Source organism: Hemiscyllium ocellatum, chromosome 11, assembly GCF_020745735.1.
Source record: "Hemiscyllium ocellatum isolate sHemOce1 chromosome 11, sHemOce1.pat.X.cur, whole genome shotgun sequence".
Taxonomy (NCBI): Eukaryota; Metazoa; Chordata; class Chondrichthyes; order Orectolobiformes; family Hemiscylliidae; genus Hemiscyllium; species Hemiscyllium ocellatum.
Window position 1 is genome coordinate 39,229,735 of NC_083411.1, and position 72,089 is coordinate 39,301,823.

The window sequence follows — 72,089 nt, forward strand, 5'->3', positions numbered from 1 at the left end:
ATCCAAGGAGCAGGAGAATCGACATTTCGGGCATGAGTCCTTCTTCAGGAATGAGGAAAGTGTGCCAAGCAGGCTAAGATAAAAGGTAGGGAGGAGGGACTTGGGGGAGGGGTGTTGGAAATGCGATAGGTGGAAGGAGGTTAAGGTGAGTGTGATAATGTGAGGGTGATAGGCCGGAGTGGGGGTGGAGGCGGAGAGGTCAGGAAGAAGATTGCAGGTTAGGAAGGTGGTGCTGAGTTCGAGGGTTGGGACTGAGACAAGGTGAGGGGAGGGGAAATGAAGAAACTGGAGAAATCTGAGTTCATCCCCTGTGGTTGGAGGGTTCCTAGGTGGAAGATGAGGCGCTCTTCCTCCAGCCATTGTGTTGCTATGGTCTGGCGTTGGAGGAGTCCAAGGACCTGCATGTCCTTGGTGGAGTGGGAGGGGGAGTTGAAGTGTTGAGCCATGGAGTGGTTGGGTTGGTTGGTCCGGGTGTCCCAGAGGTGTTCTCTGAAACGTTCCGCAAGTAGGCGGCCTGTCTCCCCAATATAGAGGAGGCCACATCAGGTGCAGCGGATGCAGTAAATGATGTGTGTGGAGGTGCAGGTGAATTTGCGGTGGATATGGAAGGATCCCTTTGGGCCTAGGAGGGAAGTAAGGGGGGAAGTGTGGGCGCAAGTTTTGCATTTCTTGCAGTTGCAGGGGAAGGTGTCAGGAGTGGAGGTTGGGTTGGTGGGGGGTGTGGACCTGATGAGGGAGTCACGGAGGGAGTGGTCTTTTCGGAACGCTGGTAGGGGAGGGGAAGGAAATATATTCCTGGTGTTGGAGTCCGTTTGGAGGTGGCAGAAATGACGACGGATGACACAATGTTGGTGGGGTGGTAGGTGAGGACCAGTGGGGTTCTGTCCTAGTGCTGATTGGAAGAGCGGGGCTCAAGGGCGGAGGAGCGGGAAGTGAAGGAGATGTGGTGGAGAGCATCGTCGACCACGTCTGGGGGGAAATTGCGGTTTTTGAAGAATGAGGCCATCTGGGTTGTTCGGTATTGGAACTGGTCCTCCTGGGAGCAGATGCGGCTGAGACGAAGGAATTGGGAATATGGGATGGCATTTTTACAGGGGGCAGAGTGGGTGGAGGTGTAGTCTAGGTAGCTATGGGAGTCGGTCGGTTTATAGTAAATGTCCATGTTGATTCGGCCACCTGAGATAGAAATGGAGAGGTCTAGGAGTTGAGTCTGAAAAGCTGTAAAGTTCCTTATGTTGAGCTTCATTGAAGGACAGCGTGGCCAGGGTAGAAAAGGAATGGAGAATTAAAATGCCAGGCAACTAGAAACTTAGGGTCATGCCTACAGACTGATTAGAGGTGTTTTGAATATAATCATGGCTCATTTGGGATGAAATATTTTTATTGTGACCCTTATTTTGGCATAGTATAGTTTGGTAATGCTGCTTTAAGAGGAACTTACTGTGGCAATGTTGGTTGACGGGTGGCAGATAGGTAATGTGGTAGGTAGACGGATGGTGAGTGCGTAGGGTGCTAGGTGAGTGAGTGGTCGAATTGCAGTTGAGTAGAGTAGTGGTAGGAAGGATGATGGGTGGGCAGGATGATAAATGTGAGGTGAGGTAAGTGGACAGGCAGGAAGATCAAAAGGGAGATGGAAATGTGAGTGAGTGAGAGAGTAAGTGAGAGAATGAGTGAGTGTGAGTCAGTGTGAGTGAGGGCATGAGTGAGTGATTGAGTGAGTGAGTGAGTGGTGGGTGTTTGAGTGGAAGTGTGAATGTGTGATTGAATGAGTGAATGTTTGAGCGACTGATTTGAATGAGTATTTGAGTGAGTGAATAAATGAGAGTGCTAGTGATTGAGTGAGTAAATGAGGGAGTGAGTGAATAATTCAGGAAGTGATTTGAGTGATTGATTGAATGAGTGAGTATTTTAATGAGTGAGTGTGTGAGTGATTTCTCTGAGTGAATGCTTGGATAAGTTTTTGATTGTGTGTGAATGAGTGAGTGAGTATGTAAATGAATGAGTGAGATAGTGAGTGATTGAGTCGAGAGTGACTGAGTGAGTGAATGAATGGACAAGAGACCGATTGAGTGAATGCATGAGTGAGTGAATGATTGAGTGATTTGAGTGATTGAGTGAATGTGAGTGAGTAAATGATTGAGAGATTGAGTAAGTGAATGATTGAGTGAGAGTGAGTGATTGAGTAAGAATGAGTGAATGAGTGAGTGAATGACTGGGTGAGAGATTTGAGTGAGTGATTGAGTGAGTGCATATTTGAGTGAGTGTGAGTAAGTTAGTGAGTGATTTGAGTGGGTGAGTGAGGGAGTGAGTGATTTATTAAATGAGTTAGTGAGTGAGTGAATGATTGAGCAAGTGAGTGATTGAATGAGTGTGTGAGTGCATGAGTGAGTGAGAGAGTGAGTGTTTGAATCGAGATTGATTGAGTGTGCAACTGAGTGAATGAGTGAGCAAGGACAAGAGTGATTGAGTGAAAGCGTGCGTGAATGATTGAGTGAGTGATTTTGGTGAGTGAGTGATTGAGTGAGTGTGTGAGTGTGTGTGAGTGAGAGAGCGAGTGAATCGGAGTCATTGTGTCAAGTCAGGAATGGTTGGCTGGTTGGGGACCATTGACATACACCCCAAGTGAAGGTGTGGTGGTGAAGTTTAATCACGTTTGGCCTGGAGCGATTTGGGCAGGGATTGGGGATAGCCAGATGTTCAAGAGGAACATTGGGAGGTATATCACTCTGAGTAATTGAGAACTAGTTGTGCAGTTACTCAAGAGTTAGATCAGGACTTTTCTGTCTAACACTTCCTGTGTAACAATGCAAGAAGTAAACCAGAGTTGTTTCTGGAGCCAGCTTCTCTTCAATCTGTTTCACCAACATCTCACGAGATTTCGAGAGCTGATTCACCAGGTCCTGGAGAGTAATTGGCTCCGAGGCTGCTGCAGGCTGAGCTGCAGGCCTGGCCTCAGATGCTCCTCCTCCCTTTTTAGGCATTTCTGGACAGCTGAAAATACAGGTAAGTCAATTTTTAAATGTTTCTTGGGGTTCCACAATCTTTCCAATGCCCCAAGAAATCCTGATGACCTGGGTTTGGTGGGTTAAAGGACCGTCCTGCTCCTGCTGCAATGCGAAGCTCTGCAGTGTGATCTTCTCAGATCACCGCCATTTTAGATTCCCACCCTCACCCCCCTCCCCCCACTGAACCCTTTCTAAAGCTTCCACATCCTTCCTATAATGAGGTGACCAGAACTGTACGCAATACTCCAGGTGCTGCCTTAACAATGTCTTGTACGGCTGAAGCATGACCTCATGACTCCAAAACTCAATCCCTCTGCAAATAAATGCCAACATACCATATGCCTTCTTAACAACCCTATCAACCTGGGTGGCAACTTGCAGGGATCTATACACCTGGACAACAAGCTCTGTGATCATCTACACTGCCAAGAATTTTACCATTAGTACTCTGCATTCCTGTTGTTTCTTTTGAAGTGAACTACTTCACACTTTTCCGCATTAAACTCCATTTGCCACTTCTCCGCCCAGCTCTGCATCTTATCTATGTCCCTCTGTAACCCACATCATCTTTGGCACTATCCACAACGCTGCCTACATAGTGTTTTCTGAAAATTTACTAACCCATTCATCTACGCCCACATCCAGATCATTTATAAAAATGACAAACAGCAGTGGCCCCAGAACAGATCCTTGCAGCCCCAGAGAGTGTGGGGGCATGGAATGCGCTGCCTGTGGGATGGCAGAGTCAGAATCATTGGTGACCTTTAAGCAGCAGTTGGATAGGTACATGGATAGATGCTTAAGCTAGGACAAATGTTCGGCACAACATCGGGGGCCGAAGGGCCTGTTCTGTGCTGTATTGTTCTATGTTCTACCACTGGGAATATTGGAGAGGATGAAAATAGATAAGTCTCCTGGGCCTGATGGCATTTACCCTAGGATCCTATGGGAAGCTAGGGAGGAGATAGCAGAGCCATTGGCCTGGATTTTTATGTCGTCATTGTCAACGGGAATAGTACCAGAGGACTGGAGGATAGCGAATGTGGTCCCCTTGTTCAAGAAAGGGAGTAGGGATAGCCCTAGTAACTATAGGCCAGTGAGTCTGACTTCAGTGGTGGGCAAAGTCTTAGAGAGAATGGTAAGGGATAAGATTTATGAACATCTGGATAGGAACAAAACGACACGACCAGCTATCCCTAGTAGCCATACACTCAGACAACCAGGAACATGAATTTGACTGGGAAAACACTACCATCATAGGACAAGCCAGACAGAGAACAGCCAGGGAATTCCTAGAGGCATGGCATTCATCCACAAACTCCATTAACAGACACATGGACCTGGACCCCATATACAAACCACTACAGCTGAAACTGACACCCGGAAGCGGCAAGAACATCCATCAACAGACACATCGACCTGGACCCCACATACAAACTACTACAGCTGAAACTGACACCCGGAAGCGACAAGAACAAACCACTATAAATACCGGAAGAAACATCAAAGCAGCGCTTCACAGGAGGCTCCAATAGCACTGATGATGTTCCCTAGCCAGGGAACGAAACGTTTGCAGCAAAAACTTCCAGCTCGGTGAACAGAACCACAACTAGTAGCCTCTATCTCTGTATTCTCACTAAGATTGCCCTTGTCCAATGTGAATACTGACAAAAAGTATTCATTAAGCGCTTCCCCTATGTTGTCAGATTCCACAGACAATTTTCCACTACTATCTTTGATTGGCCCTAATCTTACTCTAGTCATGTGTTTATTCCAGACATACCTAGAGAAGGCCTCAGGGTTTTCCTTAATCCTATCTGCCAACAACTTCTCTTGTCCCATCCTGGCACTTCTTAGCTCTCTCTTTAGATCTTTTCTGGCTAACTCAAGCCCCTGAACTGAGCCTTCATGCCTCTCATCCTCACATAAGCCTTCTTCTTTCTCTTGACAAGAGTTTCAACCTCTTTAGTAAACCATGGCTCCTTCTCTCGACAACTACCTCCCTGCCTGATAGGTATATACTTATCAAGGACCCGCAGTAGCTGTTCCTTGAATAAGCTCCACATTTCAAGAGTGTCCATCCCCTGCAGTTTTCTTCCCTATCCTATGCATCCTAAATCTTCCCTAAATCATATCATAACTGCCGTTCCCCCAGTTATACCTCTTTCCCTGCAGTATATATCTATCTCGGCCCATTACTATTGTAAACATAACCAAATTGTGGTCACTATCGCCAAAGTGCTCACCTACCTCCAAATATAATACCTGGCTAGGTTCATACAGCAGTACCAAATCCAATTTGGCATCGCCCTTTGCTGATCTGTCTACATACTGTGTCAGAAAATCCTCCTGCACACATTGAAGAAAAACTGATCTATCTAAACTATTTGAACTATAGTATTCCCAGTCAATGTTGGGGAAGTTAAAATCCCCCAAAAAGAAAGACAGACAAAGGAGCAAAATTGGATCCCACTAATTTCTGGGACATTCTGTCCTATGTGCTAAAAGATCTATGGAATCAGAGTTAGCCTGATCAATTAAATGAACGGTATGATGGAATCCAAGGTTTTAATGCTTATTTATCTTCGGATCAACACCAAATGTAAAGGGGACTAAGAAAGAAAACTAACCTGTCCAGTTTCTAAGGAAAATAAGACTGAAACAGATTGGAAACCATACTTTCTGGGTTATCTGAAACTAGTTGAAACAATATTAGAGGTCACAGAGACATCAGATCTTGGAAATTATATAATTGATACAATACAAAAGGAAGGCGAGCTGAAATTCTTTGAGAGCAAGACATTTTTAAAGTGTTTTGTGACTGAGATTGATGCTTTATATGCTGAGTGCACTAAACAATTCATAAGGTCTGTCTTTAGCTGTATCTTGCATTTAATTCACAATTTGTATATTAATTCATGTCTAACTTGTGTTGATTCTGAGGTTTTACAGCATATATCACTACCAAAGGTATTATTTGGCACTTGTTTTAGATTAGGTTCCCTACAGTGTGGAAATAGGCCCTTCGGCCCAACAAGTCCACACCGACCCTCTGAACAGTAACCCACCCAGACTCACTTCCCTCTGACTAACACACCTAACACTGTAGGCAATTTAGCATGGCCAATTCACCTGACCTGCACATCTTTGGATTGTGGGAGGAAACCCACGCAAACACGAGGAGAATGTGCAAACTCCACTCAGACAGCCATCTAAGGCTGGAATCAAACCTGGGTCCCTGGCATTATGAGGCAGCAGTGCTAACCACTGAGCCACCATGCTGCCCACCCTTATTATAGACCCTTTACTTGCCCCTTGTAGAGTCAAAATTATTTCTTTTTTAAAACTATGGTATCTTAGTAGGTTAAATCTTTCATTAAACATATGGGCAGCACGGTGGCTCAGTGGTTAGCACTGCTGCCTCACAGCACCTGGGTTCGATTCCCGCCTGTCTGTGTGGAGTTTGCACATTCTCCCTGTGTCTGCGTGGGTTTCCTCCCGCAATCCAAAGATGTGCAGGTCAGGTGAATTGGCCATGTTAAATTGCCCACAGTGTTAGGTGTGTTAGTCAGGGGTAAATATAGGGTAGGGGAGGTGGGTTTCTCTTTGGAGGGACAGTGTGGACTTGTTGGGCCAAAGGGCCTGTTTCCATACTGTAGAGAATCTAATCTAATCTTAAAGAAAACATCGGAATTTCTGCATTTCTTTTTCAAAAAGAAATCACTGGCCTAAACTGATCAAAACAAGATTTTTGTCAAAAGTTCATGACCTAGACTACATGTCATCCTTGAATCATGGGACAGCCAGCAACAAATGCAGATAATTTTGTATGTAAAGAAAATAATTCAAAGTAAAGATTTATAGTAACAATGTGGGACCTGATAGAGAATCACTTGAGATGTTGCATCAGACTGGAGTGAATTAATCGCTTTTGCTTTCTCACACAAAATAGACCAACCATCCAGGTGTGCTGACTAGTAACAAAACTATTTCTAATATTTCAGTTTGCTCCTGGGGATCGATGAGATCAAACAAAAAAGTATGCTCAAAGGGTGTGGCATCGTCTCACTGAACAAATACATTCCTTCCTAAAACTTTACAGAAAACCTTTTTATACAGAAGTGCAGATGGTAAAATCACTGTTAATCTGAAGTTAGAACATTATTCAGCAGATAATGGTTACTTACTTAGTTGTTCCTGATGCAACTAATTATGCATATACATAACACACCAGGATGGTTTTGGCCAAAGGATAAGTAACTTTAATCTGGAAATTAAAGAATCAATGAAGGGGTTTGTGTAGCCTCGCAATTGCATTAGAAAAGATGGTGCTTAAAGTATGATAGGAAGAAGAATGAACAAAGAAGAGTTACCCTTTCCAAACCATCTTATTCTTTGATCCGCATGTCACCCAGCTTTGTTCCTGCCATGCTCAAATATTCCTCACCATTCCCCAATTTAAGCAATTTTAAACTGAAGCAAATCTATCAGACCTCACTACACAAAAACCCCTTTTAAAACTGCAAATGAGATGGACAAGGTGAAGGAAATAGGTCGGATGTATCCTCTCACGAACGCTTCTATCCAAATCCATCTGATTAAAGTGTTAATAAAGACATATGGTAGAATTAGTTAATTATCCTCAAGGACCTTATCCTTTCACTATCACTCCTCTCTTAGCAGACTATGCATCTTAGATGAAAGCCTAACCTTTTCAAAAGGACTGAGTAGTCTGGTATCACCCCAGCTCACAGCCTAAGATTAGACAGCAATGTTAATACTTATAGATGAGTCAATGATCAGACCAGGATATTCTTAGACAGAAGCATCAGCAATTCTTATTTTAAATTTTCTTAATTCAGAGGTTATTCAGACATTACTATTATACAAGGCAACTTCCCAAATTACAATAAAGAGCAAAGTCACCATAGTCCCATTCTCTCATTAGAGATGACAGTTTAACCTGAGGGTCACTGTATCATAGATAAGGGGCAGGGTTGTACTTTCGTGGTAACCTCAGCCAGTACGGAAATTGAACCCACACTATCAGTGTCACTATACATCCCAAATCAGCCATCCAGTCAATTGTGCTAATATACATCAATGCAAAGGCCCTGCAAAAATATTTATTTTATTATTCCCTTATCATCAAAAACATCCTTTATTACTTTTCGTCATGCCTTCAAAAACATCTTAAAATATACCTTCCATAACATCTTTGTCCCTTCCTTTTTTTATGTGCTCTTTCCCACTCAGATCATATCTCGCCCCTCAGGTAGGGAAGTATAAATTACACAGAGAAATGACTGTAATTCTGAAAAACACACATAATATGGATGAATGAAATTTTTAAAGAAGTTCTTTCTATTATGCTTTGACATTCATAAATAGATAAAACAATAAAAACACATCAATATATGTCTTGCTGTTATGTGTTAGGAACTATATATAAATAGTCACTCACTTTAGTCTGTGCAGGCATATATTTAGAAATGTATCCATATATTTTGCTATTATTGTGTAAAAGAAGGACCAACTACATAAGTGAAAACTTTCAAATTTACCAGTATCTGGCAAATTGTGTTGTAGTAATTTATATATAGATACACTGTTGAGTTGAAATGGTTAGACTGGAGTAGTCATAAAAACCAATGGCTGGTAAGCCAAGAGTTCATATATCTGCTTGTTACTGGAGTCAAAAGTGGAAAAATTGTGGCACAAACAGAAATCCATTGAAAAGTTCGAACATTTCTTGCGAAGACCCTCCTGGTTTAAGTTAGCATCCTATGCTGGCTGAACTGATAAATGGAATTACTCATCAGCTTTTCGTACTATCTCCAGTTTCTCCGTGTGCTTTTATTCACCAATTTCCCAACTGTTCATCACTTCTCTTAACCTGAGATTCAGCCAGGAAGCTTGCACTTCTCAATGCACTAACAAGACTCCAGAATCATAAAATTAGAACCTCAGGTGGCCCTCAGGACTGTTAGAATACTGTGGTGGCACAGTGGCTCGGTGGTTAGTACTGCTGCCTCACAGCACCAGGGTCTTGGAACCAAGTCCCTCCTCAGGTGACTGTCTGTGTGGAGTTTGCACATTCTCCCCGTGTCTGTGTGGGTTTCCTCCCACAATCCAAAGATGTGTGGGTTAGGTGAATTGGCAATGCTAAATTGCCCATTGTGTTAGTCAGTGGTAAATATAGGGAAGGGAAGTGGGTGGGTTACTCTTCAGAGGGTATATGGACTTGTTGGACTGGAGAGCCTATTTCCATACTGTTCTAGGAAAATGGCTGTAATTCTGAAAGAAAAATAGTATTTTAAGAAGTTCTTTCTACCATGCTTTGAATTACATAAATAAATGCAAAGCAATAAAACACATTAAAATATAATCAATGTAAATTAAAATGCTTTATATCACACAGTTTACTTTCATGTTGAGCATGTAATCAAAATTTCCCAAGGTACCTGTTAAAACAGCGCACAGCAAAACATGGAGGACTGGACCGATAGAAAGTAATAAATGCTATTGTTTTGAAGATGTAGTGTAGTGCATTATAAAGAATGCTGCTTTGTCAAGCACTAGGACCGCAGAGGAACCATTTGAAGGCTTGTTAGGAGACTGATTTAAAATGCAAACTCCCACACAGCCAGTAAGACAAAAATGTTCAAACTCAACTGGAGTCTCTGAGCAGCGAACAGCGAGAAATTTTAGCAGTCTGGTTCTGCCTTCGTGTATCAGATGTAATCCCAGAGGCAGAATTCTGAGCTGGATGCCTGTATTAAAAACGATATTCGTTTAAAGTAGTAAAGACACAGAGGAGACAACTGATTTGTGAAATGGAAATTGATTTGCACTTAAACTATATCACACACAGACTGAAGTTTAACAATAAACTGTGATCCTGTTTTCTCCAAGATTGAGGTAAGGATTTTTAATTTATTGCATTGTTGAAAGCAGTGCTTGAGTTCTAAACAATATATTGAAAATCATATGAATATAATATATGTGTGCAATCATTTCGGGGCACACTTAGTGATTGCTTTACTGAGAATAATATTTGAATTCAGATTTTTTTTTATATTCCTGTCCACGCTCTTCATTCTCAGAGACTCGTGGAAAAGAGAAAACAGGTTTTAAATTTTATTTCACTGATTGCAAAACCCTGGTGATTATCGAGGCGCACACCGTAGGACAGTGGTTAAAAATAGTAAAAGACAAGTTAAATTGACAAATAGTAGTTTAATAATGCCACGTTTCCTCTACGAGGAAGGGGGCACAAAGCCAACAATTAAGAATTAAGAAAGAATAAATTTGAAAAAGAAAATTGATTAATCTTCGAAATTATGTTGCTAACTTCAGATGCTATCACCAGTAGGTCAGATGTGGAACCGCGATTGTGATTTCACACCTGAATAACTGACAATCTGTGGTCAGGATAGGATTTGATTTTTCAGTTTAACAAGTTTGATTAGTATTTCTAGAGTAAGTAGTAAAAGAATTTTACCAAATTGAATTCAAGATAATATGAATGAATAGGAAGGAGTTTCATCCATTGCCATTTTCATTCAATGGGAGTGAATGAGAAGTAAATTGCTCTTTTGGTATTTAATGACTGGGTCAGGACTCGTATCCTTGCAATACAAAATAGACATCACTGTCCATTTAAGAGTGCATAATTTGCAGTGCTTATTCCCTTCCCCCACCTGTCGTTTTTTTTTCTTTATGAATCTGGCAATTGTTCCTCTGAATAGAGTCAGTCTTATCAAAGTTCAAGAGTGGTTCCTACCAGGTGCATTAGTTAAAGAGTAAACGATATCCAACAAAAACCTTGTAGGGAACGCAAGATAAAACACGAATGAATCACAAATATTCAGGACATCTAACTTGCTTCAGCATGAAACTTCTGAAGTCACAAATTATCCTATTTCTTCAGTTATTGTTTGCCAATAAGCTGTCCTCCTCGTTATAATTCATGTAGGCAGAAAACTTGAAATGGAAATTCTTGCCAGAAATACACACTAATGTGTCAGCACTTGAAAGAACAGACAGGTTTATAATTTTGCTAGAGTCCTTTTATCAAAACTTCACAGCAAACCCAGATGGAGTCCTTGTCTTTCCTTTCACACAAACTGATTTAGCCTGATATGTGTTTCCTTAGTTTTCAGTTTTTATTTAAAGTATCTGCTTGAACAAAAATGTGAAGTCAAATTATTAAAATACTTTGTACCACAGGGATCATAGTCTGATCAGTTTGCCAAGCAATTGTGCTTCTAATATTCTTCTTGAATGTTACAAAGACTATTGACATTTTCATAATTTAGAAAAGTGTTTGGCTGACATTTTTGTGTTTGGTTATTTGGAAGTACTGGGTTAGATTTTTAATCTCGGTTTGGAATCATCATTGGGTCCCAAAATAACACTGCTTTGGAAATAGACCTCCGCCCGATTTTTTTTTTAAGTGGAAAAACCAATTTAGTGACTCAAGGAAGGGTTTGCCACTCTGGGAGAGTGGGCAGGAGGCTGTCCAGCAACAACAGTGAGACATTTAGCTGATGCAGGTGAGTGAGAGATAAGTTGACCTCTCAACTCCCAACAAGAACTTAAAATATAAATTTTAAATATAAATATCGCCACAAATCTAGTCATTTGGAAATCCTGGCTAGAGTGAGCTGGTTTCATGCCTGACACCAGGAGGCTGCCTGCTCTCAGGCTGTGTTTCAGCCACTGGGGAGACCACCTGCAGATTCAAGTTTAGATATTTTGAATGAATTGGTTTAGAAATTTTATTACACATTTCTGGAACAGCTGGTACTTGAACTCCAGCCTCCTGACTCAGAGGAAGGGACAATAGCTTTGTGCCGTCAGCCCCTCCAGACTTAAAATTTTAATAGACTACTTAATTACTTTTGGCCTCACCAGTGCTTGCAGGCAAACAGATGTTTTGTCCTTAACCAAACCTCTCAGGAGTGCCTGGCGATATGCCAGCTGATTGTGGGATGTTCTCAGCCACTTGTCTCTGATCCGACCTCCTGTCAAGATCTGAAAATGCAACCCTACATTCTCCTGTTTAAAATTATTAAGGCAAACTGACAGCTGACCACTGCGGATTCTTCCTCTTCCCAATGAAATGTTTGCCTAACTCCCTTTGCATACAGTGCTTCTTTAAATTTAAAGGAGTGTTGCCACTTCATTGTGTAGTTTAACAGGAAGGAGTTTCTGTGTTGGAATGTTTCCAACTTCTGGATCAGTCAATAACAGAATGTTCAGAAACCTTAAGGAGTGAGTGCAGCCAGGTTGGAAAGAACTGGATCTATACCACATGTTTGTGCTGCGACTGCATGTTCAGTTTTCATTTCCTGTCTATTTTCTTGAAAGGGGTGAAGTTTTGAATTTTATCCCCTTTCTTTTACCATTCCCCTTGCAGAAAATGTAACTTTTAGTACAATTCTGCAAATGCCATTTGTCATCTTTTAGTTAAATATTTTTAATAGTTCAAATTTCAGTTTTCATCTGGATGGTAAATGATGGCGGGTTATTTGGACATGACAGGTGGTTAAACTTATTTCTATTTGCACACGTGCATGTTCCAGTAGGAGTCACTTGACAGTGATTTTGGAATGAGAACATAGACTGACCGTCTTCTGTTTAGCCCAGAGGTATTGAACACAGCTCAGAGCTTCCTAGTGCTCAAGATGAACGGATTCACCCCAGTCCTGGGATAAGAAAATGCAGGAAATATTCAGCTGGGTCTGTCAGCATTTGGGGACAGAAATAGAGTTACTGGACTGCATTAAATAGGGTATTACATTTCACTTCCCCCTCTTCACTGCCACACACTATCCCAAACTCCCCAGCTAAAATGTTGTGGTGGAATACTGCTGCAAGGAAAGGCTGAAGTCAGGACATCATCTGGCTGCACCTGGAAATTCCAACTCTGAAGGTCATTGGCCACCTAGAGGCCAGCAGCTTGCCAGCACCAGTTGCACCTGGTAATAGCCAGGTACAATAGCCACTGTCAGGAGTAATAGCCACTGTCGGTATTGAACTCAGTGCTTGAAGAAGCGTCCTGTCTTGGATTTCAGCCTAGCAAATGAGTCAGGAGTCTCCTCAGCTGTAAAGATGGCAAGCCACAGCAAGGGACTAAGTGGATTTGAGAGATCATGGGACAAGGGAAATGTGAAGATTAACACCTTGGAGGCAATCCCATTATTCAGCCTAGGTGTTCAGTAAGGAAGGGATCTCCCAACCTGCCACTGGAGTTGTGGGATCCAGGTGGGCTGCTTGGCACGTGCATCTCTTGCAACTGATTTTAATCCCACTACTGGTAGGATGAGGGCTTCTGGCACTCATTAATTGCAGTTAGATTTTTGTACGCATGCACTCCCCCCACCCCAACACAAGCCAACTCCTCTGCCCACTAACCTGCTGGCAAGAGATTGTCCGTTTCAGGTCATAGTGATCCTTTATCAGAATTTATCATGACACAGTGGCCCTTTCTGGTCACTCTGTTGTGCAGTTTTAATTTTAGACCGTGAGTTCCAACAAAGTGTAATGATCTGAAAAGTTAACTCTGTTTTTCTCTTTTATCTGCTGAATATTGCTAGAATTTTCTGTTTTCACTTCAGATTTTCAGCATCTGTAACACACTGATTTTGAGCTAAGATAAGATTCCTCCCCTCCAAAACTTTGTATCATGCTTTGCAGTACATTGATTCAACCAGACGTCAGCTGTTAGTTTTTAATTTTATAGTTTTCAGAAAGTATCATTTCCTCTGCTTTTATCCCTCGTCCCTAGTTTTCTTGCCCCACAGACTAACTGCAGCTGAAATTGCAGGTGCATGACCTGTTCCAGAGCTCTGATGTTGCTGTTCTGACCAGCTGCTTTGAGGTGAACAATTGTGTAGCCACAAGACAACTTTCCACTTTCTTTCCTTCCTCATTGTGTGATTCTATGTGATCTGTTGTGCACTCTATCCAGGACCAAGTGAAATTGAGAATGAATCCTACAGCCTTCTCATTGGTAACCAGTTACTTTCAAGGTCAACATAAAGTGCACAGATGCACCATAAACCATTAACTTAAATTGCAGGTCATTGGAGAAATGCAAAAGAATTCAAAGGGCTCCCAATAATAAAAAATGGAGAAAGTGAAGACAATCAATCAGGTTTGCTAGTACTAATTTTATCTCATTTCAAATTCAAAACCTCCTTGAAAACTTTGTGAACCCCAGTTCCTGATCAAGGATCTGAGTTTTCTTGAAAACTTGCCCCAGTAAAATGATGCCTCATTCCAGCCACTGATATTTTCAGCAATCCTTCACTGGGCAATGAAGGCAGTAATCCTTTCCAAAATGAAGACAGTGGTCTAAAGCATACATTGTGCCCACTGCTGTCCTGAAATATGCAATGAGGACTTGTAGTTATTTTCTTAGACTAGTAACTTATAATCCTGGACCAAATATTGACACCTTGTAATCTTTCATAAGCATGAAGCAATTGCCAATGTCACAATAGGAATGTAGAGGAAAGAAATTTTTTTTAAATTCTCTTGGACAGAGTTCAAACACAAATACAGAATAGTCTATCTATCGCCCATTATTGATTTTTACATCAAATACCTGTCTAACTCTCAAATTCCTGATTCATTTCAAATAATCATCACCTCTGTATAATAGACAATGTAGTTTCCATCACTCTGTATGATGTATTCAGCTGTCTCAAGATTCCATTGTGCTTATGGGAACTGAACCAGAACGATAATTCAAAACGTTTGTCACTTGAACATGCTGGGTAAACTCTGGTTTATATTAGTGTTTCTATTTTGATTGAAATGAAAAAAGTGATCTTTTTGGGGATAGTCTGTAGTCATGATTCCATGTCTGTGAGTTAGATCATCTCCAACAGAAGAATGGGAAGAGTACTGTAGTTGGCCTTAATGCTACAGAAATGTAAAGGAGTGAGGGACATCAGACGTACAATTTTCTAGTAAGCCTTACTGGAAAATACAATTGGATGCTGCCAGTTGAAGAAACAAACCAGCTTGACTTTTATGCTTCCCATGGTAAAAAAAGTCACAGTTGGTTATGCATGATCAGGTTGTGACTAAAATCTACACCAATGATCTACCTCAGCTCAAGAGTAGAGGGAGAAAAGAGATGTGTTTTTTTTAAAGAAGCATAGGTGCAGTGTCTCTATTGTGGGAGAAAGAGAGGGTGAAGATAACATTGATATAAGACAAATGCGGTAACTGTACTATGGTTCTATCTTATAAAGTGATTCTGTATATTCACAGTAATGCTTTCACACACTCATGTGTCCATTAGTCATTAAGTCTAATGGAACATTTTTCTGGAAAATACTTAATCATTTTGGAAACTCATGAGTTTCAAAAGGTTTCAACATTCAGACCACAGACATGCCATAGAACATGCCAGCCTGTTAATGCATTCCAGACACATCAGCATAGGAGTGGAGCCTTGTTTCAGGATTTCTGTTGTGCAAAATATACAGCAACAGTAAGCTTCTACAGATGATGTCAGAAATTGTAGGTATTATTGTATGTTATTAAGCAGCTAAATAAATGCAGATGTAAATTTGCAAGTAATATGCATATTACTTGTTGTTACATTAATACATAAGAAACTGTTAAGGGGATTACTCAACCCTGAAAGCATGTGAGGGAATTAATAGTAAAAGGTAATTTCCAATGTTCAGTAAACTAGTAAACTATAAAGGAACTATGAAGTCAGGATTAGTTTAGAAACAGTGTGGAGCTTAGAAGGAGTCTTTCACAAATGTGTGTCTGGGTATTCAATGCATTATGATAATCAATTCATGCACTTTGGAAGGAATAGGGGAGTTCTATCAAAGGCTAGAGAGAAGGAATGTGAATTCAGAATGGATGGAAGAGGAGGTCACGCTGAAAGAGCCAATTTAAGAAAGGTTGGTCATTTAAAGATGAAAAATCTTCGGGTAAAAAATTAGGTCTGCAGATGCTGGAGATTCCAGTAGTTGCCAATGGAGTATCACAGAGGGAATACTTATTAAAACCTCCTTGTTAAACCAATACAATTCTGCTACTCTACTCCGCTATCTTGGAGGGGAGGTATATTCCTCCAACATCAAAATGGGGAGGAGAACATGTGTCAGAGTATTACTAGCAGTCCTCTTTGGTGAAAGTCACTTTGCTGATTTCTTTTTTTGAAAAATCAGATGTAGTTTAGAGAAAAAGGAATCCACAAATCATTAACAACAAAAACTAGTCCCAGCAAAGTGAAGTAGTTCTTTTAGCAGAGATTAATTGCAATGGAATTTTCTACATCACACCAAACATTGATCTCACATACACTGACAAATCATCTAAAACATTCCCACTACCAGAATTTGATTGAAGACCTACTTGAAATTCCTACCAAGTTTCACCTGGTACAGTGTTTATCTAGAACTAAAGCAGGGCTGAAATGTTGCCCCCCCCACCTCCTGCCTCAGCCTCCACTCCCCTGCCCAACACCACTCAGGAGGCGAGTTTTGAGAAGATTTGTAGCTCAGATTGATGTTCTGGATGTAGGTTTGCTCACTGAGCTGGAAAGTTCATTTCCAAATGTTTCGTCACCACACTAGATAACGTCTTTAGTGGGCCTCCAGGTGAAGCACTGCTGATAATTCCTGCTTTCTATTTATATGTTTGGGTTGGTTACGTCATTTCCTGTAGTGAAATAGTTTCCTGTGGTGATGTCACTTCCTGTTCTTTTTCTCAGGCGTAGTAGATGGGGTCTAACTTAATGTGTTAGTTGATATAGTTTCGGTTAGAATGCCATGCTTCTAGGAATTCTCATGTGTATCTCTGTTTGGCTTGTCCTAGGATAGATGTGTTGTCCCAGTCAAAGTGGTGTCCTTCCTTATCTGTATGTAAGGATACTAATGAGAGAGGGTCATGTTGTTTTATGGTTAGTTGATGTTCATGTATTCTGGTGGCTAGTTTTCTGTTTGTTTGTCCGATGTAGTGTTTGTTACAGTTCTTGCACGGTATTTTGTAAATGACATTAGTTTTGTTTGTTGTTATATTAACAACAAGCAAAACTAATGTCATTAGGTGCTGTTTTAGTGTGTTGGTGGGTTTGTGGGCTATCATGATGCCAACGGGTCTGAGTAGTCTGGCAGTTATTTCCGAGATGTCTTTGATGTAGGGGAGAGTGGCTAGGGTTTCTGGACTTGTTTTGTCTGCTTGTTTGGGTTTGTTAATGAGAAATTGGCAGACTGTGTTCATTGGGTACCCATTCTTTTGGAGTACACAATATAGGTGGTTTTCCTCTGCTCTGCGTAGTTCCTCTGTGCTGCAGTGTGTGTTGGCTCATTGCTTCATTGGGAACATTTTTTCAATCATCCCAACATCCACAAATGAATGTGCATCAGAACATTATTTCAAAGGACCAACATACACTGCAGCACAGAGGAACTACACAGAGCAGAGGAAAATTTATCATGGCCAATTCACCAAACTTGCACAGTGGGAAGAAACCAGAGCACCCAGAGAAAACCCACACAGACACAGGGAGGATGTGCAAACTCCACACAGTCACCCGAGGCTGGAATTGAACCCGGGTCTCTGACACTGTGAGGCAGCAATGCTAATCACTGAGCCACTGTGACTTCCAAGAAGTTCATGTGCTTATAGCCCTGAGTCACTGTGGTTCACCAGTTGGATGAAGGACAACATTGCACTCTGTAATCATAATATCCTTCATGAGCATATTGCATTATGTCCAAATGCCACCTATACTATTCTCATGGTTAGCTCCATTTGCTACCTCCAACAGTGGGGTAATTCATGAGAAGTGCTTTTCTTACCACTCAGCCAGCCAAGAGGTTTTGCTGGTAGCTTGCTAAGGCAGAAGTAATCTTTTTACCAGATGAGGGAGTGGGGTCTAAATATCATCCTGAACCAAATAATGCCCCACTGAGGGTAGAGTGTGGGGCAGCTGGAGTTATCATAGATGGGATCTCAGTTGATTTTAATTGGGTGCAGGATGGAATATGATAGCCTGAAAAATCAAGCCTGGCATCTAATTGGTAATTAGTTTTCAGCAACACTATGGCTATGAGCTATTCTGAGAGGTCCATGGGTGACACGACTCTGTGATCTGCAATGCTGCACTGACTCGCATGCATTCTACAATCTCATTGGAATTGCTTGACACTAAGCTGGTCTAAACTCTCAATCATCAGAACAGTAGTTGGTGGAAACATAATAATCCATTCCCATGAGAGTGAAGCACTCGACTGCAAGCTGCATCATTGTCTGCCAGTGATGTTATGTGTTATAAGCTGTTTTAGTTTTCTTGATATGTTACCAACTGTGCAATGGCTGAAATAGTCTTTTATCTCACTGTTCATGTCTGAGGGTACGCACTTTTCTTGCCTCCCTCAGACTTGACTCCATTCTTTGTGTGCTTGAATGCATATGCTTCATCTCATTTTTCATCTCCCTGGGGATAATGACTCTTCCCTTTGTACACGATGCCATCTTGGGTTATCATGTCATTTGTGTGCCCAATTCTCTCTTGTAGCAACAGGTACATCTGTTTGGGCCATTTTTTCATTACTATTTGTTGCAGCATTTGGAAAGTAGCATCTTGTTGTATGGTTTACTTGATTTGAACATGTTGCTTGTCTTTCACATTCAATGTCCATTATTGCAATAAATAAAAGTAAAATATCGTGAATGCTGGAAATCAGCAACAAACAGAAAATACTGGAAAAAACACTATCAGACAGGAGTTGGGAAATACAGACTGGGAGCAATTGTTCCACAGGAAGGACATAGCAGACATGTGGAGGCTGTTTAAGGAGCAGTTGTTGCAAGTGATGCACGAATTTGTCCCTCTGAGACAGGTAGGAAGGAGTAAGATTAAGGAGCCTTGGATGACGAGAACAGAGGAGCTTCTCGTCAAAAAGAAGAAGGCAGCTTACGTAAGGGAGAGGAAACCAGGATCTTGCACAGCTTTAGAAGATTACAGGCTTGCTAGAAAGGAGCTCAGAAATGGAGTGAGGAGAGCCAGGAGGGGGCATGAGAAAGGCTTGGCAGGAAATAGGGAGAACCCAAAGGCATTTTGCTCATACATGAGGAATAAGAGAATGATCAGGGAGAAGGTAGGGCCGATCAGGGATAGCGTCAGGAACTTGTGTGTGGCATCTGAGCAGCTGGGGGAAGCCATGAAGGAGTTTCTTACTTCAGTTTTCACTAAGGAAAGGGACCTTGTTGTGAATGAGAACTTTGAGAAGCTGGGATACAGGCTTTGACAAATCAAGACTGATGAAGTTGATGGCAAACATTAAGATTGATAAGTCCCCGGGGCCAGACCATATTTATCCTAGGCTGCTCCAGGAAGCAAGGAAAAAAAGTTGCTAAGTCATTGGCGAAGATCTTTACTTACTCACTCTCCACGGGAGTTGTTCCAGAGGATTGGAAGGAGGCAAATGTTGTTCCCGAAGGTAATAGGGAAATCCCTGACAATTACAGACCAGTCAGTCTTACATCTGTGGTCAGCAAGGTTTTGGAAAGAATTCTGAGGAATAGGATTTATGACTATTCGGAACAGCATAGCGTGATTGAAGGCAGTCAGCGTGGCTTAGTGAGGGGCTGGTCATGCACAACTAATCTTATTGATTTCTTTGAGAAGGTGACAAGACAGGTCGAGCATGAATGTGGTGTGTATGGACTCAGCAAGGCATTTGATAAGGTTCCCCATGGTAGGCTCATTCATAAAGTCAGGGAGAATTGGCTGGCTGACAGAAGGCAGTGAGTGTTGATGGAAAGTATTCTGCCTGGAGGTCAGTGTTGAGTGGTGTCCCGCAGGCCTGTTCTTGGGCCTCTGCTCTTTATAGTTTTTATAAATGTCTTGGATGAGAAGGTTGAGGGGTGGGTTAGTAAATTTGCAGATGACACAAAAGTTGGAGGTGTTGTTGATAGTATTGAGGGCTATTGCAGGCGGCAGCACGACATAGACAGGATGCCAAACTATACTAATCCCATTTATCTGCACTTGGTGCATAGCCAACTATGCCGTGGCATTTTAGGTGCTCATTGAGATGCTTCGTATATGTTGAGAGAGTATTTGTCTCCACCCACCATCTCCGGCAGTGCATTTCATATTTTACCACCCTCTGGGTGAAAACATTTTTTTCCTCATCCCCTCTAAATCACACACTCCCCTTTTTAAAATTGAGCCCTCTGGTAAGAGACACATCTGCCATGGAGAAAGAATTCTCATGATCTTCCTCTATTTTCCTCTTTATAATTTTGTATTCCTCAATCTGATCCCCCTCATCCTCCTCTGCAATAAACCCAGCTTATCCAGTTTCTCCTCATAAGCAGGCAGGTGGGACTAGTTTAGATTGGAATTATGTTCAGCATGGACTGGTTGGACCGAAGGGTCTGTTTCCATGCTCTATGACTCTATACAATTGAGATTTTTCATCCCAGGCAACATCCTAGTGTGGCAATCAAAACTGTACTCCATCTATGACCTAACCAATATATTATAAAGTTGTAACAAGCCTTCCTTGCTATTCTACACCTCGACTAATGAAGACAAGCATCCTATATGCCACTTTCACCACTTGTCTACCTGTGCTGACATCTTCATATGTGTATATCAAGGTTCCTTTGTTTCTCAACGAATGGTAGGTCCCTAGTGTGTTTATCCCTTTCTTATTAACCTCCCAAAATGCATTGCATTGTTTATCAGGATCAGGATTAAATTCCATCTGCCATTGCTCTGTCCAAATTTACCATCTGATCAATATCAAACTGTAGCCTGAGACCATCCTCCTCACTATCAAAAAAAACATTAATTTTTGTGTCATCTGTGAATTTACTAATGATAAGTTCTCCATTCACATCCACGTCATTAATGTACATAACTAACAGCAAGGGCCCCAACTGAAAGTCCTTGTGTCACACACCTGGTTACAGGCTTCCAAACACAAAACAACCCTCCATTGTCACCCTTTAACCCCCCCACATGCAAACTAATTTTGGATCCAGGTTTCTAACTAACCTTGGATCCCATCTCTTTGGGGCCAGTCTTCCAAATGGGGACACAACTTAAAAACCTTACAGGAGTCCATGTAAACCCCATCAACTGCATTACTGTCCTCAATATATTTAGTCACTTTTTAAAAAACCGTCAGGCAGAAATTCCCTGCAACAATTCTATGCTGACTATCCCTGATCAATCTCAGCCTTGCCAAATGTTGTTTTAATTCTGTCCTCAATTTTGTACAATAATTTCCTGACTACTGACATCAGACTAACTGGTCTGTAATTATCTAGCCTATCCTTACTGCCCTTCTTTAACAAATCAATTACATTAACTATCCTTCGTTCATCTGTGGCCATGATGTATTTAATATCTCTGCTAGGGCCCCAGTAATCTCCTCCCTTGCCTCCCAAAGCAGCCTGGGATGCATCTCATCAGTCTCTGGGGATTTCCGCACCTTTATGCCTGCTAATGCATTTAATACCTCCTCCTTATTAATCTTAATGTGTTTCAGAACCCCACCATCCCAACTGAAATCCCCACCTACAATATCTTTCTCCTCTGTGAATATAGATGAGAAATAGCCATTTAAGATCTCATCCACACTCTTTGGCTCCATGCACAGATTGTCCTCTAGTCTTTAGAAGGCCCACTAATCCTCTTTTCATTTCAAATGTACTTCTTCAGTTCTGATCAAGGGTCACTGAACTCAATGTTAACTCTGCTTTCATCCCCCCAGATGCTGCCAGTCCAGCTGAGTTTCTCCAGTAATTTTCTGTTTTTGTTTCAGATTTCCAGCATCTGCAGTTCTTTATTTTACTTTAGTGCTGCTCCTCCCTGTTGTCCAGGGGGCACCTCATAACTCACCTGTACCTGCTGTATTGTCAACTGATAGAAGATTTTCAGTGATGCAACTCTATTGCCATGTAATTGCTAGCCTTTACGCTTTTGATTGTAATTATGTAGGAATTAGAAAAAGCAAGAGAGTAGAAATGGTACTCACTTCTGTCTTGTCATCAAGATTAGTGCATCATGGTTAATGTTAGACCATTTTGGTGATTCTGAAAACTATAATACTCCCTATGGAGTAGTGATACAGAGACTTTTATATTAGAAAACATCATATCAAAATTGAGGGATAAAACATAGAATGTTACTACGAGGCATGAAGAATATGCCAAAGCCTGAGGTAGTGAAAAGCATATGTCTGGAAAATTGGAGATTAGATCAAATAATGAGAAATATTTAGGACATCAGCAATTGTAACAATGTAGGGTGACAGTGGCTGTAAATGCATCAGATATATTAAAGTGAGGGGCATGGAGTAAATAAGAGAGTGTGTGTGTGTGTGTGTGTGTGTGTGTGTCAGGGACAAAGTGTTAAGAGTAGGGGTGTGAAGTACTTCAGGAAGTTCAGTGAGAGGAGTGGATAATATGTTACCATGAAGCATATGACCTATGTGCAGTGAGAGGTGCTACATCTGCTAATATTACACAAGAGTTCACTGCAGGAATTCAATGTGTTGTTTAAAAGGTTCTTTTACATATTGTGTCCAAAATTTGGGATTTTGGATCTCATAAATTCACTGCAAACAAAGTTTAAAACTGCCAAGACCTAGAAGCCTGGCACTTTATGATGTAATAGGTTTCACGCACTGTAAAAGCAGCTTCAAATTGAAACTGAAGACTAGAAATGAGAGGATGAAGAGCTCCCAAGTGCATAAAAGCACCACTGGTTTATAAGAGTAAATTTTAAATTCAACATAAAGAATTGAGTGGAAATATGGTTGGATGTGAAGGACTGGAGATAATTTATATTGAAATATTTCTTGCTATCTTTAGATCAGATGATTTTTTTGAAAAATTTATATTTATAATTGACAACTTAATAAGTTATAGGCACTTCACACGTTTCTCCCGTATCCTGGCTGAGGTGGGGGTAGAAGTACTCTCTGAAAACCAGTACGAACTTCTGTGGACAGCCCTCCACAACTCCCTCTGCACAGAGTGCTGTTTTGGGTTCTGGGTGCCAACTTCTGGCCACTAATGACTAGGGTTATTCACTGGCACCAATACTCTTTTCTATGCTGAGTTGAAGGGCCTGTCTCATGAGCAGTGGTTGAGGTTAGACCACATGAGAGTCTTACTAAGACAACATACTTGTCTTACAAAACAGTGTGTATCTTGTTGCACTATAGATCCAGTTACCATTAACTAGTTAGGTTATAATTACATCTATCACAACTATGTTATATCTGTCTCCATCAGGACCTTGTGCAAGACCAACTGTTTCTACACCCAAATGCTGTGACATCAGCAGGCTGGGTGAAGTTAATGCAACTTCAATATTAACTCATTTCAAACCATTACCTAATACAACTCAGACCTTCTCTTCTGCAGCTTCAGCTTCAGCTTCATATACCTATTGTGTATGAACCAAAGACCCATAATTCCAGTATACATTCAGTACACGGGGCAGAACGTTTCTTAACACTGCCTCTAATGATGTAACTCAATACTACATCAGGAACTCTTTTCTCCTCCAGTTCCAACATTAAAATTGCCCTTCCGAATCCCTACAGTGTGGAAACAGGTCATTTGGCCCAACAAGTCCAGACCGACTCTTCTGAGAGCATGCCACCAACACTTTCTCTATCACCCTGTATTTGTCATGGCTATTCCATATATTCCTAGACACTATGGGCAATTCAGCATGGCCAATCCATCTAACCTGCACATCTTTGGACTGTGGGAGGAAACCCATACTGACGAAAGGAGAATGTGCAAACTCCACATTCGCCCAAGGGTGGGATTGAACCTGAGTGCCTGATGCTGTGAGGGAAGCAGTGCTAACCACTGGACCACTGTGCTGCCCTTAGTTTCTCTTGGTTCAAATTATTGTATTGTGCTCAAATTTATTCTGCAAGCTTGTTAATTAAAACTAGCCAACCCTATTTCATTAAGGACCTGCACTGACATGAGAATGGATAGCTATGCTTACCAGCAGTTTGGGGGTTCATTAAAATTCAAATTCTCAGTGTAAGTAATGTACAAAATGCATTAGCATACAGAAAAACTGAATAACTTTGCCACACTAAACATTATTGAGATCCACTTAAATGTGTGATTTTCCATCACTAATTTATATTCTGCCTACCTATAAGAATGCAATTACAAAGTGAAAAGTTTTAAATTACTTTCCATCTTTGTCTGATAATGATTCGCAAGAATAAAATCAGATTAGCTGTTTGATGAACTAAGACATAATTATTATTGACTTTTGGACATTTAACAAAGTTCAGTATGAAGTCATATTCTCACTGCATGAATTTATTTTCAATATGTTTTGTTTTTGGAGGCCTACTAAGTTAGATTTTCTTCCAAATTTATAAGTTCAAGGTTGCAGAGTAAAAGTTCTTAACTAAACAATGCTTTGACACATACCAAAAAAAACTTTTTTTCTTTTGAAATCAGAATTTCCAATGATATATGCTTGTGGATGGGTTGGAATATCTTAGACTTCAGTGGAATTGATAAGATGTAATGGGGTAATGAATGTGTCCGTCATTTTGATATCATTCGAAGGTTTTAGATGGATCAAAGAAGAATCGAAACAAGAAGAAAGAATTTGATAAGAGGAAGGATGTAAAGACCAAGGGAGAGCATTAAATATGTAACTTTTTGAAACGTGAACTCTCAAGGACTTGCAAAGAGAATAAAACCATAGGATTCGACCATATTTTTAAGCTACAGGATTCCATAGTTTTTTAAAAGAATCAAAAATAATTTTGCTATACAAAGTTGGAGCAATAATAAAATCTACCACTGAACTTGCAGTCTAATATCCAGAATTAATATGATTAGCAAACTGCAATTAAGCACCCCACAGCGCACATCAAATCACAAACATGGTCAAGACAGATGGCATTCATTTCTTAGAAGTGTTCTTTATGGTAGTAACCCTGAATGTCATCAAATCTCATTTAAATTTTAAAAGGAATTCTAATTCTTCTCTCCTCAACCTATTACATCATGGACTACATGAAGGACTGCCCAGTATCTTGCGAGCTCACTTTCCAAATTGGACTGCACTCCCATTGATCCTGTAAATTGCACTTTGTCCAAAAATCACAAGTTTCACCAAGCTCGTTCTGCACTTGCATAATTTCTTTTAAAGGTCTAACCTCGTTCAGCTGCACCTAGTAAATAGTACTTGAGGGTATCTTACATCCCATTCTCTGCTGCAGTGCACAATTAATAGTACACAGGTTTCTACCAAGTTCCCTATGGCTTCCAAAGTTCACTTTCCTTGGGACTATTGAAAATGGACTATTGTAACAGATTTGCTGATCTGAAAATAGATACGACAGCAACTTGAAAAAAGAATGTGCATTGCTATTTGTCCTGGGTTATTTTTGGCAATCAGTTCATTCTCTATTACAAGGCAGAACTGAACATATTAATCATTGAAACTCCCTTCGTATGTGAATTTTGCAATTTTGGATTGCTGCTTTAATAGTACAAATGGACACTACTTTAGGAAAAGCAATTCAACACAAGATGAAGAATAGATGATAGATAAATGGAGGAGCAAAAGGAAAATTATAGTCAAAGGTAATGACATGATTGAAAGAGGACCATTTAAAGCAAATTAAATTTGTCAGGCCCATTGTTTGTTTCTTGCCCAAAATATATTATGCAGTTAAAAGTGCTCTCATGTTGAGGTTCAGCAAAATCAACAATGTTATCAGGATAATTCTGAAGTGGAAGATTTATCCAAAAATTGAAACAAAGGATACATAAAATAAATCAAATCTGGTCAATATATTAATCCCATCTTGCAGTTTAACTAAAAATATAATTTTCAGCAATGCTAGCATTAAAAAAAACTTTAAGTTTGAGAAGGGATTCTTATTTTGGATAGTAAGCCAGTTTTCCCAGGGAAAGAGCCCACAGAGGACTACAAGATTATCTGATACAATTAGGACTTTGAAAATAGATACAACAGCAACTTAATAAAGATGTTCTCTAGACAAGCAACGCTATTTGTTTCAAGTTTAGACTTTTGGCAACTTTTGGCCTTATTCTCCAGTTACAAACAGCATTTTGTGCCTATTCTACCAGAGTAATTCACAGCTTATTTTTGAACAGCTATAAGTATCCTGAGACAACATATGCAATACAAATTGTGCTATATTGTTATTACTATCCTTAATAGTGAATTTTCAGGTCAAGTCTACACTGCTGTCAAATTGTCTTAGTATACGTCTGGTTCAATGTGGCTATTTTTAATAACTGATTAGCATTTAAACATTTCACTTAACCCCACATCATTTTTTAAAATCTATTTTATAAACAGTTGAAGCTGTCCATCAAAATGCTCCCTTGATAGACACCCTGGTATGAAAATAATAGCTTGGGAAATCAGTCATGCAGCTGAAATTAATTTGCGACTTTCTTTAAACTCCACACATTATTAAAGCTGTTCACTGACAGCTTTAACAGCTTTAACGGCATCATCAGTTCACAGAATCCCTACAGTGTGGATGCAGGCCATTCAGCCCATCACGTCCACACCAACCTCCGAAGACCAACACATCCCTACCCTATCCCTGTAGCCCAGCATTTCATATGGCTAATCCACTTGCCCTACACATTCCTGTCCACTATGGGCAATTTAGCATGACCAATCCACAAAACCTTAAGTGGGGATGTGCACTGATACACACACACACACACACACACACACACACACATCCAGGCTTGGGCTCTTGGCAATTAACATTGTCACTTCCTGCCGATTGTTAACTGCCTATGTTCAGGAACAGAGAAGTTAACCCTCTCAGTTTGCTTACTGGTACTTTCATTGTGAATCCCCCACTATCAACACCCTGGGCATACAAGTCATATACAGTAACAGATTAGCTGATCTAAATTGCACATCAGAGTTTAGGAATTCTGTGCTGAGTAACTCCCCTCCTGTCTCCCAAATGCCTGTCCATGATCTGTAAGGCACAATTCAGGAATGTGATAGAAGTCTCTCCACTTTACTGGATGGGTGCAGGACTAATAACACTCAAGCAACTTGATCCTATTAAGGACAAAGCTGCCCATTTGATTAACATCTCATCCATCACCTTCAACAGTCATTCTGTTCATCTGTACTTACCAAGGTTCCTATAACAATACCTTCCACATTCACAACCTCTACCCTTTAAAAGGACGGGGGCTGCAGACTCCCCTCCAAGCCACACACCATCCTGTCTTGGAGCTATATCACTGTACCATCACTGTTGCTGATTCAAAATCTTGGAACTCCCGTTCTAAAACTCAGTGGATGCCCCAATATCACAAGGTTTACCGCAGTTTGGAAAAGCAGCTTACCATCAGCTTCTCTAGGGCAATATATGCTGGCCACGTCAATGACTAACACCCACCTCATCTCATGAAAGATTTTTTAAAAAGATGCATTTATGCACATTTTACACCCAAGCATAGCTATTTTTTAATAATCTCAAAGCATGCTTAACTGCAACCAAAGAGCAGTAACCCTTCCTCCAAAGGTGTCCTGACACCAGATAAAAAAAACTGTACCTTTCCTCTCTGAGGGTACCCTGACTATGCAAAGACCACACATGCAATCACCTGGCTGACTGCATACTTCCCATTGTCCTGCACAGATCTGCAGATTACCCCACCAACCAGCTCGATTGCAGTAGGAACACTTCATGTGCAGTGGGCAGCACCCAACTCCGATTGGACCAGGTTACATACAGTGCTATCTTCGTGCTCACTTGCATAGTGCCTGCCAGCGTGGTCATTGCTAATTAGTGCAGTCACATGACTGGGCAGCTAGCCATTCTGGCATCAGTACTCGGTCAAATAGGAGGGGTGGACATTTTGCTGTATGCTGCATCAATCTCAGTTGCACCATGAACGAGCAACCTGTGTAGCCATATTGCATGCGTAGCAAGCAAACAGCCATGTTTCAAAGCCTCAGTCGATAAAAGGAAAGATAAAACCACCAGAGTCCATATACTTCAGGCAAGGGGAGAGACCTTTAATGTAAGACAAGCCAGTATGGGAATTGAATCCATGCTGTTGGAATCACTGATTGCAAACCAGCTGTCTAGCCAACAACCACATCACCGCTCCTCTGCCACAGCCACTAAGGGAGCAGTTTTCATTGAAATCCATAGAGGCATCCACCAGTCATCACCTCTCATACCAACCAAAAGAATTGTTCACAGTTAGGCATTTTGGCACAGTGACCTTGGTCAGGGAGTCCACACCTCTGCAATCCAGAGACAATCCAAGGCAATGGTTAGTTCTGTGGCTCCGTAACAGTTAATCTCGGATTAGTGCAGTCAGAAAAATTGCAGGCATCAGTCACAGACCTAGATACCTCTCTGGGGCTGTCCAGTCAGATCGCTCAAAAGGGTGGAACACATTCAGTCTATTAAGTTTGTCCATGAAGACTAAAGAGAAAGGTGGGTGGGGGGTGCAGTGGGGGAAGGGAGTAGGGATGTGCTGTGTGGGAAGGGCATTCAGGAGCCTATTCATTAGGATTGGGGGTTGCAGGCTGAGGGATAACAGTTGTAAGGGGAAGGCTACTACATTTGTAAGAGGGTGTAGACGTAAAACATGGTTGAGAACAGACTAATGAAAGAGGAAGGTTTGGTCATGGTCATGAGCACCCTTGCTTCAAGGCAGTGGATGGAAACAGTGCAAGCCCGCACCTGGCGCGGTCACCTCCAACACCAAGGGCTGGGGGTGAAGATGGGCAGGTGCAGACTCAGGTAGATTGTTTGGGTGGGGACCTGAGGAGGTGTGAAGCCTATAGGTTATTGTAAGCTCTATTAGTAAGGGAATGTAGAGTTTAGAGTCTCAACAACCTGAGGAGCTGGAGTTGTCAAGCCACTGACCGAAGAATGTTCATTGTCATCTTCCATCATACTGGACATCAAAAGCATACAATGGGAAGAAAATGGCTAGGTCACACTGAGTGGGCAAGGTAAGTGTCTTGGCCTGAGGGAAGTGGGTGCAAGCCACATTGCACACTGAACTGACCTATACCTGTACAGGACACTGAACTGTGGGATTTCTCATTCCTATCATACCTAAGGCCCCCTGTGTGCTACACACCTCTCTGTCCTAGACATCACTGACCTCTTCATTTACATGAAACCCTTTGGACACAGAGGTCAGGATAAGAATGTGGATAATTTAGCATGTGGGGCAATCATATCAGCATTCAACAGCGAGCTGTCAACACAAACATTGATCCATGGTATATCCTGTATGGACATGAAGTTGGGCATCGTAGTAAAGGAATAATAGTTAATGAGTTTAGTAAGATACAGTGAAAAAACCCTCCAGGTGACAGGGCAAAAAAGACTCATCTCTGCTCAGACTTGGCCAAACGACAATAATTTTCAGCCTGAGTTTTCAAATTCAGAATTATTAATTGAATTTCAATTCCCCCAATAGGAGGATATGACTCCATGCCCCTGGAACATTAACCTGGGCCACTGGATACTTGTGCAGCGATCATGGGCTGAATTTTACCACAAGCCAACTTTGTGCCAATTGTGGTGAGTTCAATGGAAGGTTTTTCTCAATGACCCCCAGAGAGATATCACTCACTAATGATCCACAGCTTGCCTCCTTAGCTATACACTGTGTCTTGGTGGTACATTGCTCCTGCTATGTTCCCTCTCACCAATGGTGGAAGTACTCACAAGTGCAGGACCTCATGGGATTTCTGGCACTAGCTTTCATTGAAGTGAGCAACTCCTGCTGTCCTGCAGGGGACTTGACAGGTGATTGCTATTTGGCAAGTAGGTGAATCTTTCTTGGCCACAAAACATTGTTTCTGTCTCCCAGTCATCTGAATTCAATAAATATCTGGAATTAGGAGTTCAATGACAACCATGAAACCATTGCCAATTGTCAGGAAAAGACAATCTGGTTCACTAATTCCTTTAGGGAAGGAATCTGCCATCCTTGCCTGATGTGGCCTACTTGTGACTCTAGAGCCACAGCAATGTGGTTGACACTTAATACATTTGTAATTGATGTTGCACAATGTGGTGACGAGAACTCTTGGTCAGGATTAGTACTCCACATAGGTGAATGCACAAGGTTCACATACAGTGTGCCCTGACCGTGGGTGTCTTTCACCTGTACTGTGTAGGTGTCTTTTTAATACTATTGTCCTTTTGAAGAGCCAAACATTGTAAGAAAATGACGTGTCCTTCTCATGGAACAAAACAAATACTCCACTAACTCCAGTATGGTGGCTGCCATTGTCCTCTCCATTGCACAATAGCTACTTGATTAGTGATGGAAGGGATCAGCGGTCACACTTCAGAGTGAGCTTTGGACTTAACCTCCAGTCTAGGGACCCCACCCAGATCAACAGATTACCTTCCTGATGACCCTCTCTGTAAACCCTAACTATTTTGATCATCTACACACACCAACCAACTGGGTAATTTAACTGACCACCTCCCCATTTTATCCCATGGCCCTGGAACCTCAAGTTACCATATCAGACATAGTAGTGCACTGTCCTCCATCCCAGTGAAGCCAGGATGGTACTGACTATCTATGAAAACCCTCCTCCCCCTTATTACACCTTTCCCTCTCATGCTGTACCTTTTTCTTTGAATGTTGTTATTCCCCCTTCAGTTATCCTCTCTACATCCTGACATACTGCATCCAGTGCAGAGGAAATTTCAACTGTTCTACGTAGCCAACAAAGAGACAGGCATAGCTGGGGCCCATACGTGTGCCCATGGCTACCCCTTTGGTCTGGATGAAGGGCTTTTGCCCGAAACGTCGATTTCGCTGCACTTTAGATGCTGCCTGAACTGCTGTGCTCTTCCAGCACCACTAATCCAGATACTGCCTCCAATGCCCACAATTAACAAAAAGACTAAGTTCAGGACTTAATCAGCAGAAGAAGAAGTAATATGCAAAATGCATATACAAGTGTGAGTCCAAAAAGATGAAAGTCGAAAGGATATGTGGATCAGTTTCTGAAATGTTCGTAAAGAGCAAAGAACACACTGCAGTTGTTACTGAATGGCACCAGTCGTATTGATCTCAAGTTAAGCAGTCAATTTTTGGTTCCTGGTTTTGCAGGTTGTAGGAGATGCTGTTGTTTGGATTCCTTTCAAATATGATTGAGTCTGAGCATTCGGAATGAGAGAGAGTCTTCTCTTGTGTTTTGCTTGTAGTGGAGGGATGCTTGAATGGCAATTGACAAAGTTGTAGCCCTTACAGAGCACTAATACACACAGCAGGGTGTCCAGCCAATAACACACATAAAGACTAGTGTTGCAGTCAGCTTTTTACTGTTTTTTATGAACATTACTTGAAAGTAAAACAGACATGTCTGCATGAGGAGTTTTTCTGTTGACAGCTAAGGCCTGTTTGAAGTTTGTCTGACACTTTACAGATGCAACATTTCATTGGCTTCTGAAAGGACTTTACCAGACAGTCACTGAATTTACATCTGCAGGTTTTTTTTTCTTCTGTAGCAATCTTTTTGCTTCAAAAAAGATAAAATCACAGTGGAAATTAAAAGTCTCTAAATGGGTTCTGATCCATCATTGCGAACAGATCTCTGTGCTTTAAAGGAAAAAGTCTCCATAAATCAAGTATTATTTTATCAGATTGGAAAATTAGGTTCCAAGGTTTAGCTTAGAGTGTACATTCACAAATTTAGACCTTAATTCCAAATACTTCCTGCTCGTTCATAGATGGGTTTTCACTGAGCACTGTCCTCTGATATTTCCTTGTGTTGCTTTGCTTCTTGGAATTATTAATGGGCTTCAGCCCATCTGTATAATATTTGTTAAAGCAGACCTTTTGTAAATAGAGGGAGAAAAACAACCAAAGCAATCTTTCCCTCACACAATTACTCTCATGAATGACCAGACAGATGCCTTCATTTGGGTAAAGCAAGCTTAGCCATAGAGGAAGACATGTGTTGCCTCCAGACCTTCCTTGCACATTGCTGAGCTCAAAGGAAGCATTCTTTCACCTATCTAAATGGCACAACATGTGGACAGATCAAATCTAATGGGAATTAAAAAGTGAAAACCTATCTTAGGAATGTGGAAATTTCAGCCCAGATTGACCAAACGAAAGGTTCCTTGATACTTGCTTCTGATGACTCAATGTCCCAAATGAAATGAGCTTGAGTAATAAGAAATCAGTTACCTGTGGACTATAACCATTGCAAAACACTGGCTGTAATTCAGAACCATCTGGCATTCACTTATCTTTTTCATTCCAAGAGCTGGAATGAAACAGGATTCACAGGATAGCTAAAGTGGGAAACAGCTATGCCATTCTAATCAAGTGTGAGCAACTCGTCTGAAGCCAGGATTCAAACATATCTGACGTTTTTTTTTGATCAGACACGAAATATTAGCTTATTAGAAATTACAGGGAGATTCATTGCGCCAAATTTTCATTCATTTGGTGTCAATCCAATTCCTGATCAGGTTTTCTAAAGCTACTAGAAACACTTACCAGCTTTTGTTCAATTTATAATAGAATGACATTTTCATGGCAAATGAGTGTCTGGAGATACACTGGTACATTTAAAAAGCTCTGTACAAGGGTTGATAATAGCATCTTGAATCCATCACCAAACATTTTTTAATGGAAAAGCAGAATACAACAGATGGTGAAATAAAACATGTAAAGGTTGAAATACTCAAAGTTATGGCAACATCTGTGAAGAAAGAAACATAATTAATATTACATGTGACTTCATCTAAAGTGGGAAACGTTAAAAATGTATAAGGTTTTTGAAACCTGGCTGGGTGGGCCAAGAGAAAAAAGCAAGTTCTATTAAAGAGTGAATACAGTAGAGTTTGAAAGACAGACAAGTTGGTCTTACAGGGCTGAAATGGAGATGAAGAAGGGCTTATGCCTAAAACGTCGATTCTCCTGCTCCTCAGATGCTGCCTGGCCTGCTGTGTTTTTCCAACACCACATTTTTCAACTCTGAAATGGAGATGAGGCAAAAATGAAACATAGAAGCAAAAGGTGTGCCTAGAGCATGTCATGCCAAAACATGATCAATACAAAAAATAGACAAACAAGGACTCCAAATGCAGCACTTGCTTAATGATTGATCAATGGTTCAATTGGGCAATTGATCTCCCTCGAACCAAAGCCAAGCTTCCCTGCCAAATATAGCCCAATTATCCTAGGAGGACAAGGAACCCACCCTTTAATGCCAGGTAATTCTATGGCCAGGATTGTGGTGAAGATCAGGGGTTGCCTCTGTGAAGTCCATACCCCCTGTCTGGATATGTATCTCAATTGGAAAATCCAAGTTGTGTATAAAGCAGGGTTCACATCAAGTGACTTTTCAAGATGAGATGAAATTAGTGGATCACAATGTTTAACAAAATGAATTTATAATCTACTTCTAAACACGAGAAGTGATGGACTCACACCAGCTAGCAAAATACTTGCATAGAAAAGCAAACTTAACCAAAATGTCAGTGTATGTCCTAATATACAATAGTACAGCTGACAATGTCAGTGTTGGCAAGGACATCATGGCTATTTTATTTATGAAATAGGTTATCAGTTTTTAAAATATCATGCCCCATACAGGCAGTGCATTTATTGTTGCTATTTTTATTATGAATATCCACTTAAAACACTAGGGCGTGACAGACAAAATAAATTCCTTTAGGCTCCCATCAGAATGAACTATGAGTGTCCTTGAGTTTGGGCTGGCTATAGCAACAAAATAATTAACTTGGCACATAGACTTTCTCAAGGAGCAGCCAAGAGCCTGTTGGCACAAAGGATTCATCTGAGTGAAGGAAAGTATTGCACAGTTGCTTTATGGGAAAAGGGTTATATTCACACTGTATTATCAGGCCTTTTCCCAGAGCTTTGCTTCCATCTGGAGGTAACAGAACAAATTACACACACAGGATATTAAGAACTTTGAATATATTTGCAATTCCAGGATGGCATTGAAGGCTGACTACTTCTAAAGGCATTAGCACCCCCCCCCCCCCACACCTCAAAATAAATTGGATAGTGTCATTGTTAAATGCCATGGATCGCACGGTGGCACAGTGGTTAGCACTGCTGCCTCACAGCGCCAGAGACCCGGGTTCAATTCCCGACTCAGGCGACTGACTGTGTGGAGTTTGCACGTTCTCCCCGTGTCTGCGTGGGTTTCCTCCGGGTGCTCTGGTTTCCTCCCACAGTCCAAAGATATGCGGGTCATGTGAATTGGCCATGCTAAATTGCCCGTAGTGTTAGGTAAGGGGTAAATGTAGGGCTATGGGTGGGTTGTGCTTCGGTGGGTCGGTGTGGACTTGTTGGGCCAAAGGGCCTGCTTCCACACTGTAAGTAATCTAATCATAAGGATGCATTAAGTGTTCATTTAAAATATTAGCAACAATAATTTCAGGACTTGTGACGAATACATTTTGTCTCATTTTCTGCTTTAAATCACTTTTCTCCATTTTATTTGCTTGCACCATGTTTCAGTTTTGTGACTACAGTTTGTACAAAGTCCACAAATAAATTGAGATTTTCAGTGTAAAATGGAAAAAAGAAAAGTGAAAGTTCAAAGAACAGGATAAACCCAGAAAGAGTGGCTTTTAAAATGGTTTTACTTTGAACAGTTACTTTTTCTCTGGCTAAACTGATGCTGCAAGTATTTAAGAGGAGCTAGATTTTGCACTATTGAATTGAGGGCTAAAGAAGCTGATACAAAAGATTTAAGGCCTAAACAAAATATTGATGAATTATTTTAGCAGTAAAATACACTTTAACTTGTAAAAAGGTTAAACATAGCATATCTTGATCATTGTATGTCATTCATATTTTTAATGAAAAATAAATATATTATGCCAAAGTTTAACAGAATGTTATGCACTACAAACTTTTGTAGCTAATGAATGTTGGTTTTTTTATCTGAAAGAATTGAAGTCAAAAGGGTTAGAAATTATGTTTTAGCTGTACAAAGACCTGGTGAGCCAATACATGGGAGTACCTCATAGTTCTGGGCACCAGAACATTAGAAATGATATATTTACTTTGGAGGGAATTCTTCTATGAGATATTTTCCTAGGAAAGGGGTTTTAGTTTATTCTTTCACACAGTATCTGTGTCACTGTCTAGGCCATTAATTATTGTGCAGCATGGTGGCTCAATGGTTAGCACTGCTGCCTCACTGTGCAAGGGACCTGGCTTTGATTCCAGCCTCAGGCGACTGTCCGTCTGTGTGTAGTTTGTACATTCTCCCCATGTCTGTGTGGGTTTCCTCCCACAGTCCAAAGATGTGTAGGTTAGGTGAATTAGCCATGCTAACTTGCCCATAGTATTCGGGGATGTATAGGCTAGATGCTTAGTCAGGGATAAATGTAGAGCAATAGGGTAGGGGAATGGGTCTGGGTGGGAATGGGTCTGTGTGGGATACCCTTTGGAGCATCAGTGTGGACTTGTTGGGCCAAATGGCCTGTTTCCAGAGTGTATGGATTGTATGATTCTTATTTCTCATCCTAATTGTCCCTTGAATATAGTGGTAAGCCACCTTATTGAAACTCTGCAATCTGGTATACCGACAGTGCTATTAGGAAGGGAAAGCAAGGATTTTGACCCAACAACAGTAAAAAGACGGTGATTATTGTTCCACGTCAGGGCAGTGTTTAGCTTGGAGGAAAACTTTTGGGTGGTGGTGATCTTCCTCAACCTTTTAGGTATTGGAGGTCACAGGTTTGAAGAGTAAAGAAGTCTTGGTGAATGGTTGCAGAGCATCTTAAAACTAGTACACCTTGAATTCCAAGGAAAGATGGTTAGATTCTCTCTTGTTGGAAATAGTCCTTGTTTAGCACAAATATTAATTGCCACATGGGTGCCTAAACCTAAATGTTGCCCAGGTCTGGCTGCATATGGGAATGAACTGCTTTGGTGTCTAAGGAATTGAGCTGAGAATTGACCTCCAACAACCCAACCATCTTGCTTCATGCTTGGTAGGACTCTACACAGTGCAGTTTTCTCTGATTCCCATTGGCTTTAGTTTTGCTAGGTCTGCAGCCACCTCATACTTAAAGGTTTGGCTGATGTCAATGGCAGTGTGTCAGTTCATCTCCTTTTGAGTTCAGCTTTGAGTTTGTTGAAGACACTAATTAGGTCAAGAGCAGCTTATTTGGTAAGTGCTGCTTGGCTATTCTGTCAATGGTCTTTTCCATTGCTTTACTGATATTCAAAAGTAGGCTGATAGAATTGTAATTGTGTTTATTTGTCCTTTTCTTTACATACAGGATTTGCATGAGCAATTTTCTACATTGCCAGGTAGATGCCAGCATTAAGGCTGTACTGGGACAGATTGACCTGTGTTCCAAAACTAATTGTGCCCTGATTTGTCAATACTGTTGCTGGAATGCTGTCACGACCAATGGACATCGGATACAGCCATGTCTTTAGCTATTTCTAGAGTGAATCAAAGACTGACATCTGTGATGCTGGTGACTTCCAGAGGAGACCAAGATGGATCATCAGTTGACACTTCTGACTGAAATTGTTGCAAATGGATCCCCCATTGTGAAACATCTCCCTCCTATTAGTTGTTTAATTGCTTACCACCATTCATAAGTGGATGGCACAGGACTCGAGAATTAGATCTGCTGTGAGACTGCTTAGCTTTATCGGGACTCAATATTGAGTTCAATTATTTTAGGGACTGAATATCTTCTTCCAAGCCTTCTTATTTATGCTACACCCCTGGCCTTATCATCACACGGCTGTTTCAGCACAGCCAATCCATTTTCAAATACTTATGGTCCCCATTATCAGTTTTTCTCTTTTTTTTTCCTCCTAGCATGTCATCATCCATCTGTTTGTTGGCCTAACTGTCCTTCTCTTCCTCTGGCTCTATCCAGGCAGTCCTTTACTACCCCCTGTCTGCAGCATATATGTGATCGTTTTCTAGCTGTGACTAGTTCTGAATAAGGGTAACTGGACCTGAAATATTGACTCTGCTTTCTCTCTACAGATGCTCCCAGACCTTTTGAGTTTCTCCAGTAACTTCTGTTTTTGTTAAACAAACTAGTTTTGTATTCCCTTAAGCTTAGAGATGAAAAGGCAATTTCATCAAAGTTTTCTCAATATTGAGGGGAAGGGATAAATTAGAGGAAATTCTGCTAATTGGACTATATAAAAGTTCCTCAAGGGGTATTTGCATACTCTTGATGCTAGACACATCCAAGAAAAATGTGAAGGGCAGAACAACGTATTATATTCATGTTCCTGACCAAAATATTTGACTCAGTAAATCATTATGCTTTTGGATTGTGTTTCAAAGATTTGTAACTCTTTAACCTCATCCCGCTCTGTATCAAAAGATACAGTGTTGCTGCTCAGTCAATCTGTTCTGCAAGCCATTCTGAAAACTTTTTTATTCTGTATACAAGAGAATTGATTTGACCTTGAATGTTGCCAAAACAGAACCCACCTATTAAATCACACTTAATCATTGATATATTCCACTTCCTGTATAGATTGAAGGAGTGACCCTGAAATATGTTGAACATTTGCCACACCTTGGCAATTATCTCTCTCAAAAGGCCAACATGATGAGGACATTGGACAGTAGATCAACTGTACAAACTCATCCTTCTACTATGGCAGTGTTTTTGTCGGCAAAGATCTCTGTAAATCAACAAAAACCCGAGTATACAGAGCAGTTGTCACCACCAAACTCCTGCATCACAGTGAGACCTGAACACTACATCAGCGACACAAACAGCACCAGAGAAATTCCACTAATAGTGCCTCTCTTACATCCTCCAGACATATTCAGAGAATCATGAAACAAACACAAGTATACCTTTTGAAGCCTGATCCACGGGCATTCAAAAACCACTCCTGTAAAATCAATGACAATGTTTGAGGGAGCAAAAAGCATCATCCCTGGTATGTCTTACGTTCTCAACCCTTAAATGGCCAGTATTCCAAGGAGGACAAAGCAAGCACTTCAGCAATACTCTGAAGCTCTTCTAGAAGTAAAATTATTAATAACTGGGAGAAGCTTGCTACCAATCATTCAAAAAGATTAAAACATCGCCATCTAAATCACAACACCTAGGATCTGAAAGTTAAGAACTGGCCAGTTCAGTCACATGAAGACAGAGGGCAGTCTTGAGTAAATGTCACCTTAGGGACAGATGGTGTTGTCAGTGATAGGACAACAGTTCAATAGTCAAAAAAATTAGAGCCAGATCCCTCAGAAATGAAATTAGAAAGCACTTTTTCATGAAAAAGGTTCTCAAAGTTTGGAACTCCCTTCTAAATAGCAGTTGATGGTGAATAAATTAATCATTTAAAATTTGAGATTGATAGATTTGGGTCAATCGTAGCTATTAAGGAATATGGGACAAAGGCTAGCTACGTCATAGGCCAGCCATGATTTCATAGAATGGTGAAACAGTTTTGAGGGACTGAATGGCCTGTCCCTATGTAACAATGCAATGCATCAATTTTGTTAACATAACTATAGTAAGGCTCTCCAACCTGCATCTTTGCATGTTTGCAATTTTTGTATCCAATTTCCTAGTAAGACAATTTGTTTTCTAATTCAACATATGAATAAGAAAGTTCTGAATTTTTCATTGATAAACCAGTAAAAACTGATTTTAAATGTCACACTTTATAATATTGGTTTTTACTTGCAAAATGCAATGTGTTAAGACTTGTAAACCCATGGATGTAAAGTTACAAGTTCAACATTCACAAGAAGTCACTAAATATTTTTCTCTTCTTGTTTGAGCAGGACCTTCACAATGACCCTGTTACAGATCCTGGCCATTATTTTCTATTTTGCCAAGCAATCCTCGTTCTCTGCCATAGACTCCAATATGACCTGGCATAGACCTGTGATCCCAGTGTTCCTTCCCCAAGAAATACTGAAGTTGGACAAACCTCGATTCTCTGCAAAGGCTATACCAGATCTGACCACTCACTGCAATGAGGAGTGCCTGTGGAAAGAGGTTCACCCTACCTTAAAGGATTTAAAAGAAAATCTGTCTTATGAAACAGTTTACACCAACGGCACTCGAACACTCACTATGGTAGAGTTTGCTGGCTTTGATCCAAGTACCTTTCTCTTGAAACAGTACACACCTAGGAGATTACGGCGTAAGAGGCAGATTTTTGGAGTGGATGGAAGATTTGATATTTCTGGAAAGCAATTCTTGCTTCATTTCCCCTTTTCTACAACGGTGAAAATCTCCACAGGGTGCACAGGAGTCCTGGTGTCAGATAGACATGTGTTAACAGCAGCACATTGCATCCATGATGGGAAAGATTATGTCAAGGGGGCGAAAAAATTAAAGGTTGGGTTTTTGCAAGAGAATCCCAAAACCCAAAAGTTGGCAAAAAGTTCCAAACTTCCACCAAAATTATTGACTAGGTGGTCACGTGTCAAACGCACACAGGTACCAAAGGGTTGGATACGATCTCAGAATGACCTCAGCATGGACTATGACTATGCTTTACTGGAATTGAAGAGGCCTCATGACAGGCCACACATGGAGATCACAGTTATGCCAACTACAGACCAAGTAGCAGGCAACAGAATCCATTTTTCAGGATTTGACAGTGACCGACCTGGACAGCTGGTGTATCGATTTTGCCGAATAATCAATGAGACACCTCATCTCATCTACCAGCACTGTGATGCTCAGCCAGGCTCCAGTGGCTCTGGAGTGTATGCTAAACTGTGGTTGCCAGAGAAACAGCATTGGGAAAGAAAGATTGTCGGTATATTTTCGGGACATCAGTGGGTGGACCTCAATGGGGTGCAGCAAGATTACAATGTGGCAGTTCGCATTACACCACTGAAATATGCACAGATCTGTTACTGGATCAAAGGCGATTATAATGATTGTCAGCTCCATTAAAGCCTAGAGACAGCAGCACAAAGAACCACAAGAATGACCCAGCCCATTTAAGGCATTCAGTACCAATTTTTAATTCCAGCACTCTGATTCAAAAATATTGAGGCCCTGCACAAGAGGACAGACAGCTGGAGCTTTTCTAGACAAAACTCCATTTTCCTTGTGATCAAGGTCACTGACCGAGAATTTGAAGATGTTTGAACATATCAAGACTTGGTACATCAATGATCAGGTTGCCACCTTTGCAAAGTTTAAAGCTAATCAGGATGCAACATTGAGGCAAAGGGTTGACTTCTCTCATTTTCTTAATAGATAAAACTATTCATTCATTCAACATTGACATTAAAAATTCATTCATTCAATATTGACATTAAAAATGAGCGCGAACTAAATGGGTTCAATTTCTGGAGTCATCAACCAAAACAAAAATTATCTGATCAAAAAACAATTAGTGGCCACCCTATTCATGAAAACCGTCTCAGTAATTCTGTAACAAACAGTTTTGTTCTAAAGAACAGATTTCTCTCTAGTTGCAGTTTTTTGTAAAATTAATTTCAATAAGGATTGAAAAGGAAATTTGGAAAGGAAACAGAAAATAAACATATTTAAAGCAACATTACATTTAAAATCCCTACCATCATGTGACAATGCTATCAAGTCCTTTTTTTAGAACCAATTACTAACCATCAATGATTTTTCCTTTTTCCATTTTGCTTGAATAAAGCTTTTAGCTTCGAGATATTGCCCTGTGACAGAATAACTAGAACTAGGGCAAGTTTATTTCACTGTACCAATTTGGAAATTGCCACCATTCAACATTGTGGAACCTTCTGAAATCTTAATAGTCATTTGAAAAATACCTTTCTTGAAGGTATTTAAGGAAAGATTAGAGATACCCAACTAGAAGCAAACTACCATTGATGCTGGAAATCTAAAACAGACACAATACTGAAGAAACTCAACAGATCTCACAGTTTCTAATCTGAATGAATTCTAAAGAAGAACTTGGGGTGGCATGGTGGCTCAGTGGTTAGCACTGCTGCCTCATGGTGCCAGGGACCCAGGTTTGATTCCAGTCTCAGGCAACTGCCTGTGTGGAGTTTGCACATTCTCCCCATGTCTGCATGGGTTTCCTCCGGATGCTCTGGTTTCCTCCCACAGTCCAATGATGTGCAGGTTAGTGAATTGGATTTGCTAGATTGCCCATAGTGTTCAGGGATGCGTAGGTTAGGTGCACTGGTCAGGGTTAAATATAGGGTAGAGGAATGCATCTGGCTGAGTTACTCTTCAGACGGTCGGTGTGGTCTTGTTGAGCTGAAGGGCCTGTTCCCACACTGGAGGGATTCTGTTTAAAAAAAGTCAAATGGACTCAATGTTAATTCTGTTACTCTCTCCATAGATGCTCCCAGACCTGCTGAGTTTCTGCAGCATTCTGTGTGCTTGTCAGATAACCTAAAACCCACCATATTTCCTGGGTTGAGTCCTCAGCAGTTAGATAGCCTGCACATCAATCTGAGATGCAGCTTAATTGGTACAGCTCACCAATTGTTCATTTGAGCAACCTCAAAAGAAAATGATTGAAGGGAGCAAGGGTACATTTCTTTTGTGAAAACAAAAGCTAGTATTAAAAATAGAAACAAAGAGAAGGTAGTACCAATCCTCTTTATTAGTCAAACCATGTCTCGTCATTCTTGTTTATCTCCCATCTCTGTGACAGCCTATTTAGTGATGATCATACCCTGTAGTGGGCAGGACTGACCAAATGCTCAAATGCTATGTACAGTGTAGTCTATCACCCTAATACTGCCAAAGGGTCATTTTTATGATCATTAATTTGGTATTGAGAAAAAGTCTTTAATGCAACAGGTAAATTTCTCAACAAATTTGTTTTTGTTGTGCTTAAAAAATTTAAACAAAATTCCATTTATAAGATATTGTCCATTCTGCTCTCATATTGGGGTGGGAACAGCGATCTTATCACAAAACATTTGGGCCTTTGGCACGCAGGATACTTTTCACTGATTGAAGCTAATCAAAATTCCACCCCGATCCAAACTGTTCAGCATAGTATCCTATTTTGAAAGCTAGTTACAAGTCTGTCTTGTTACTTGATTTACATTGCAAATATAAAACTGGTTAACATGTTCAAAGAAATTTAGAAGTGGAACTGCATTAAATAACACTCAAGAAAAAGATGCAGATTTATTTTTGAAATAAATACTCCAAATTTGTGCTTGGAATATACTGTGGTACATAGTGGTGCCTACTGAGTTGAATGTTATTGTGTAATTATGGTATGACTTCAGATTCCTCTTTGTGACTTAGTGTCTCCTAGTTTGTTACTGCTATCAGGAAATTGAAAAGACAAAAATGCTGCAAAGGTATTGCAAATTGCATGATAAAAGTTAAGTTAAAATCGGACTGCCTCAGAGCCATAAATTGGCTTTCCTTCATTTTTTGTTATAAATGTCATTTTCTTAGAATTCTTTTAAAAATAAATAAATGTCTTGAGAAAAACGTACCACTGGAATGCAAAGCTGACAAATTATGAATCTTTTTTGAAAGCTGTAAAGATGGTGACTGAGAGCAGCTTTAGCCAAATAAGGGGTCAGCAGGTGAAAAAGTATATACAATATACTTTTTGAAAGACACAGAACACGAGAAAATCAGCAAGGCATTCTGTTGATTTGCTTGGGCAGGCTATTTAGGGGAAAAGAGTGCAATTATTAATTTCCATTATTTTTCACTCCTTTACAATTTGACAAATATTTATCATTCTGTGAGTACAGAAATTCATCCCAGCACCTACTTCGCATCCCAGAGAAGTTTTGATTTCATACCATTAATATTCATTGGAATTAGTGATAATGAACCATCACAATGACTTGAAGTAGAAACATTGAAATTCAGATGCTGATCAGTTTTTCTGGTCGAAGGTTTACTGAAGACTGCAGTACACGACAAAAGGTCATCAGAGTCAGTCTCTGATAAGTCTGTGGCTTCTTCCAATGCTGATTTCGAGCCTCATGTGGGGAATTTACATCATGCAATATTGAAGCCAAAATCTCATTCCACCCTTCCATACTCTCGATCAAGTGAGAAGTACAGGCCAGAGCAAAGCAGAAGAGAATAACATGAGAAGTATCAAGGTTCAGATGCCATTTAAACAAATACTTAATTCTGCCTGTATAAAGATGGGTAATGAGAAACTTTAAAAAGATTATGAAATGGGAAATTTGAAGAAGAGGATAATATTACACCAATGAACACATTTCATTTTTGCCTGGTATCATATCCCCACCATATGCACCATTTCCATTCTGTCTCCAGCAATGCTCATCTTTCATAGCTTCTTCACCTTGAACTGATTCAATTTAGATTTGTTTCCTATTAGCCAATTCCACATCACTGATTCACTTCGGATAAAAATGAGCAATGATGGTCATGTCTACTCTGATTTTTTTTCAATTAACACCTTTTTCAGAATTGCCAAGTCATGTTTAGTTTTAAATTTCCATCAGCTTTTTAATTCCTTTATGTCCATATTCTTTCCAATTTGTGTGGTATCCTCCGAGCTATCTGCATTCATCTCATTTTGGCCTCATCTTGAATTCAAATCACTTGATAGCTGTGCCTTCTTGCCAAGCTTCTAAGCTCTGTAATGTCTTCTCAATTTCTCCAACTCACTTCTCTCCTTTAAGGATATGCATTAAAATCTACCTCTTTGATCTAACATCATATTAGATCATGGTCCTGTGAAACATCTTGGGATAGGTTACTAAATAATAAAAGTTCACTCTAAAATAAGCATTTTAAATAAGATTTTTTGCAATTATTGAACAATGGGGAGATTAATACAGCACAATATTAAAAAGGTAGGCATTGCCTTGAAATAGTTTTCTTAAAAATGGTCTTTTTAGTAAAAGTGAAGAATAAAATCAGCTATAAGAGTCTCCCCAGTGGCACGCCATCCAGTAAATTATTGGCCAAAAATAGATTAGGACAGTGTCAATTTCAGTCAGGGCACATGTGCTAAAAAGCAGCATTCACAGCCTGGATTAGCTAAGGTACACAGATTTTAACAAAAATTGGATCTTCCAATGAAAATAGAAACACAGATGTTTGCAACACTTTGAAGATTTTAAAGAAACTCTTTTATTCTCGTGTCATATGATCCATTGAAACAACTCAAGGGTGACTTGCAGACAACTCCAAGGAATGAGATTTCCAGTCATAGTCTAACCACAGACCCACAGCATGATCTCAACCAAAACAAAAATACAAAAGCAATATGTCAAGGATTAGCAGCATCAAAGCCAATGTAAACCTTTGGGTTGACCACATTCATAGAGTCATAGTGATGTACAGCATGGAAACAGACCCTTCAGTCCAACATATCTATGCCAACCAGATATCCTAAATTAATCTAGTCCCATTTGCCACCACTTGACCCATATTCCTCTAAATCCTTCCTATTCATACATCCATCCAGATGCCTTTTAAATGTTATAATTGTACCAGCCTCCACCACTTCCTCTGGCAGCTCATTCCATATACACCTGTGTGTGAATAAGTTGCTCCATAGGTCCCTTTTAAACCTTTCTCCTCTCACTCTAAACCTGTGCCATCTGATTCTGGGGAAATGAGGGAAAATTAGGGAAAAGACTTTGTCTATTTATCCTATTCGTGCTCTTTGTGGATTTTATAAACCCCTACAAGGTCACCCCTCCACCTCCAATGCTCCAGGGAAAATAGTCCCAGCCTATTTGCAAATGTTGTTGCTTTCACTTGAATGATTTATAGTTGAGTGCTTTTAATACTGAAATATAGAACATAGAACATAGAACAATACAGCACAGAACAGGCCCTTCGGCCCACGATGTTGTGCCGAACATCTATCCTAGATTAAACACCCATCCATGTACCTATCCAATTGCCTCTTAAAGGTCGTCAATGATTCTAACTCTACCACTCCCACGGGCAGCGCATTCCATGCCCCCACCACTCTCTGGGTAAAGAACCCACCCCTGACATCTCCCCTATACCTTCCACCCTTCACCTTAAATTTATGTCCCCTTGTAATACTCTGTTGTACCCGGGGAAAAAGTTTCTGACTGTCTACTCTATCTATTCCTCTGATCATCTTATAAACCTCTATCAAGTCACCCCTCATCCTTCGCCGTTCCAACGAGAAAAGGCCGAGAACTCTCAACCTGTCCTCGTACGACCTATTCTCCATTCCAGGCAACATCCTGGTAAATCTTCTCTGCACCCTCTCCAAAGCTTCCACATCTTTCCTAAAGTGAGGTGACCAGAACTGCACACAGTACTCCAAATGTGGCCTAACCAAAGTCCTGTACAGCTGCAACATCACTTCACGACTCTTGAATTCAATCCCTCTGCTAATGAACGCTAATACACCATAGGCCTTCTTACAAGCTCTATCCACCTGAGTGGCAACTTTCAAAGATCTATGTACATAGACCCCAAGATCCCTCTGTTCCTCCACCTGACTAAGAACCCTACCGTTAACCCTGTATTCCGCATTCTTATTTGTTCTTCCAAAATGGACAACCTCACACTTGGCAGGGTTGAACTCCATCTGCCACTCCTCAGCCCAGCTCTGCATCATATCTAAGTCCCTTTGCAGCCGACAACAGCCCTCCTCACTGTCCACAACTCCACCAATCTTCGTATCATCTGCAAATTTACTGACCCACCCTTCGACTCCCTCATCCAAGTCATTAATAAAAATTACAAACAGCAGAGGACCCAGAACTGATCCCTGCGGAACTCCACTTGTAACTGGGCTCCAGGCTGAATATTTCCCATCTACCACCACTCTCTGACTTCGACCGGTTAGCCAGTTTTCAATCCAATTGGCCAAGTTTCCCTCTATCCCATGCCTCCTGACTTTCCGCATAAGCCTATCATGGGGCTTTGAAATAGTTGTGAACAGAGTGCAAATGTTTGCAAGATATGCTTTTTGAGGCCCCTTTTGCCTTGTCTAATTGTTTTATATCGTCATAGAGGTATAGAGATGTACAGCTCGGAAACAGACCCTTTGATCCAACTCATCCATACAAACCAGATATCTTAAATTAATCTAGTCCCATTTGCCAGCACTTGGCCCATATCCCTCTAAACCCTTCCTATTCATATACCCATCCAGATGCCTTTTAAATGTTGCAATTGTACCAGTCTCCACCACTTCCCCTAGCAACTCATTACATACATGCACCACCCTTTGCATGCAAAAGTTTCCCCTGAGGTCCTTTGTAAATGTTTCTCTTCTCACCCTAAACCTATGCCCTCTAGTTCTGGACTCCTCAATTCCAGGGTAAAGACTTTGTCTATTCACCCTATCAATGCCCCTCATGATTTTATAAATCTCTATAAGATCACCCCTCAGCCTCTGCTGCTCCAAGGTTAGCTTAAACCCTCCAACTCTGGCAACATCCTTGTAAATCTTATCTGAACCCTTTCAAGTTCCTCAACTTCCTTCCTCTAACAGGGAGACCAAAATTGCATACAACATACCAAAAATGGCCTAACCAATGACCTGTACAGCTGCAATATGACCTCCCATCTTCTGTACTCAATACACTGACCAATAAAGATAAGCATACCAAACACCTTCATTATCTTATTTATCTGTGACTCCACTTTCATGAAACTATTAACCTGCACTCCAAGGCCTCTTTGTTCAGGAACACCCCTGAGGACCTTACCATTAAGTGTATAAGTGTTGCCCTGATTTGCCTTTCCAAAATGTAGCACCTCACATTTATTGAAATTAAACTCCTGCCACTCCTCTGCGTATAGGCCCATCTGATCAAGATCCTGTTGTACTTGGAGGTAACCTTCTTCACTGTCCACCACACCTCCAATTTGGGTGTCATCTGAAAATTTACTAATTGTACTTTCTATGTTCACATCCAAATCATTTATATAGATGACAAAAAGCAGTGGACCCAGCACTGATTCGTGTAACACATCATTGATCACATGTCTAGTCTGAAAAGCAACCCACCACCACCACCCTTATTTACATATCATAAATTGAAAAGTTTAATTCCCTGATTTTTTGCATCTATTTCTATATCCTTTTACAAGGTGCATTACAGGCAAGACCCACATTTGGTGCCAATCCTACAGCTCCATGTGGTGAACCACCTTTTTGAACCACTATAGTCCATTTTGTGTAGGTATGCTGACAGACATGTTGAGAAAATTTGGTGGCACAGTGGTTAGCATAGGTACCTCTCAGTGCCAGGGACCTGGGTTCAATTCCCACCTCAGGCAATGGTCTTTGTGGAGTTTGCACATTCTCCCTGTGATGGTGAGTTTCCTCCGGGTGCTCTGGTTTTCTCCCACAGTCCAAAAATGTGCAGGTTAGGTGAATTGGTCATGCTAATTCGCCCATTGTGTTAGGTGAAGGGATAAATGTAGAAGGATCGGTGTGGGCTTGTTGGGCCAAAGGGCCTGTTTCCACACTAAGTAATCTAAAATAAAAACCTTTAAAAATTCCAGGATTTTGATCTAGCAGGGAAGAAGCAGTGGTAGAGTTCAGAGGATTGGAACATACTGTCAAAGGAGCCTATTACCAGACACTACTGGTGATGTGGAGAGAGTGAATGACAAGTTTTTTTTTATTCATTCATTCATGGAATGAGAGTATATGTGCCTGGGCCTGAATATATAACCCAAGTTACCCTGAAGAAAGTGGTAGTATGTTGCTTTCTTGAACTACAGCCATCCACATGCTGTAGGTAAACGCAATACATTAGGGACAAAATCCAGCATTTTATCACAGGAATACTGAAGGAATGTCAGTATGGTGAGTGACTTGGTAGCGATGGCAATACGCCCACATATACACTGCCCTTTTCCTTCCAAAGAGGCCCTGGATTTAGAAGATGCTAAGTAGTCTTCTGGATTGTATGCAACACTGCTAATAAATGGATGATGTGGAGATGCCAGTGTTGGACAGGGATGGGCCAAGTTATAGGCCAATAGGCTTATTTGAAATCAAGTTTCCAGAGTGACTAATGCTCCTTTGTCAGGTGAAGGAGCTGTGCTCCAAATGTGTCATTTCAAATAAACATGTTGGACTACAACCTAGTTTTGTATGAATAGAGTGAATTACTAATTAAGCAATCCATACTGCCTTGGATAATGTAATTTTGTTTAAAACAAAGTTGGCAAAGCTGCACTCATCCAGGCACATAAACGTTCTACTACTGCTGTGTGGTTTGTAGGTGGTGCTCAGGCTTTGGGAATTATACAGACTACTGTATGCATTACATACACCTCTACAAAGTGTTACTTTCCCTCATTCACCCAGGTTTCTGACCAATCTTCTTATAGGAACCAACAATATTAAAGTCAACAAATACACTAAAATTTGACATCTGGAGGACATAAGCATTTTTGTACATGAACGGATTGTGGAATCACCAAAGACCTAGTGCTTTTTACCTGCCTATCTACTAAAGTGTTTTTAGGGATGGTCTAGTTATGTTTTCTGGTCAATTGTTGACTGTGGGAGAATTATGCCAGTAATCATGCAAGCAAATGGCATGGGGAAAATGCTGACACATCACAATTACCACCTTGGAGCATGGCATAAATACTACATGCCACTTATCAGCCAAAGTCTTGAAATTGTCCAGGTCTGGTTGTATGCAGGTTTTTATTTTAAAAGCTTGGAGGTGCACATGGACTAAAACATAGCAACCAGAGATTATCCCTCTGGTGACTTTAAAAAAAAGTAATTGAAGTAACTGAAGCTGATGGGTCTTACCATTTACCCAGAGGAATACCTACAGTTTTGGATTGTGCAAAACCTCAGCAATCAAACTCAAAAAATTAGGTGCAAGTGCAGAAGTTTGGAGATTCAAGCAAAAATGAATTTAATTAACTTCCCTATTTTCTGCTACGTTAGTTCTATACCAATGATTAACATCCAACTCCATGAGTCTTTGCAGCTATTGGCCTTGGTCTAAATGACAAGCCAGCAACACTGAATGCAACATTTTTGTATTCAACTCCATGTGTCCATTCTGCTAACTAATGCTATCAGTGCCAATTGGCACCACCTTTCCAGTCAGCCACAAAACCTAATAATGGAGAAACACTTGGAAAGCAGTTGACAAACTGCATAGGCACACTGGGATGCTCATGAAGTTCCCTGCCTTTGAAGTTCAATAATGTACACTTCTATAACTCATCTTTGCTGTCCCATGTCTAAATCAATTCTACAGATACATGTAGGTCGAGTGCACAGCTTCAACAGGCAAGTGTTGTGTACTTGCAAAAATGTTTGTGCTCTTCATTTGTTGGCCCCTCCTTTAACAGTGAGTGAAGAAAATACCAGGTGATGTAATTGCATAGCACATGGACAGATTTTCAGTCAGATGGCAATAATGACCAGAAGATTAGATGACCTACAGTGTGGAAACAGGCCCTTAGGCCCAACAAGTCCACACCCCTACACTTAACCTAACACTACAGGCAATTTAGCATTGCCAATTCACCTAACCTGCACACCTTTGGACTATGAGAGGAAATCGGAGCACCTGGAGGAAACCCACACAGACACGGGAGAATGTACAAACTCCAGTCAGTTGCCTGAGGTGGGAATTGAACCCCAGACTCTGGTGCTGGAAGGCATCAGTGCTAACCACTGTGCCACCATGCCGCCCACCTCACACAGTGTAGCAATCCCTGAGTACTGACCCTCTCACAGTCTGCGCTCCCAATGTATTGACCCTCTGACAGTGCAGTGCTTCCTCAGGACTGACCCTCTGACAGTGCAGCTCTGCCTCAGTAATGACCCTCTGACACTGCAGCTCTCCCACAGTCCTGACCCTCCGACAATGCAACTCTCCCACAGTACAGACCCTCTGACAGTGCAGCACTCCCTCAGTAATAATCCTCTGACAGTGCAGCACTCCCTCAGTACTGACCCTCCGACAATGCAGCTCTCCCACAATACAGACCGTCTGACAGTGCAGCACTCATTCAGTACTGACCTTCTGTTAGTGTATCACTCTCTCTGTACTGACCCTCTGAAAGTGCAGCACTCCACCAGTACTGACCCTCTGACAGTGCAGAACTCCCTCAGTACTAACCCTCTGACAGTGCAGCACTCCCTTAGTACTGACCCTCTGGCAGTGCAGCACTCCCTCAGTAGTGACCCTCTGGCAGTGCAGCAATCCCTCAGTACTGACCCTCTGACATTGCAGCACTCCCTCAGAACTGACCCACTGACACTGCAACAGCCCCTTGGCTCTGCGCCCCACATTGCAACTCTCCCTCAGTAGTAACCCACTGACAGTGGGTCACTCCCTCAGTACTGACTCTCTGACAGTGTGGCACTCCCTGAATACTGACCCTCTTACAGGGCAGCACTCCCTCAGTACGGACCCTCTGACAGTGCAGCACTCCCTCAGTATTGACCCTCTGACAGTGCAGCACTCCCTCAGTACTGACCCTCTGACAGTGCGGCGCTCCCTCAGTACAGACCCTCTGTCAGTGCAGCACTCCTTCAGTACTGACCCTCTGTCAGTGCAGCACTCCCTCAGTGTGGACCCTCCGACAGTGCGACACTCCCTCAGAACTGAACCTCTGATAGTGCAACAACCCTTGGCTCTGCACCCCTGACATTGCAGCAATCCCTCAGTAGTGACCCTCTGACAGTGTGGCACTCCCTGAATACTGACCCTCTTACACTGCTGCACTCCATCAGTACTGACACTCTGGCAGTGCAGCACAACCACAGGACTGACCCTCTGACAGTGCAGCACTGCCTCAGTACTGACCCTCTGACAGTGCTGCACTCCCTCAGTACTGACCCTCTGACAGTGCAGAACTCCCTCCGTACTGACCTTCTGACAGTGCAGCCCGGCCTCAGTATTGACCCTCTAAAACTGCAGCACTCCCTAAGTAGTGACCCTCTGACAGTGAAGCTCTCCCTAAGTACTGACCGTCTGACAGTGTGGCATTGCACATATATGACCCTCCCACAATGTGGCGCACCTTCATCCTGACTTTCAGACAGTGCAGCCCATTATCTGATCATTCAGTACTCCCTCAGTACTGACCCTCTGACAGTGTGACACTCCCTCAGAACTGACCCTCTGAAAGTGCAACAACCCCTTGGCCCTGCACCCCTGACATTGCAGCAATCCCTCAGTAGTGACCCTCTGACAGTGTGGCACTCCCCGAATACTGACCCTCTTACACAGAAGCACTCCCTCAGTTCTGACCCTCTGACAGTGCTGCACTGCCTCAGTACTGACCCTCTGACAGTGCAGCACTCCCTAAGTACTGATCCTCTAACAGTGTAGCATGCAAATATATTACCCTCCCACAATGTGGCGCACCTTTATACTGGCTTTCAGACAGTGCGGCGCATTATCTGATCATTCAGCACTCCCTCAGTACTGACGCTCTGACAGTGCGACATTCCCTCAGAACTTACCCTTTGACAGTGCAACAGCCCCTTGGCTCTGCACCCATGACATTTCAGCAATCTCTCAGTAGTGAGCCTCTGACAGTGTGGCACTCCCTGAATACTGACCCTCTTACACTGCAGCACTCCATCAGTACTGACACTCTGACAGTGCAGCACTCCCTCAGTACTGACCCTCTGACAGTGCAGAACTCCCTCCGTACTGACCTTCTGACAGTGCAGCCCTGCCTCAGTATTGACCCACTAAAAGTGCCGAACTCCCACAGTACTGACCCTCAGACAGTGCAGCACTCCCTCAGTACTGACCCTCTGACAGTGCAGCGCTCCCTCAGTACGGACCCTCATTCCGTGCAGCACTGCTTCAATACTGACCCCCTGTCAGTGCAGTGCTCCCTCAGTACGGACCCTCTGACAGTGCAGCGCTCCTCAGTACGGACCCTCTGTCAGTGCAGCACTCCTTCAATACTGAGCCTCTGTCAGTGCAGTGCTCCCTCAGTACGGACCCTCCGACAGTGCAGCACTTCCTCAGTACTGACCCTCTGTCAGTGCAGCATTCCTTCAAGACTGAACCTCTGCCAGTGCAAAACTCCCTCAGTACGGAACCTCCGACAGTGCGACACTCCCTCAGAACTGACCCTCTGACAGTGCAACAGCCCCGTGGCGCTGCACCCCTGACATTGCAGAAAACCCTCAGTATTGACCCTCTGAAAGTGCAGCACTCCCACAGTACTGACCCTCTGACAGTGCAGCACTCCCTCAGTAATGACCCTCTGACAGTGCAGCACTCCCTCAGTATTGACCCTCTGACAGTGCAGCACTGCTTCAATACTGACCCTCTGACAGTGCAGCACTGCCTCAGTACTGACCCTCTGACAGTGCAGCGCTCCCTCAGTACGGACCCTCTGTCAGTGCAGTACTCCTTCAATATTGACCCTCTGTCAGTGCAGTGCTGCCTCAGTACGGAGCCCCCGACAGTGCAGCACTCCTCAGTACTGAGCCTCTATCAGTGCAGAACTCCTTCAATACTGACCCTCTGACAGTGCAGCACTCCCTCAGTACTGACCTTCTGACAGTGCAGCCCTGCCTCAGTATTGCCCCTCTAAAAGTGCAGCACTCCCACAGTACTGACCCTCTGACAGTGCAACGCTCCCTCAGTATTGACCCTCTGACAGTGTGGCACTCCCACAGTACTGACCGTCTGACTGTGCGACCCTCCCTCAGTATTGATCCTCTGACAGTGCAGCACTCCCTCAGTACTGAACCTCTGACAGTGCAGCACTCCCTCAGTATTGACCCTATGACAGTGCAGCACTTCCTCAGTACTGACCCTCTGAGAATGCAGCGCTCCCACTGTCCTGACCCTCTGACAGTGCAGAACTCCCTCAGTACTGACCCTCTGACACATCCGATCTCCCGCAGTAATGACATTCTGACTGTGCGACCCTCCCTCAGTACTGACCCTCTGACAGTTTAGCACTCCTTAAGTACCGACGCACTGACAGTGCGGTACTCCCTCAGTAAAGACCCTCTGATAGTGCAGCACTGCCACAGTACTGACCCTCTGATAGTGCAGCACTCCCTCAGTACTGACGCTCTGGCAGGGCAGCACTGCCTCAGTAGTGACAGTCAAACAGTGCAGCTCTGCCACAGGACAGACTATCTGACAGTGCAGCTCTCCCTCTGTACTGACCCTCTGACAGTGCAGCACTCCCTCAGTACTGACCCTCTGACAGTGCAGCACTGCCTCAGTACTGACAGTCTGACAGTGCAGCACTCCCTCAGTACTGACCCTCTGGCAGTGCAGCTATCCCACAGTACAGACCATCTGACAGTGCAGCACTCCCTCAGTACTGACAGTCTGACAGTGCAGCCCTTCCTCAGTATTGACCCTCTGACAGTGCAGCACTCCCTCAGTATTGACCCACTGACAATGCAGCAATCCCTCAGTACTGACACTCTGAAAGTGCAGCTCTCCCTCAGTACTGACCCTCTGTCAGTGCAGCATTCCTTCAATACTGACCCTCTGACAGTGCAGCACTCGCTCAGTACTGACCCTCTGACAGTGCAACGCTCCCTCAGTACTGACCCTCTGACAGTGTGGCACTCCCTCAGTACTGACCATCTGACTGTGCAACCCTCCCTCAGTACTGACCCTCTGACAGTGTAGCACTCCCTAAGTACCGACACTCTGACAGTGCGGTACTCCTTCAGTACTGACCCTCTGACAGTGCAGCACTCCCCCACTACTGACACTCTGGCAGTGCAGAACTGCCTCAGTACTGACAGTTTAACAGTGCAGCTGTCACACAGGACAGACGATCTGACAGTGCAGCACTCCCTCAGTACTGACCCCCAGAGAGTGCAGCACATCCTCAGTACTAACCCTCTGGCAGTGCAGCTAACCCACAGTACAGACCCTCTGACGGTGCAGCACTCCCTCAGTACTGACCATCAGAGAGTGCAGCCCTTCCTCAGTATTGACCTTCTGACAGTGCAGCCCTGCCTCAGTATCGACCCTCTGACAGTGCAGCATTCCCTCAGTACTGACCCTCTGACAGTGCAGCACTCCCTCAGTATTGACCCTCTGACAGTGCAGCACTCCCTCAGTACTGACCCTCTGAGAGTGCAGCGCTCCCACTGTACTGACCCTCTGACAGTGCAGAACTCCCTCAGTACTGACCCTCTGACAGTGCCGAACTCCCGCAGTACTGACATTCTGACTGTGTGATCCTCCCTCAGGACTGACCCTCTGACAGTGTAGCACTCCTTAAGTACCGACGCTCTGACAGTGCGGTACTCCCTCAGTACAGACCCTCTGATAGTGCAGCACTGCCACAGTACTGACCCTCTGATAGTGCTGCACTCCCTCAGTACTGACGCTCTGGCAGGGCAGCACTGCCTCAGTAGTGACAGTCAAACAGTGCAGCTCTGCAACAGGACAGAACATCTGACAGTGCAGCTCTCCCTCTGTACTGACCCTCTGACAGTGCAGCACTCCCTCAGTACGGACCCTCTGTCAGTGCAGTACTCCTTCAATACTGACCCTCTGTCAGTGCAGTGCTCCCTCAGTACAGAACCTCCGACAGTGCGGCACTCCCTCAGTACTGACCCACTGTCAGTGCAGCACTCCTTCAATACTGAACCTCTGTCAGTGCAGACCTCCCTCAGTATGGACTCCCCGACAGTGCAGCACTCCCTCAGTACTGAGCCTCTATCAGTGCAGAACTCCTTCAATACTGATCCTCTGACAGATCAGCACTCCCTCAGTATTGATCAACTGACAGTGCAGCCTTGCTTCAATACTGACCCTCAGACAGTGCAGAACTCCCTCCGTACTGACCTTCTGACAGTGCAGCCCTGCCTCAGTATTGACCCTCTAAAAGTGCAGCACTCCCACAATACTGACCCTCTGGCAGTGCAGCACTCCCTCAGTATTGACCCTCTGACAGTGCAGCACTGCTTCAAGACTGACCCTCTGTCAGTGCAGTGCTCCCTCAGTATGGACCCTCTGACAGTGCAGCGCTCCCTCAGTACGGACCCTCTGTCAGTGCAGCACTCCTTCAATACTGACCCTCTGTCAGTGCAGTGCTCCCTCAGTATGGACCCTCCGACAGTGCAGCACTTCCTCAGTACTGACCCTCTGTCAGTGCAGCACTCCTTCAATACTGACCCTCTGTCAGTGCAAAACTCCCTCAGTACGGACGCTCCGACACTGCGACACTCCCTCAGAACTGACCCTCTGACAGTGCCACAGCCCCGTGGCGCTGCACCCCTGACATTGCAGAAATCCCTCAGTATTGACCCTCTGAAAGTGCAGCACTACCGCAGTACTGACTCTCTGACAGTGCAGCACTCCCTCAGTACTGACCCTCTGACAGTGCAGCACTGTTTCAATCCTGACCCTCTGCCAATGCAGTGCTCCCTCAGTACGGACCCTCCGACAGTGCGGCACTCCCTCAGTACTGACCCACTGTCAGTGCAGCACTCCTTCAAATCTGAACCACTGTCAGTGCAGAACTCCCTCAGTACGGACCCCCAGACAGGGCAGAACTCCCTCAGTACTGAGCATCTGTCAGTGCAGAACTCCTTCAATGCTGACCCTCTGACAGTGCAGCACTCACTCAGTACTCACTCTCTGACAGTGCAAGGCTCCCTCAGTACTGACCCTCTGACAGTGCAACGCTCACTCAGTACTGACCCTCTGACTCTGCGACCCTCCCTCAGCACTGACCCTCTGACAGTGTAGCAATCCCTAAGTACCGACGCTCTGACAGTGCGGTACTCCCTCAGTAATGACCCTCTGACAGTGCAGTACTCCATCACAACTGACACGCTGGCAGTGCAGAACTGCCTCAGTACTGACAGTCTCACAGTGCAGCTCTCACACAGGGCAGACCATCTGACACTGCAGCTCTCCCTCAGTACTGACCCCCAGACAGTGCAGCACATCCTCAGTACTGACCCTCTGGCAGTGCAGCTATCCCACAGTACAGACCATCTGACAGTGCAGAACTCCCTCAGTACTGACCGTCTGACAGTGCAGCCCTGCCTGAGTACTGACCCTCTAACAGTGCAGCACTCCCTCAGTATTGACCCTCTGACAGTACAGCACTCCCTCAGTACTGACCCTTTGACAGTGCAGCACTCCCTCAGTACTGACCGTCTGACAGTGCAGCGCTCACACAGTACTGACCCTTCGACAGTGCAGCACTCGCTCAGTACTGACCCTCTGACAATGCAGAACTTCCTCAGTTATGACCCTCTGACAGTGCAGCACTCCCTCTCTACTGACGCTCTGGCAGTGCAGAACTGCCTCAGTACTGACAGTCTAACAGTGCAGCTCTCACACAGGACAGACCATCTGACAGTGCAGCTCTCCCTCAGTACTGACCCCCAGACAGTGCAGCACATCCACAGTACTGACCCTCTGGCAGTGCAGCTATCCCACCGTACAGACCATCTGACAGTGCAGCACTCCCTCAGTACAGACCATCTGATTGTGCGACCCTCCCTCAATACTGACCCTCTGACAGTCTAGCAATCCCTAAGTACCGACGCTCTGACAGTGCAGTCTCCCTCAGTACTGACCCTCTGACAGTGCAGCACTCCCTCTCTACTGACGCTCTGGCAGTGCAGAACTGCCTCAGTACTGACAGTCTAACAGTGCAGCTCTCACACAGGACAGACCATCTGACAGTGCAGCTCTCCCTCAGTACTGACCCCCAGACAGTGCAGCACATCCTCAGTACTGACCCACTGGCAGTGCAGCTATCCCACAGTACAGACCATCTGACAGTGCAGCACTCCCTCAGTACTGACCATCTGACAGTGCAGCCCTTCCTCAGTATTGACCCTTTGACAGTGCAGCACTCCCTCAGTATTGACCGTCTGACAGTGCAGCGCTCACACAGTACTGACCCTTCGACAGTGCAGCACTCGTTCAGTACTGACCCTCTGACAATGCAAAACTTCCTCAGTTATGACCCTCTGACAGTGCAGCACTCCCTCACTACTGAGCCTCTGTCAGTGCAGAACTCCTTCAATACTGACCCTCTGACAGTGCAACGCTCCCTCAGTACTGACCCTCTGATAGTGTGGCACTCCCTCAGTACTGACCCTCTGACAGCGCAACGCTCCCTCAGTACTGACCCTCTGATAGTGTGGCACTCCCTCAGTACTGACCGTCTGACAGTGCAGCACTCCCACAGTACTGACCCTTCAACAGTACAGCTCTCCCTCAGTACTGACCTCTGGCAGTGCAGCACTCCCTCAGTACTGACACGCTGGCAGTGCAGAACTGCCTCAGTACTGACAGTCTAACAGTGCAGCTCTCACACAGGACAGACCATCTGACAGTGCAGTACTCCCTCAGTATTGACCCTCTGACAGTGCAGCACTCCCTCAGTACTGATCATCTGACAGTGCAGCACCCTCTCAGCACAGACCCTCTGACAGTGCAGCACTCCCTTAGTATGGACCCTCTGACAGTGCAGCACTCCCTCAGTACTAAACCACAGACAGTGCAGCACTCCCTCAGTATTGTCCCTTTGACAGTGCAGCACTCCCTCAGTACTGACCCTCTGAGAATGCAGCGCTCCCACTGTACTGACCCTCTGACAGTGCAGCACTCCCTCAGTATTGACCCTCTGACATTGCAGCAATCCCTCAGTACTGACACTCTGAAAGTGCAGCTCTCCCACAGTACTGACCCTCTGACAGTGTGGCACTCCCTCAGTACTGACCATCTGACTGTGCGACCCTCCCTCAATACTGACCCTCTGACAGTCTAGCAATCCCTAAGTACCGACGCTCTGACAGTGCGGTACTCCCTCAGTACTGACCCTCTTACAGTGCAGCACTCCCTCACTACTGACGCTCTGGCAGTGCAGCACTCCCTCAGTACTGACCATCTGACAGTGCAGCCCTTCCTCAGTATTGACCCTCTGACAGTGCAGCACTCCCTCAGTACTGACCCTCTGGCAGTGCAGCTATCCCACAGTATTGACCCTCTGACAGTGCAGCACTCCCTCAGTACTGACCCTCTGAGAATGCAGCGCTCCCTCAGTATTGACCCTCTGAAAGTGCAGCACTCCCTCAGTACTGACCCTCTGACAGTGTGGCACTCCCTCAGTACTGACCATCTGACTGTGCGACCCTCCCTCAATACTGACCCTCTGACAGTCTAGCAATCCCTAAGTACCGACGCTCTGACAGTGCGGTACTCCCTCAGTACTGACCCTCTTACAGTGCAGCACTCCCTCACTACTGACGCTCTGGCAGTGCAGCACTCCCTCAGTACTGACCATCTGACAGTGCAGCCCTTCCTCAGTATTGACCCTCTGACAGTGCAGCTCTCCCTCAGTACTGACCCTCTGAGAATGCAGCGCTCCCTGAGTATTGACCCTCTGAAAGTGCAGCACTCCCTCAATACTGACCCTCTGACAGTCTAGCAATCCCTAAGTACCGACGCTCTGACAGTGCGGTACTCCCTCAGTACTGACCCTCTTACAGTGCAGCACTCCCTCACTACTGACGCTCTGGCAGTGCAGCACTCCCTCAGTACTGACCATCTGACAGTGCAGCTATCCCACAGTATTGACCCTCTGACAGTGCAGCACTCCCTCAGTACTGACCGTCTGACAGTGCAGCGCTCACACAGTACTGACCCTTCGACAGTGCAGCACTCGCTCAATACTGACCCTCTGACAATGCAGAACTTCCTCAGTTATGACCCTCTGACAGTGCAGCACTCCCTCACTACTGAGCCTCTGTCAGTGCAGAACTCCTTCAATACTGACCCTCTGACAGTGCAGCACTCCCTCAGTACTGACCCTCTGACAGCGCAGCACTCCCACAGTACTGACCCTTCAACAGTACAGCACTCCCACAGTACTGACCCTTCAACAGTACAGCTCTCCCTCAGCAGAGACCCTCTGACAGTGCAGCACTTCCTCACTACTGACGCTCTGGCAGTGCAGAACTGCCTCAGTACTGACAGTCTAACAGTGCAGCTCTCACACAGGACAGACCATCTGACAGTGCAGCTCTCCCTCAGTACTGACCCTCTGACAGTGCAGCACATCCTCAGTACTGACCCTCTGGCAGTGCAGCTATCCCACAGTACAGACCATCTGACAGTGCAGCACTCCCTCAGTACTGACCATCTGACTGTACGACCCTCGCTCAATACTGACCCTCTGACAGTCTAGCAATCCCTAAGTACCGACGCTCTGACAGTGCGGTACTCCCTCAGTACTGACCCTCTGACAGTGCAGCACTCCCTCACTGCTGACGCACTGGCAGTGCAGCACTCCCTCAGTACTGACAGTCTAACAGTGCAGCTCTCACACAGGACAGACCATCTGACAGTGCAGCTCTCCCTCAGTACTGACACTCTGACAGTGCAGCACTCCCTCAGGATTGACCCTCTGACAGTGCAGCACTGCCTCCGTACTGACCCTCTGACAGTGCAGCACTCCCTCAGTACTGACCATCTGACAGTGCAGCACTCCCTCCGTACTGACCTTCTGACAGTGCAGCCCTGCCTCAGTATTGACCCTCTAAAAGTGCAGCACTTCCACAGTACTGACCCTCTGACAGTGCAGCACTCCCTCAGTATTGACCCTCTGACAGTGCAGCACTGCTTCAATACTGACCCTCTGTCAGTGCAGTGCTCCCTCAGTACGGACCCTCTGACAGTGCAGCACTCCCTCAGTACTGACCATCTGACAGTGCAGCGCTCCCACAGTACTGACCCTTCGACTGTGCAGCACTCCCTCAGTACTGAGCCTCTGTCAGTGCAGAACTCCTTCAATACTGACCATCTGACAGTGCAACGCTCCCTCAGTACTGAGCCTCTGATCGTGTGGCACTCGCTCAGTACTGACTCTCTGACAATATAGCGCTCCCACAGTACTGACCCGCTGACAGTGCAGAACTCCCTCAGTACTGACCATCTGACAGTGCAGCGCTCCCACAGTACTGACCCTTCGACAGTGCAGCACTCGCTCAGTACTGACCCTCTGACAATGCAGCGCTCCCACAGTACTGACCCTCTGACAGTGCAGAACTTCCTCAGTTATGACCCTCTGACAGTGCAGCACTCCCTCAGTACTGAGCCTGTCAGTGCAGAACTCCTTCAATACTGACTCTCTGACAGTGCAGCACTCCCTCAGTACTGACCGTCTGACTGTGCAACAATCCCTCAGTACTGACCCTCTGACAGCGTAGCACTCCCTAAGTACCGACGCTCTAACAGTGCGGTACTCCCTCAGTACTTACCCTCTGACAGTGCAGCGCTCCCACAGTACTGACCCTTCGACTGTGCAGCTTTCCCTCAGTATTGACCCTCTGACAGTGCAGAACTCCCTCAGTACTGACCCTCTGAGAGTGCAGCACTCCCTCAGTACTGACCGTCTGACAGTGCAGCGCTCCCACATTACTGACCCTTCGACAGTGGAGCACTCCCTCAGTACTGACCGTCTGACAGTGCTGCGCTCCCACAGTACTGACTCTTCGACAGTTCCGTACTGACCCTCTTACAATGCAGCGCTCCCACAGTACTGACCCTCTGACAGTGCAGAACTTCCTCAGTTATGACCCTCTGACAGGGCAGCACTCCCTCAGTACTGAGCCTCTGTCAGTCCAGAACTCCTTCAATACTGATACTCTGACAGTGCAGCACTCCCTCAGTACAGACCCTCTGACAGTGCAACGTTCCCTCAGTACTGACCCTCTGATAGTGTGGCACTCCCTCAGTACTGACCATCTGACTGTGCGACCCTCCCTCAGTACTGACCGTCTGACAGTGCAGCACTCCCACAGTACTGACCCTTCGACAGTACAGCTCTCCCTCAGTACTGACCTCTGGCAGTGCAGCACTCCCTCAGTACTGACCTTCTCACAGTGCAGTGCTCCCTCAGTACTGACCCTCTGACAGTGCAGCACTCCCTCAGTACTGACCCTCTGACAGCGCAGCACTCCCACAGTACTGACCCTTCAACAGTACAGCACTCCCACAGTACTGACCCTTCAACAGTACAGCTCTCCCTCAGCAGAGACCATCTGACAGTGCAGCACTTCCTCACTACTGACGCTCTGGCAGTGCAGAACTGCCTCAGTACTGACAGTCTAACAGTGCAGCTCTCACACAGGACAGACCATCTGACAGTGCAGCTCTCCCTCAGTACTGACCCTCTGACAGTGCAGCACATCCTCAGTACTGACCCTCTGGCAGTGCAGCTATCCCACAGTACAGACCATCTGACAGTGCAGCACTCCCTCAGTACTGACCATCTGACTGTACGACCCTCCCTCAATACTGACCCTCTGACAGTCTAGCAATCCCTAAGTACCGACGCTCTGACAGTGCGGTACTCCCTCAGTACTGACCCTCTGACAGTGCAGCACTCCCTCAGTACTGACCCTTTGGCAGTGCACCACTACCTCGGTACTGACCCTCTGACAGTGCAGCACTCGCTCAGTACTGACCCTCTGAAAATGCAGCGCTCCCACAGTACTGACCCTCTGACAGTGCAGAACCCCCTCAGTATTGACCCTCTGACAGGGCAGCGCTCCCTCAGTTCTGATCGTCTGACAGTGCAGCGCTCCCACAGTACTGACCCTTCGACAGTGCAGCACTCGCTCAGTACTGACCCTGTGACAATGCAGCGCTCCCACAGTACTGACTCTCTGACAGTGCAGAACATCCTCAGTACTGACCGTCTGGCAATGCAGCTATCCCACCGTACAGACCATCTGACAGTGCAGCACTCCCTCAGTACAGACCATCTGACAGTGCAGCGCTCCCACAGTACTGACTCTCTGACAGTGCAGCACTCCCTCTCTACTGACGCTCTGGCAGTGCAGAACTGCCTCAGTACTGACAGTCTAACAGTGCAGCTCTCACACAGGACAGACCATCTGACAGTGCAGCTCTCCCTCAGTACTGACCCCCAGACAGTGCAGCACATCCACAGTACTGACCCTCTGGCAGTGCAGCTATCCCACCGTACAGACCATCTGACAGTGCAGCACTCCCTCAGTACAGACCATCTGACTGTGCGACCCTCCCTCAATACTGACCCTCTGACAGTCTAGCAATCCCTAAGTACCGACGCTCTGACAGTGCAGTCTCCCTCAGTACTGACCCTCTGACAGTGCAGCACTCCCTCTCTACTGACGCTCTGGCAGTGCAGAACTGCCTCAGTACTGACAGTCTAACAGTGCAGCTCTCACACAGGACAGACCATCTGACAGTGCAGCTCTCCCTCAGTACTGACCCCCAGACAGTGCAGCACATCCTCAGTACTGACCCACTGGCAGTGCAGCTATCCCACAGTACAGACCATCTGACAGTGCAGCACTCCCTCAGTACTGACCATCTGACAGTGCAGCCCTTCCTCAGTATTGACCCTTTGACAGTGCAGCACTCCCTCAGTATTGACCGTCTGACAGTGCAGCGCTCACACAGTACTGACCCTTCGACAGTGCAGCACTCGTTCAGTACTGACCCTCTGACAATGCAAAACTTCCTCAGTTATGACCCTCTGACAGTGCAGCACTCCCTCACTACTGAGCCTCTGTCAGTGCAGAACTCCTTCAATACTGACCCTCTGACAGCGCAACGCTCCCTCAGTACTGACCCTCTGATAGTGTGGCACTCCCTCAGTACTGACCCTCTGACAGCGCAACGCTCCCTCAGTACTGACGCTCTGATAGTGTGGCACTCCCTCAGTACTGACCGTCTGACAGTGCAGCACTCCCACAGTACTGACCCTTCAACAGTGCAGCACTCCCTCAGTACTGACACGCTGGCAGTGCAGAACTGCCTCAGTACTGACAGTCTAACAGTGCAGCTCTCACACAGGACAGACCATCTGACAGTGCAGTACTCCCTCAGTATTGACCCTCTGACAGTGCAGCACTCCCTCAGTACTGATCATCTGACAGTGCAGCACTCCCTCAGTATTGACCCTCTGACAGTACAGCACTCCCTCAGTACTGACCCTTTGACAGTGCAGCACTCCCTCAGTACTGACCGTCTGACAGTGCAGCGCTCACACAGTACTGACCCTTCGACAGTGCAGCACTCGCTCAGTACTGACCCTCTGACAATGCAGAACTTCCTCAGTTATGACCCTCTGACAGTGCAGCACTCCCTCTCTACTGACGCTCTGGCAGTGCAGAACTGCCTCAGTACTGACAGTCTAACAGTGCAGCTCTCACACAGGACAGACCATCTGACAGTGCAGCTCTCCCTCAGTACTGACCCCCAGACAGTGCAGCACATCCACAGTACTGACCCTCTGGCAGTGCAGCTATCCCACCGTACAGACCATCTGACAGTGCAGCACTCCCTCAGTACAGACCATCTGACTGTGCGACCCTCCCTCAATACTGACCCTCTGACAGTCTAGCAATCCCTAAGTACCGACGCTCTGACAGTGCAGTCTCCCTCAGTACTGACCCTCTGACAGTGCAGCACTCCCTCTCTACTGACGCTCTGGCAGTGCAGAACTGCCTCAGTACTGACAGTCTAACAGTGCAGCTCTCACACAGGACAGACCATCTGACAGTGCAGCTCTCCCTCAGTACTGACCCCCAGACAGTGCAGCACATCCTCAGTACTGACCCACTGGCAGTGCAGCTATCCCACAGTACAGACCATCTGACAGTGCAGCACTCCCTCAGTACTGACCATCTGACAGTGCAGCCCTTCCTCAGTATTGACCCTTTGACAGTGCAGCACTCCCTCAGTATTGACCGTCTGACAGTGCAGCGCTCACACAGTACTGACCCTTCGACAGTGCAGCACTCGTTCAGTACTGACCCTCTGACAATGCAAAACTTCCTCAGTTATGACCCTCTGACAGTGCAGCACTCCCTCACTACTGAGCCTCTGTCAGTGCAGTACTCCTTCAATACTGACCCTCTGACAGCGCAACGCTCCCTCAGTACTGACCCTCTGATAGTGTGGCACTCCCTCAGTACTGATACTCTGACAGCGCAACGCTCCCTCAGTACTGACCCTCTGATAGTGTGGCACTCCCTCAGTACTGACCGTCTGACAGTGCAGCACTCCCACAGTACTGACCCTTCAACAGTACAGCTCTCCCTCAGTACTGACCTCTGGCAGTGCAGCACTCCCTCAGTACTGACACGCTGGCAGTGCAGAACTGCCTCAGTACTGACAGTCTAACAGTGCAGCTCTCACACAGGACAGACCATCTGACAGTGCAGTACTCCCTCAGTATTGACCCTCTGACAGTGCAGCACTCCCTCAGTACTGATCATCTGACAGTGCAGCACCCTCTCAGCACAGACCCTCTGACAGTGCAGCACTCCCTTAGTATGGACCCTCTGACAGTGCAGCACTCCCTCAGTACTAAACCACAGACAGTGCAGCACTCCCTCAGTATTGTCCCTTTGACAGTGCAGCACTCCCTCAGTACTGACCCTCTGAGAATGCAGCGCTCCCACTGTACTGACCCTCTGACAGTGCAGCACTCCCTCAGTACTGACCCTCTGACATTGCAGCAATCCCTCAGTACTGACACTCTGAAAGTGCAGCTCTCCCACAGTACTGACCCTCTGACAGTGTGGCACTCCCTCAGTACTGACCATCTGACTGTGCGACCCTCCCTCAATACTGACCCTCTGACAGTCTAGCAATCCCTAAGTACCGACGCTCTGACAGTGCGGTACTCCCTCAGTACTGACCCTCTTACAGTGCAGCACTCCCTCACTACTGACGCTCTGGCAGTGCAGCACTCCCTCAGTACTGACCATCTGACAGTGCAGCCCTTCCTCAGTATTGACCCTCTGACAGTGCAGCACTCCCTCAGTACTGACCCTCTGGCAGTGCAGCTATCCCACAGTATTGACCCTCTGACAGTGCAGCACTCCCTCAGTACTGACCCTCTGAGAATGCAGCGCTCCCTCAGTATTGACCCTCTGAAAGTGCAGCACTCCCTCAGTACTGACCCTCTGACAGTGTGGCACTCCCTCAGTACTGACCATCTGACTGTGCGACCCTCCCTCAATACTGACCCTCTGACAGTCTAGCAATCCCTAAGTACCGACGCTCTGACAGTGCGGTACTCCCTCAGTACTGACCCTCTTACAGTGCAGCACTCCCTCACTACTGACGCTCTGGCAGTGCAGCACTCCCTCAGTACTGACCATCTGACAGTGCAGCCCTTCCTCAGTATTGACCCTCTGACAGTGCAGAACTCCCTCAGTACTGACCCTCTGAGAGTGCAGCACTCCCTCAGTACTGACCGTCTGACAGTGCAGCGCTCCCACATTACTGACCCTTCGACAGTGGAGCACTCCCTCAGTACTGACCGTCTGACAGTGCTGCGCTCCCACAGTACTGACTCTTCGACAGTTCTGTACTGACCCTCTTACAATGCAGCGCTCCCACAGTACTGACCCTCTGACAGTGCAGAACTTCCTCAGTTATGACCCTCTGACAGGGCAGCACTCCCTCAGTACTGAGCCTCTGTCAGTCCAGAACTCCTTCAATACTGATACTCTGACCGTGCAGCACTCCCTCAGTACAGACCCTCTGACAGTGCAACGTTCCCTCAGTACTGACCCTCTGATAGTGTGGCACTCCCTCAGTACTGACCATCTGACTGTGCGACCCTCCCTCAGTACTGACCGTCTGACAGTGCAGCACTCCCACAGTACTGACCCTTCGACAGTACAGCTCTCCCTCAGTACTGACCTCTGGCAGTGCAGCACTCCCTCAGTACTGACCTTCTCACAGTGCAGTGCTCCCTCAGTACTGACCCTCTGACAGTGCAGCTCTCCCTCAGTACTGACCCTCTGGCAGTGCACCACTACCTCGGTACTGACCCTCTGACAGTGCAGCACTCGCTCATTACTGACCCTCTGAAAATGCAGCGCTCCCACAGTACTGACCCTCTGACAGTGCAGAACCCCCTCAGTATTGACCCTCTGACAGGGCAGCACTCCCTCAGTACTGATCGTCTGACAGTGCAGCGCTCCCACAGTACTGACCCTTCGGCAGTGCAGCACTCGCTCAGTACTGACCCTGTGACAATGCAGCGCTCCCACAGTACTGACTCTCTGACAGTGCAGAACATCCTCAGTACTGACCCTCTGGCAATGCAGCTATCCCACAGAACAGACCATCTGACAGTGCAGCACTCCCTCAGTACTGACCGTCTGACAGTGCAGCCCTGCCTCAGTATTGACCCTCTGACAGTGCAGCACTCCCTCAGTATTGACCCTCTGACAGTGCAGCACTCCCTCACTACTGACCCTCTGACAGTGCAGCACTCCCTCAGTATTGACCCTCTGACAGTGCAGCACTCGCTCAGTACTGACCCTCTGACAGTGCAGCGCTCCCACAGTACTGACTCTCTGACAGTGCAGATCTTCCTCATTTATGACCCTCTGACAGTGCAGCACTCCCTCAGTACTGAGCCTCTGTCAGTGCAGAACTCCTTCAATACTGACCCTTCGACAGTGCAACACTCCCTCAGTACTGACACTCTGATAGTGTGGCACTCCCTCAGTACTGACCGTCTGAATGTGCAACCCTCCCTCAGTACTGACCCCCTGACGGTGCAGCACTCCCTAAGTACCGACGCTCTGACAGTGCGGTACTCCCTCAGTACTGACCCGCTGACAGTGCAGCGCTCCCACAGTACTGACCCTTCAACTGTGCAGCTTTCCCTCAGTACTGACCCTCTGACAGTGCAGAACTCCCTCAGTACGGACCCTCCGACAGTGCAGCACTTCCTCAGTACTGACCCTCTGTCAGTGCAGCACTCCTTCAATACTGACCCTCTGTCAGTGCAAACCTCCCTCATTACGGACCCTCCGACAGTGCGACCCTCCCTCAGAACTGACCCTCTGATAGTGCAACAGCCCCGTGGCGCTGCACCCCTGACAGTGCAGCACTCCCTCAGTACTGACCCTCTGACAGTGCAGCACTGCTTCAATACTGACCCTCGGACAGTGCAGCACTCCCTCAGTACTGACCCTCTGACAGTGCAGCGCTCCCTCAGTACGGACCCTCTGTCAGTGCAGTACTCCTTCAATACTGACCCTCTGTCAGTGCAGTGCTCCCTCAGTACGAACCCTCCGACAGTGCGGCACTCCCTCAGTACTGACCCACTGTCAGTGCAGCACTCCTTCAATACTGAGCCTCTGACAGTGCAACGCTCCCTCAGTACTGACCCTCTGATAGTGTGGCACTCCCTCACTACTGACCATCTTGCTGTGCGACCCTCCCTCAGTATTGACCCTCTGACAGTGTAGCACTCCCCAAGTACCGACGCCCTGACAGTGCGGTACTCCCTCAGTACTGACCCTCTAACAGTGCAGCACTCCCTCACTATTGATGTTCTGGCAGTGCAGAACTGCCTCAGTACTGACAGTCTAACAGTGCAGCTCTCACACAGGACAGACCATCTGACAGTGCAGCTTTCCCTCTGTACTGACCCCCAGACATTGCAGCACATCCTCAGTACTGACCCTCTGGCAGAGCAGCTGTCCCACAGTACAGACCATCTGACAGTGCAGCACTCCCTCATTACTGACAGTCTGACAGTGCAGCCCTGCCTCAGTACTGATCCTCTGACAGTGCAGCACTCCCTCAGTACTGACCCGCTGACAGTGCAGCACTCTTTCAATATTGACCCTCTGACAGTGCAGCACTCGCTCAGTACTGACCCTCTGACAGTGTGGCACTCCCTCAGTACTGACCGTCTGACTGTACTACCCTCCCTCAGTACTGACCCTCTGACAGTGTAGCACTCCCTAAGTACCGACGCTCTGACAGTGCGGTACTCCCTCAGTACTGACCCTCTGACAGTGCAGCACTCCCTCAGTATTGACCCTCTGACAGTGCAGCACTCCCTCAGTACTGACATCTGACAATGCAGCTCTCCCTCAGTACTGACCCTCTGACAGTGCAACACTCTTTCAATGCTGACCCTCTGACAGTGCAGCACTCGCTCAGAATTCACCCTCTGACAGTGCAATGCTCCCTCAGTACTGACCTTCTTACAGTGTGGCAATCCCTCAGGACTGACCGTCTGACTGTATTACCCTCCCTCAGTACTGACCCTCTGACAGTGTAGCACTCCCTAAGTACCGACGCTCTGACAGTGCGGTACTCCCTCAGTACTGACCCTCTGACAGTGCAGCACTCCCTCAGTACTGACCCTCTGACAGTGCAGCGCTCCCACAATACTGATCTTCTGACAGTGCAGCACTCCCTTAGTATTGACCCTCTGACAGTGCAGCACTCCCTCAGTACTGACCCTCTGACAGTGAAGCACTCCCTAAGTACCGACGCTCTGACAGTGCGGTACTCCCTCAGAACTGACCCTCTGACAGTGCAGCACTTCCTCAGTATTGACCCTCTGACATTGCAGCACTGCTTCAATACTGACCCTCTGTCAGTGCAGCGCTCCCTCAGTACGGACCCTCTGTCAGTGCAGCACTCCTTCAATACTGACACTCTGTCAGTGCAGTGCTCCCTCAGTACGGACCCTCCGACAGTGCAGCACTTCCTCAGTACTGACCCTCTGTCAGTGCAGCACTCCTTCAATACTGACCCTCTGTCAGTGCAAACCTCCCTCATTAGGGACCCTCCGACAGTGCGACCCTCCCTCAGAACTGACCCTCTGATAGTGCAACAGCCCCGTGGCGCTGCACCCCTGACAGTGCAGCACTCCCTCAGTACTGACCCTCTGACAGTGCAGCACTGCTTCAATACTGACCCTCGGACAGTGCAGCACTCCCTCAGTACTGACCCTCTGACAGTGCAGCCCTCCCTCAGTACGGACCCTCTGTCAGTGCAGTGCTCCCTCAGTACGAACCCTCCGACAGTGCGGCACTCCCTCAGTACTGACCCACTGTCAGTGCTGCACTCCTTAAATACTGACCCTCTGACAGTGCAGCACTCCCGCAGTACTGACCCTCTGACAGTGCAACGCTCCCTCAGTACTGACCATCTGACTGTGCGACCCTCCCTCAGTATTGACCCTCTGACAGTGTAGCACTCCCCAAGTACCGACGCCCTGACAGTGCGGTACTCCCTCAGTACTGACCCTCTAACAGTGCAGCACTCCCTCACTACTGATGCTCTGGCAGTGCAGAACTGCCTCAGTACTGACAGTCTAACAGTGCAGCTCTCACACAGGACAGACCATCTGACAGTGCAGCTTTCCCTCTGTACTGACCCCCAGACAGTGCAGCACATCCTCAGTACTGACCCTCTGGCAGAGCAGCTGTCCCACAGTACAGACCATCTGACAGTGCAGCACTCCCTCATTACTGACAGTCTGACAGTGCAGCCCTGCCTCAGTACTGATCCTCTGACAGTGCAGAACTCCCTCAGTATTGACCCTCTGACAATGCAGCTCTCCCTCAGTACTGACCCGCTGACAGTGCAGCACTCTTTCAATATTGACCCTCTGACAGTGCAGCACTCGCTCAGTACTGACCCTCTGACAGTGCAACGCTCCCTCAGTACTGACCCTCTGACAGTCTGGCACTCCCTCAGTACTGACCGTCTGACTGTACTACCCTCCCTCAGTACTGACCCTCTGACAGTGTAGCACTCCCTAAGTACCGACGCTCTGACAGTGCGGTACTCCCTCAGTACTGACCCTCTGACAGTGCAGCACTCCCTCAGTATTGACCCTCTGACAGTGCAGCACTCCCTCAGTACTGACATCTGACAATGCAGCTCTCCCTCAGTACTGACCCTCTGACAGTGTAGCACTCTTTCAATACTGACCCTCTGACAGTGCAGCACTCGCTCAGAATTCACCCTCTGACAGTGCAGCACTCCCTCAGTACTGACCCTCTGACAGTGCAGCGCTCCCACAATACTGATCTTCTGACAGTGCAGCACTCCCTCAGTATTGACCCTCTGACAGTGCAGCACTCCCTCAGTACTGACATCTGACAATGCAGCTCTCCCTCAGTACTGACCCTCTGACAGTGCAGCACTCTTTCAATACTGACCCTCAGTGCAGCACTCGCTCAGAATTGACCCTCTGACAGTGCAACGCTCCCTCAGTACTGACCTTCTGACAGTGTGGCACTCCCTCAGGACTGACCGTCTGACTGTATTACCCTCCCTCAGTACTGACCCTCTGACAGTGTAGCACTCCCTAAGTACCGACCCTCTGACAGTGCAGCACTCCCTCAGTACTGACCCTCTGACACTGCAGCGCTCCCACAATACTGATCTTCTGACAGTGCAGCACTCCCTTAGTGTTGACCCTCTGACAGTGCAGCACTCCCTCAGTACTGACATCTCACAATGCAGCTCTCCCTCAGTACTGACCCTCTGACAGTGCGGCACTCTTTCAATACTGACACTCTCACAGTGCAGCACTCGCTCAGAATTGACCCTCTGACAGTGCAACGCTCCCTCAGTACTGACCTTCATACAGTGTGGCACTCCCTCAGTACTGACCGTCTGACTGTACTACCCTCCCTCAGTACTGACCCTCTGACAGTGAAGCACTCCCTAAGTACCGACGCTCTGACAGTGCGGTAATCCCTCAGAACTGACCCTCTGACAGTGCAGCACTTCCTCAGTATTGACCCTCTGACTGTGCAGCACTGCTGCAATACTGACCCTCTGTCAGTGCAGCGCTCCCTCAGTACGGACCCTCTGTCAGTGCAGCACTCCTTCAATACTGACACTCTGTCAGTGCAGTGCTCCCACAGTACGGACCCTCCAACAGTGCAGCACTTCCTCAGTACTGACCCTCTGACAGTGCAACGCTCCCTCAGTACTGACCCTCTGACAGTGTAGCACTCGCCAAGTACCAACGCTCTGACAGTGCGGTACTCCCTCAGTACTGACCCTCTGACAGTGCAGCACTCCCTCACTACTGACGCGCTGGCAGTGCAGAACTGCCTCAGTACTGACAGTCTAACAGTGCAGCTATCACACAGGACAGACCATCTGACAGTGCAGCTCTCCCTCAGTACTGACCCTCTGACAGTGCAGCACTCCCACAGTACTGACCCTCTGGCAGTGCAGCTATCCCACAGTACAGACCATCTGACAGTGCAGCACTCCCTCATTACTGACAGTCTGACAGTGCAGCCCTGCCTCAGTACTGACCCTCTAACAGTGCAGCACACCCTCAGTATTGACCCTCTGACAGTGCAGCACTCCCTCAGTATTGACCCTCTGACAGTGCAGCACTCCCTCAGTACTGACCCTCTGACAATGCAGCTCTCCCTCAGTACTGACCCTCTGTCAGTGCAACACTTTTTCAATACTGACCCTCTGACAGTGCAGCACTCGCTCAGAATTCACCCTCTGACAGTGCAGCACTCCCTCAGTACGGACCCTCCGACAGTGCAGCACTTCCTCAGTACTGACCCTCTGACAGTGCAACGCTCCCTCAGTACTGACCCTCTGACAGTGTAGCACTCGCCAAGTACCAACGCTCTGACTGTGCGGTACTCCCTCAGTACTGACCCTCTGACAGTGCAGCACTCCCTCACTACTGACGCGCTGGCAGTGCAGAACTGCCTCAGTACTGACAGTCTAACAGTGCAACTATCACACAGAACAGACCATCTGACAGTGCAGCTCTCCCTCAGTACTGACCCTCTGACAATGCAGCTCTCCCTCAGTACTGACCCTCTGACAGTGTGGCACTCCCTCAGTACTGATGCTCTGGCAGGGCAGCACTGCCTCAGTAGTGACAGTCCATTAGTGTAGCACTGCCACAGTACTGACCCTCTGATAGTGCAGCACTCCCTCAGTACTGATGCTGTGGCTGGGCAGCACTGCCTCAGTACTGGGAGTCCATCAGTGCAGCTCTGCCACAGGACAAACCATCTGACAGTGCAGCTCTGTCTCTGTACTGAGCATCTGACAGTGCAGCACTCCCTCAGTACTGGCCCTCTGACAGTGCAGAACTCCCTCCGTACTGACCTTCTGACAGTTTAGCCCTGCCTCAGTATTGACCCTCTAAAAGTGCAGCACTCCCACAGTACTGACCCTCTGATAGTGCAGCACTCCCTCACTACTGACGCTCTGGCAGGGCAGTACTGCCTCAGTAGTGACAGTCAAACAGTGCAGCT

The 72,089-nt window shown here is 45.2% G+C and overlaps 1 protein-coding gene across 2 annotated transcripts; it reads left to right on the plus strand.

Moving 5' to 3' along the window:
• The first annotated feature begins 9,691 nt into the window (after nt 1–9,691).
• LOC132820179 (serine protease 23-like) lies at nt 9,692–42,426 on the plus strand. Of its 2 annotated transcripts, none has more exons than XM_060832146.1 (2): nt 9,692–9,926; nt 38,875–42,426. In XM_060832146.1, the coding sequence occupies exon 2, from the start codon at nt 38,885–38,887 to the stop codon at nt 40,001–40,003; it is 1,119 nt and encodes a 372-aa protein (XP_060688129.1). In that variant the 5' UTR covers nt 9,692–9,926; nt 38,875–38,884; the 3' UTR covers nt 40,004–42,426. The 2 variants fall into 2 exon arrangements, with proteins under 2 accessions (XP_060688129.1, XP_060688130.1); XM_060832147.1 differs by lacking the exon at nt 9,692–9,926 and adding an exon at nt 29,542–29,638.
• Nucleotides 42,427–72,089: the final 29,663 nt, after the last annotated feature.

What these genes read in the sequence shown, in the direction of transcription:
- LOC132820179 (XM_060832146.1), top strand. Translation starts at nt 38,885, where the DNA reads ATGACCCTGTTACAGATCCTGGCCATTATTTTCTATTTTGCCAAGCAA.